Genomic DNA, 70,841 nt, shown 5'->3' on the forward strand with positions numbered 1-70,841 from the left:
AGTGAGGGGGGGGAAGGGGGAGAGTGAGGGGGGGAGGGGGAAGAGTGAGGGGGGGAGGGGAGAGGGGGGAGAGTGAGGGGGGAGGGGAGAGGGGGGAGAGTGAGGGGGGAGTGGAGAGTGAGGGGGAAAGGGGGAGAGTGAGGGGGGGAAGGGGGAGAGTGAGGGGGGGAGAGTGAGGGGGGGAAGGGGGAGAGTGAGGGCGGGAGAGTGAGGGGGGTAGGGGGAGAGTGAGGGGGGGCGGGGGGGGAGAGTGAGGGGGGGGAGAGTGAGGGGGGGAGGGGGGAGAGTGAGGGGGGAGGGGGGGGAGAGTGAGGGGGGGAGGGGGGGGAGAGTGAGGGGGGGAGGGGGGGGAGAGTGAGGGGGGGAGGGGGGGGAGAGTGAGGGGGGAGGGTGGGGAGAGTGAGGGGGGGAGGGGGGAGAGTGGGGGGGGAAGGGGGAGGAGGGAGAGTGGGTGGGGAGGGGGGGAAGGGGGAGAGTGAGGTGGGGGAAGGGGGAGAGTGAGGAGGGGAGGGGAGAAGGGGGAGAGTGAGGAGGGGAGGGGAGAAGGGGGAGAGTGAGGAGGGGAGAAGGGGGAGAGTGAGGGGGGGAGGGGAGAAGGGGGAGAGTGAGGGGGGGAGGGGAGAAGGGGGAGAGTGAGGGGGGGAGGGGAGAGGGGGGAGAGTGAGGGGGGAGGGGAGAGGGGGGAGAGTGAGGGGGGAGGGGAGAGGGGGGAGAGTGAGGGGGGAGGGGAGAAGGGGGAGAGTGAGGGGGGAGGGGAGAAGGGGGAGAGTGAGGGGGGAGGGGAGAGGGGGGAGAGTGAGGGGGAGGGGAGAGGGGGAAGAGTGAGGGGGGAGAGGGGGGGAGGGGGGGGAGAGTGAGGGGGGGAGGGGGGGAGAGTGAGGGGGGAGGGGGGGGAGAGTGAGGGGGGGAGGGGGGGGAGAGTGAGGGGGGGAGAGTGAGGGGGGAGGGGGGGAGAGTGAGGGGGGGAAGGGGGAGAGTGAGGGGGGAGAGTGAGGGGGGGAGAGTGAGGGGGGGAAGGGGGAGAGTGAGGGGGGGAAGGGGGAGAGTGAGGGGGGGAGAGTGAGGGGGGGAAGGGGGAGAGTGAGGGGGGGAGAGTGAGGGGGGGAAGGGGGTGAGTGAGGGGGGAAGGGGGAGAGTGAGGGGGGGGAGAGTGAGGGGGGGAAGGGGGAGAGTGAGGGGGGGAGAGTGAGGGGGGGAAGGGGGAGAGTGAGGGGGGGAGGGGGGAGAGTGAGGGGGGGAGGGGGGAGAGTGAGGGGGGGAAGGGGGAGAGTGAGGGGGGGAAGGGGGAGAGTGACGGGGGAGGGGGGGAGAGTGAGGGGGGAGGGGGGAGAGTGAGGGGGGGGAAGGGGGAGAGTGTGGGGGGGGAAGGGGGAGAGTGAGGGGGGGAGGGGAGAGGGGGGAGAGTGAGGGGGGGAGGGGAGAGGGGGGGAGAGTGAGGGGGGGAGGGGAGAGGGGGGAGAGTGAGGGGGAGAGGGGGGAGAGTGAGGGGGGGAGGGGAGAGGGGGGAGAGTGAGGGGGGGAGGGGAGAGGGGGGAGAGTGAGGGGGGGTGGGGAGAGGGGGGGAGAGTGAGGGGGGAGGGGAGAGGGGGGAGAGTGAGGGGGGGGTGGGGAGAGGGGGGGAGAGTGAGGGGGGGAGGGGAGAGGGGGGAGAGTGAGGGGGGGTGGGGAGAGGGGGGAGAGTGAGGGGGGGAGGGGAGAGGGGGGAGAGTGAGGGGGGAGGGGGGAGAGTGAGGGGGGGAGGGGAGAGGGGGGAGAGTGAGGGGGGGAGGGGAGAGGGGGGAGAGTGAGGGGGGAGGGGGGAGAGTGAGGGGGGGAGGGGAGAGGGGGGAGAGTGAGGGGGGGAGGGGAGAGGGGGGAGAGTGAGGGGGGGAGGGGAGAGGAGGGAGAGTGAGGGGGGAGGGGGGAGAGTGAGGGGGGGAGGGGAGAGGGGGGAGAGTGAGGGGGGGAGGGGAGAGGAGGGAGAGTGAGGGGGGAGGGGGGAGAGTGAGGGGGGGAGGGGAGAGGGGGGAGAGTGAGGGGGGGAGGGGAGAGGGGGGGAGAGTGAGGGGGGGAGGGGGGAGAGTGAGGGGGGGAGGGGAGAGGGGGGAGAGTGAGGGGGGAGGGGAGAGGGGGGGAGAGTGAGGGGGGGATGGGAGAGGGGGGAGAGTGAGGGGGGGAGGGGAGGGGGGGAGAGTGAGGGGGGAGGGGAGAGGGGGGGAGAGTGAGGGGGGGAGGGGAGAGGGGGGAGAGTGAGGGGGGGAGGGGAGGAGGGGGGAGAGTGAGGGGGGGAGGGGAGAGGGGGGAGAGTGAGGGGAGAGGGGGGAGAGTTGGGGGGGAGGGGAGAGGGGGGAGAGTGGGGGGGGAGGGGAGAGGGGGGACAGTGGGGGGGAGGGGAGAGGGGGGAGAGTGGGGGGGGAGGGGAGAGGGGGGAGAGTGGGGGGGAGGGGAGAGGGGGGAGAGTGGGGGGGGAGGGAGAGGGGGGAGAGTGGGGGGGGAGAGTGGGGGGGAGGGGAGAGGGGGGAGAGTGGGGGGGGGAGGGAGAGGGGGGAGAGTGGGGGGGGAGGGGAGAGGGGGGAGAGTGGGGGGGGAGGTGAGAGGGGGGAGAGTGGGGGGGGGAGGTGAGAGGGGGGAGAGTGGGGGGGGGAGGGGGTGAGTGAGGGGGGAAGGGGGAGAGTGAGGGGGGGAGAGTGAGGGGGGGAAGGGGGAGAGTGAGGGGGGGAGAGTGAGGGGGGAAGGGGGAGAGTGAGGGGGGGAAGGGGGAGAGTGAGGGGGGAAGGGGGAGAGTGAGGGGGGGAGAGTGAGGGGGGGAAGGGGGAGAGTGAGGGGGGGAAGGGGGAGAGTGAGGGGGGAAGGGGAGAGTGAGGGGGGGAGAGTGAGGGGCGGAAGGGGGAGAGTGAGGGGGGAGGGGGAGAGTGAGGGGGGAGGGGGGAGAGTGAGGGGGGGAGGGGGGAGAGTGAGGGGGGGAAGGGGGAGAGTGAGGGGGGGAAGGGGGAGAGTGACGGGGGAGGGGGGAGAGTGAGGGGGGGAGGGGGGAGAGTGAGGGGGGGGAAGGGGGGAGAGTGTGGGGGGGGAAGGGGGAGAGTGAGGGGGGGAGGGGAGAGGGGGGAGAGTGAGGGGGGGAGGGGAGAGGGGGGAGAGTGAGGGGGGAGGGGGGGAGGGGAGAGGGGGGAGAGTGAGGGGGGGAGAGGGGGGAGAGTGAGGGGGGGAGGGGAGAGGAGGGAGAGTGAGGGGGGTGGGGAGAGGGGGGAGTGTGAGGGGGGGAGGGGAGAGGGGGGGTGAGTGAGGGGGGAGGGGGGAGAGTGAGGGGGGGAGGGGAGAGGGGGGAGAGTGAGGGGGGGAGGGGAGAGGGGGGAGAGTGAGGGGGGGAGGGGGGAGAGTGAGGGGGGGAGGGGAGAGGGGGGAGAGTGAGGGGGGGAGGGGAGAGGGGGGAGAGTGAGGGGGGGAGGGGAGAGGGGGGAGAGTGAGGGGGGGAGGGGGGAGAGTGAGGGGGGAGGGGAGAGGGGGGAGAGTGGGGGGGGAGGGGAGAGGGGGGAGAGTGGGGGGGGAGGGGGAGAGGGGGGAGAGTGGGGGGGGAGGGGAGAGGGGGGAGAGTGAGGGGGGGAGGGGAGAGGGGGGAGAGTGAGGGGGGGAGGGGAGAGGGGGGAGAGTGAGGGGGGAGGGGAGAGGGGGGAGAGTGAGGGGGGGAGGGGAGAGGGGGGAGAGTGAGGGGAGAGGGGGGAGAGTGGGGGGAGAGGGGGGAGAGTGGGGGGGGAGGGGAGAGGGGGGAGAGGTGGGGGGGGAGGGGAGAGGGGGGAGAGTGGGGGGGGAGGGGAGAGGGGGGAGAGTGGGGGGGGAGGGGAGAGGGGGGAGAGTGGGGGGGGAGGGGAGAGGGGGGAGAGTGGGGGGGGAGGGGAGAGGGGGGAGAGTGGGGGGGAGGGGAGAGGGGGGAGAGTGGGGGGGGAGGGGAGAGGGGGGAGAGTGGGGGGGGGGAGGGGAGAGGGGGGAGAGTGGGGGGGGGGAGGGGAGAGGGGGGAGAGTGGGGGGGGGGAGGGGAGAGGGGGGAGAGTGGGGGGGGGAGGGGAGAGGGGGGAGAGTGGGGGGGGGAAGGGGAGAGGGGGGAGAGTGGGGAGGGGGGGGAGAGTGGGGGGGGGAGGGGAGAGGGGGGAGAGTGGGGGGGTGGAGGGGAGAGGGGGGAGAGTGGGGGGGTGGAGGGGAGAGGGGGGAGAGTGGGGGGGAGAGGGGGGAGAGTGGGGGGGTGGAGGGGAGAGGGGGGAGAGTGAGGGGGGGAGGGGGGAGAGTGAGGGGGGGAGGGGAGAGTGGGGAGAGTGACGGGGGGAGGGGAGAGGGGGGAGAGTGAGGGAGGAGGGGAGAGTGAGGGGGGAGGGGAGAGTGAGGGGGGAGGGGAGTGTGAGGGGGGGAAGGGGGAGAGTGAGGGGGGAAGGGGGAGAGTGAGGGGGGAAGGGGGAGAGTGAGGGGGGAAGGGGGAGAGTGAGGGCGGGAGAGTGAGGGGGGGTAGGGAGAGAGTGAGGGGGGGAAGGGGGAGAGTGAGGGGGGGAAGGGGGAGAGTGAGGGGGGGAAGGGGGAGAGTGAGGGGGGGGAAGGGGAGAGTGAGGGGGGGAAGGGGGAGAGTGAGGGGGGGAAGGGGGAGAGTGAGGGGGAAGGGGGAGAGTGAGGGGGGGAGGGGGGAGAGTGAGGGGGGGAGGGGGGAGAGTGAGGGGGGGAGGGGTGAGAGTGAGGGGGGGAGGGGGAGGGGGAGGGGGGGAGAGTGAGGGGGGGAGGGGGGAGAGTGAGGGGGGGAGGGGAGAGGGGGGAGAGTGGGGGGGGAGGAGAGAGGGGGGAGAGTGGGGGGGGAGGGGAGAGGGGGGAGAGTGGGGGGGGGAGGGGAGAGGGGGGAGAGTGGGGGGGGAGGGGAGAGGGGGGAGAGTGGGGGGGGGGGGAGAGTGGGGGGGGGGGGAGAGTGGGGGGGGAGGGGAGAGAGGGGGGAGAGTGGGGGGGGGAGGGGAGAGGGGGGAGGAGAGTGGGGGGGGGAGGGGAGAGGGGGGGAGAGTGGGGGGGGGAGGGGAGAGTGGGGGGGAGAGGGGGGAGAGTGGGGGGGGTGGAGGGGAGAGGGGGCAGAGTGAGGGGGGGAGGGGGGAGAGTGAGGGGGGGAGGGGAGAGTGGGGAGAGTGACGGGGGGAGGGGAGAGGGGGGAGAGTGAGGGAGGAGGGGAGAGTGAGGGGGGAGGGGAGAGTGAGGGGGGAGGGGAGTGTGAGGGGGGGGAAGGGGGAGTGTGAGGGGGGAAGGGGGAGAGTGAGGGGGGAAGGGGGAGAGTGAGGGGGAAGGGGGAGAGTGAGGGCGGGAGAGTGAGGGGGGTAGGGGGAGAGTGAGGGGGGGAAGGGGGAGAGTGAGGGGGGGAAGGGGGAGAGTGAGGGGGGGAAGGGGAGAGTGAGGGGGGAAGGGGGAGAGTGAGGGGGGAAGGGGGAGAGTGAGGGGGGGAGGGGGGAGAGTGAGGGGGGGAGGGGTGAGAGTGAGGGGGGGAGGGGGGAGAGTGAGGGGGGAAGGGGGAGGGGAGGGGGGAGAGTGAGGGGGGGAGGGGGGAGAGTGAGGGGGGGAGGGGGGAGAGTGAGGGGGGGAGGGGGGAGAGTGAGGGGGGGAGGGGGCAGAGTGAGGGGGGGAGGGGGGAGAGTGAGGGGGGGAGGGGGCAGAGTGAGGGGGGGAGGGGGAGAGTGAGGGGGGGGAGGGGGAGAGTGAGGGGGGGGAGGGGGAGAGTGAGGGGGGGAAGGGGGAGAGTGAGGGGGGGAAGGGGGAGAGTGAGGGGGGGAAGGGGGGAGAGTGAGGGGGGAAGGGGGGAGAGTGAGGGGGGGAGGGGGAGAGTGAGGGGGGAGGGGGGAGAGTGAGGGGGGGAGGGAGAGAGTGAGGGGGGAGGGGGGAGAGTGAGGGGGGAAGGGGGAGAGTGAGGGGGGAGAGTGAGGGGGGAGGGGGGAGAGTGAGGTGGGAGGGGGGAGAGTGAGGGGGGGAGGGGGGAGAGTGAGGGGGGGAGGGGGGAGAGTGAGGGGGGAAGGGGGAGAGTGAGGGGGGGAAGGGGGAGAGTGAGGGGGGAAGGGGGAGAGTGAGGGGGGGAAGGGGGAGAGTGAGGGGGGAAGGGGGAGAGTGAGGGGGAGGGGGAGTGTGAGGGGGGGGGGGAGAGTGAGGGGGGAGGGGGAGAGTGAGGGGGGGAGGGGGGAGGGGGGAGAGTGAGGGGGGGGGGGAGGGGGGGAGAGTGAGGGGGGAGGGGGAGAGTGAGGGGGGGAGGGGGAGAGTGAGGGGGGGGAGGGGGGGAGAGTGAGGGGGGAGGGGGGAGAGTGAGGGGTGGAGGGGGGAGAGTGAGGAGGGGAGGGGGGAGAGTGAGGAGGGGAGGGGGGAGAGTGAGAGGGGGGAGGGGGAGAGTGAGGAGGGGAGGGGGGGAGAGTGAGGGGGGAGGGGGGAGAGTGAGGGGGGGAAGGGGGAGAGTGAGGGGGGGAGGGGGGAGAGTGAGGGGGGGAGGGGGGGAGAGTGAGGGGGGGGAGGGGGGAGAGTGAGGGGGGGAGGGGGGAGAGTGAGAGGGGAAGGGGGAGTGAGGGGGGGGAGGGGGGAGAGTGAGGGGGGGAAGGGGGAGAGTGAGGGGGGAGGGGGGAGAGTGAGGGGGGGGAAGGGGGGAGAGTGAGGGGGGAGGGGGGAGAGTGAGGGTCGGGAGAGTGAGGGGGTAGGGGGAGAGTGAGGGGGGGAAGGGGGAGAGTGAGGGGGGGAGAGTGAGGGGGGGAAGGGGGAGAGTGAGGGGGGGAGAGTGAGGGGGGGAGAGTGAGGGGGGAAGGGGGAGAGTGAGGGGGGGAGAGTGAGGGGGGGAAGGGGGAGAGTGAGGGGGGGAGAGTGAGGGGGGGGAAGGGGGAGAGTGAGGGGGGGAGAGTGAGGGGGGGAAGGGGGAGAGTGAGGGGGGGAAGGGGGAGAGTGAGGGGGGGAGAGTGAGGGGGGGAAGGGGGAGAGTGAGGGGGGGAGAGTGAGGGGGGGAAGGGGGAGAGTGAGGGGGGGAGGAGAGTGAGGGGGGGAAGGGGGGAGAGTGAGGGGGGGAAGGGGGAGAGTGAGGGGGGGGAGAGTGAGGGGGGAAGGGGGAGAGTGAGGTTGAGGGGGAGAGTGAGGGGGGGAAGGGGGAGAGTGAGGGGGGAGAGTGAGGGGGGGAAGGGGGAGAGTGAGGGGAGGGGAGAGTGAGGGGGGGAGGGGGAGAGTGAGGGGGGGAGAGTGAGGGGGGGAAGGGGGAGAGTGAGGGGGGGAGAGTGAGGGGGGGAAGGGGGAGAGTGAGGGGGGGAGAGTGAGGGGGGGGAAGGGGGAGAGTGAGAGGGGGAGAGTGAGGGGGGGAAGGGGGAGAGTGAGGGGGGGAGAGTGAGGGGGGGAAGGGGGAGAGTGAGGGGGGGAGAGTGAGGGGGGGAAGGGGGAGAGTGAGGGGGGAGAGTGAGGGGGGGAGGGGGGAGAGTGAGGGGGGAGAGTGAGGGGGGAGGGGGAGAGTGAGGGGGGGAGGGGGAGAGTGAGGGGGGGAGGGGGAGAGTGAGGGGGGGAGGGGGAGAGTGAGGGGGGGAGGGGGAGAGTGAGGGGGGGAGGGGGAGAGTGAGGGGGTGAGGGGGGAGAGTGAGGGGGGAGGGGGAGAGTGAGGGGGGAAGGGGGAGAGTGAGGGGGGGAAGGGGGAGAGTGAGGCCGGGAGGGGGGAGTGTGAGGGGGGGAGGGGGAGTGTGAGGGGGGGAAGGGGGAGGGGGGAGAGTGAAGGGGGAAGGGGGAGAGTGAGGGGGGAGAGTGAGGGGGGAGGGGGGAGAGTGAGGGGGGAGGGGGGAGAGTGAGGGGGGAGGGGTGGGGGGAGGGGGGAGAGTGAGGGGGGAGGGGTGGGGGGAGGGGAGAGAGTGAGTGGGGGAGGGGGGAGAGTGAGGGGGAGGGGGGGAGTGTGAGGGGGGAGGGGGAGAGTGAGGGGGGAGAGTGAGGGGGGGAGGGGGAGAGTGAGGGGGAAGGGGGAGAGTGAGGGGGGGGAGGGGGGAGAGTGAGGGGGAAGGGGGAGAGTGAGGGGGGAGGGGGGAGAGTGAGGGGGGGGGAGGGGGGGAGAGTGAGGGGGGGAGGGGGGAGAGTGAGGGGGGGAAGGGGGAGAGTGAGGGGGGGAGGGGGGAGAGTGAGGGGGGGAAGGGGGAGAGTGAGGGGGGGAGGGGGGAGAGTGAGGGGGGGAAGGGGGAGAGTGAGGGGGGGAAGGGGGAGAGTGAGGGGGGGAGGGGGTGAGAGTGAGGGGGGGAAGGGGGAGAGTGAGGGGGGGAAGGGGGAGAGTGAGGGGGGGGAAGGGGAGAGTGGGGGGGGAGGGGGGGAGAGTGGGGGGGGAGGGGGGGAGAGTGGGTGGGGAGGGGGGGAGAGTGGGTGGGGAGGGGGGAGAGTGGGTGGGGAGGGGGGAGAGTGGGGGGGGAGGGGGGAGAGTGGGTGGGGAGGGGGGAGAGTGGGTGGGGAGGGAGGGGAGAGGAGAGGGAGGGGAGAGGGGGGGAGAGGGGGGAGGGGAGAGGGGGGGGAAGGGGGAGAGTGAGGGGGGAGGGGGGAGAGTGAGGGGGGAGGGGGGGAGAGTGAGGGGGGGAGGGTCGAGAGTGAGGGGGGGAGGGGGGAGAGTGAGGGGGGGAGGGGTCGAGAGTGAGGGGGGGAGGGGGAGTGTGAGGGGGGAGGGGGGAGAGTGAGGGGGGGAAGGGGGAGAGTGAGGGGGGGAAGGGGGAGAGTGAGGGGGGAGGGGGGAGAGTGAGGGGGGGAAGGGGGAGAGTGAGGGGGGAGGGGGGAGAGTGAGGGGGGGGAAGGGGGAGAGTGAGGGGGGAGGGGGGAGAGTGAGGGGGGGGAAGGGGGAGAGTGAGGGGGGGGAAGGGGGAGAGTGAGGGGGGAGGGGGGAGAGTGAGGGGGGGAAGGGGGAGAGTGAGGGGGGGAAGGGGGAGAGTGAGGGGGGAGGGGGGAGAGTGAGGGGGGGGAAGGGGGAGAGTGAGGGGGGAGAGTGAGGGGGGGAGGGGGGAGAGTCGAGGGGGGAGGGGGGAGAGTGAGGGGGGGGGAGAGTGAGGGGGGAGGGGGGAGAGTGAGGGGGGGAGGGGGGAGAGTGAGGGGGGAAGGGGGAGAGTGAGGGGGGGAGGGGGGAGAGTGAGGGGGGAGGGGGGAGAGTGAGGGGGGGGGGAGAGTGAGGGGGGAGGGGGGAGAGTGAGGGGGGGAGGGGGGAGAGTGAGGGGGGAAGGGGGAGAGTGAGGGGGGGAGGGGGGAGAGTGAGGGGGGGAAGGGGGAGAGTGAGGGGGGGAAGGGGGAGAGTGAGGGGGGGGAAGGGGGAGAGTGGGGGGGGGAGGGGGGAGAGTGGGGGGGGAGGGGGGAGAGTGGGTGGGGAGGGGGGAGAGTGGGTGGGGAGGGGGGAGAGTGGGTGGGGAGGGTGGAGAGTGGGGGGGGGAGGGGGGAGAGTGGGGGGGGCGAGGGGTGGGGAGGGGGGAGAGTGGGGGGGGAGGGGGGAGAGTGGGGGGGGAGGGGGGAGAGTGGGGGGGGGAGGGGGGAGAGTGGGGGGGGAGGGGGGAGAGGAGAGGGAGGGGGGGAAGGGGGAGAGTGAGGGGGGAGGGGGGAGAGTGAGGGGGGAGGGGGGAGAGTGAGGGGGGAGGGGGGAGAGTGAGGGGGGGAGGGGGCGAGAGTTGAGGGGGGGGAGGGGGGAGAGTGAGGGGGGGAGGGGGAGAGTGAGGGGGAAGGGGGAGAGTGAGGGGGGGAGGGTGGAGAGTGAGGGGGGGAGGGGGGAGAGTGAGGGGGGGAGGGGGGAGAGTGAGGGGGGAGGGGGGGAGAGTGAGGGGGGAGGGGGGGAGAGTGAGGGGGGGAGGGGGGGAGAGTGAGGGGGGGAGGGGGGAGAGTGAGGGGGGGAGGGGGGAGAGTTAGGGGGGAGGGGGGAGAGTGAGGGGGGGAAGGGGGAGAGTGAGGGGGGAGGGGGGAGAGTGAGGGGGGGAAGGGGGACAGTGAGGGGGGAGGGGGAGAGTGAGGGGGGAGGAAGGGGGAGAGTGGGGGGGGAGAGGGGAGAGTGGGGGGGGGAGGGGAGAGTTGGGGGGGGGAGGGGAGAGTGGGGGGGGAGAGGGGAGAGTTGGGGGGAGGGGAGAGGGGGGAGGGGAGAGGGAGGGGAGGGGAGAGGAGAGGGGGGTGAGGGGGGGAGGAGAGGAGGGGAGAGGGGGGAAGGGAGAGGGGAGACGGGGGAGAGGGGAGACGGGGGGAGGGGAGAAGGGGGAGGGGAGAGGGGAGAAGGGGGAGGGGAGAGGGGAGACGGGGGGAGGGGGAGAGGGGGAGGGGAGACGGGGGGGAGGGGAGAGGGGAGAGGAGGGGGCGAGGGGGGGGAAGGGAGAGTGGAGACGGGGGAGGGGAGGGGGGAGGGGAGAGGGGGGAGAGGAGGGGGGAGGGGGGGGAAGGGAGAGTGGAGACGGGGGAGGGGAGGGGAGAGGGGGGAGTGGAGGGTAGAGGGGGGGAGGGGGGAGGGGAGAGGTGGGGGAGGGGAGGGGGGGAGGGGAGAGGGAGGGGAGGGGAGAGGGGGGGAGGGGGGGCGCGGAGGGGGGGAGGGGAGGGGAGAGGGGGGGCGGGGAGGGGGGGAGGGGAGGGGAGAGGGGGGGAGGGAAGGGGAGAGGGGAGGCGAGGAGGGGGGGGAGAGGGGAGGGGGGAGGGGAGAGGAGAGGGGGGGAGGGAAGGGGAGAGGGGAGGCGAGGGGGGGAGGGGGGAGGCGAGGGGAGGGGAGGGGAGGGGAGGGGGAGGCGAGGGGAGGGGAGGGGAGAGGGGGGAGGGGAGAGGAGAGGGGAGAGGGGGGGAGAGGAGAGGGGAGAGGGGAGGGGAGAGGGGGGGAGAGGAGAGGGGGGGAGGGGAGAGGAGAGGGGAGAGGATAGGGGAGAGGGGGGGGAGGGGAGAGGAGAGGGGAGAGGGGGGGAGGGGAGAGGGAAGGGGAGGGGGTAGGAGAGGGGGGGAGGGGAGAGGGAAGGGGAGGGGGGAGGAGAGGGAAGGGGAGGGGGGGGAGGGGAGAGTAGAGGGGGGGGAGGGGTGAGGGAAGGGGAGGGGGGAGGGGAGGGGGGAGAGGGGGGAGGGGAGAGGAGAGGGGAGAGGGGGGGAGGGGAGAGGAGAGGGGGGAGGGGAGAGGAGAGGGGAGAGGGGGGGAGGGGAGAGGAGAGGGGGGAGGGGAGAGGAGAGGGGAGAGGGGGGGAGGGGAGAGGAGAGGGGGGAGGGGAGAGGAGAGGGGAGAGGGGGGGAGGGGAGAGGAGAGGGGGGAGGGGAGAGGAGAGGGGAGAGGGGGGGAGGGGAGAGGAGAGGGGAGAGGGGGGGAGGGGAGAGGAGAGGGGAGAGGGGGGGAGGGGAGGGGAGGGGGAGGGGAGAGGGAGGGGGAGGGAGAGGGGGTGAGGGGAGAGGGGGGGAGGGGGGTGAGGGGAGAGGGGAGGGGGGTGAGGGGAGAGGGGGGTGAGGGGAGAGGGGGGTGAGGGGAGGGGGGAGAGGAGAGGGGGGTGAGGGGAGAGGGTGGTGAGGGGAGAAGGGGGAGGGGGGTGAGGGGAGAGGGGGGGAGGGGAGAGGGGAGGGGAGAGGGGAGGCGAGGGGGGAGCGGAGGGGAGGGGGGGGGAGGGGAGGCGAGGGGGAGCGGAGGGGAGAGGGGGGGTGAGGGGAGGGGAGAGGGGAGGCGAGAGGGGAGGCGAGAGGGGGGGAGGGGAGAGGGGAGGCGAGAGGGGGGGAGGGGAGAGGGGAGGGGGGAGGGGAGGGGGGGGAGGGAGAGGGGGGGGAGGGGAGGGGGGAGGGGAGGGGGGGAGGGGAGAGGAGGGGAGGGGAGAGGGGGGAGGGGGGGGGAGGGGAGGGGGGAGAGGAGGGGGTGAGGGGAGTGGGGAGGGGAGGGAGAGGAGAGGGGAGGGGGGGAGGAGAGGGGAAAGGGATCGCTGGGTGGGGGAGAAAGGGGGAAGGGATCGCTGGGTGGGGGAGAAAGGGGGAAGGGATCGCTGGGTGGGGGAGAAAGGGGGAAGGGATCGCTGGGTGGGGGAGAAAGGGGGAAGGGATCGCTGGGTGGGGAGAAAGGGGGAAGGGATCGCTGGGTGGGGGAGAAAGGGGAAGGGATCGCTGGGTGGGGGAGAAAGGGGGAAGGGATCGCTGGGGAGGGGGGAAGGGGGGAGGAGGCGAGAGGGGGAGGGGAGGGGGGAAGTGGGGAGGAGGGGAGAGGGGAGAGGGGGAGGGGGGAAGGGGAGGGGGGAGAGGGGAGGGGGAGGGGAGAGGGGAAAGGGATCGCTGGGTGGGGCGTGAATGGGGAAAGGGATCGCTGGGTGGGGCGTGAATGGGGGAAGGGATCGCTGGGTGGGGGAGAAAGGGGGAAGGGATCGCTGGGTGGGGGAGAAAGGGGGAAGGGATCGCTGGGTGGGGGAGAAAGGGGGAAGGGATCGCTGGGGTGGGGGAGAAAGGGGGAAGGGATCGCTGGGGTGGGGGAGAAAGGGGAAGGGATCGCTGGGGTGGGGAGAAAGGGGGAAGGGATCGCTGGGGTGGGGGAGGAAGGGGGAAGGGATCGCTGGGGTGGGGGAGGAAGGGTGAAGGGATCGCTGGGGTGGGGGTGAAAGGGGGAAGGGATCGCTGGGGTGGGGGTGAAAGGGGGAAGGGATCGCTGGGGTGGGGGTGAAAGGGGGAAGGGATCGCTGGGGTGGGGGTGAAAGGGGGAAGGGATCGCTGGGGTGAGGGGGAGGAGAAAGGGGGAAGGGATCGCTGGGGTGAGGGGGAGGAGAAAGGGGAAGGGATCGCTGGGGTGAGAGGGAGGAGAAAGGGGGAAGGGATCGCTGGGTGGGGGGGAGGAGAAAGGGGGAAGGGATCGCTGGGGTGGGGGGGGAGGAGAAAGGGGGAAGGGATCGCTGGAGGGGAGGAGAAAGATGGAAGGGATCGCTGGTTGTGGGGGGGGGGGAAGGGTTCGCTAGGGGATGGGGAGGAGGGGGGGAAGGGGGGATGGGTTGGGGTGGGAAGGAGGAAGGGGTCGCCAGGGGATGGGGAGGATGAGGGGGGAAGGGGTCGCCAGGGGAGGGGTGGAAGGGGTCGCCAGGGTAGGGGGGTAAGGGGTCGCCAGGGGATGCGGAGGAGGGGGGGGAAAGGGGGAAGGTTTTGCCAGGGGATGGGGCGGAGGGGGGAAAGGGGGAAGGGGTTGCCAGGGGATGGGGAGGAGGGAGAGGAAGGGGGAAGGGGTCGCCAGAGGATGAAGAGGAGTGGGCGGATAGGGGTGGAGAATGGGGGAAGGGATCTCTGCGGTGGGGGGGGAGAAAGTGGGAAGGGATCGCTGGGGGGGAGGAGAAAGATGGAAGGGATCGCTGGTTGGGGGGGGGGAGAAAGGAGGAAGTGTGTTCGCCGGGGGGTGGGGGTGGAAGAAAGGGGGAAGGGATCGCTGGGGTGGGAGAAGAAAGCGGGAAGGAATCGCTGGGGGAGGAGAAAGGGGGAAGGGATCGCTGGGGGTGGAGAAAGGAGAGAGAAGGGATCGCAGTAGGAGGAGAAAGGGAGAAGGGATCGCTGGGGGTGGAGGAGAAAGGGGGAAGGGATCGCCAGGAGGAGGAGGATAAAGGGGGAAGGGATCGCTGGGGGAGGGGGGGGAGAAAGGGGGAAGGGTTCGCCTGTGGGGGAGGAGAAAGGGGGAAGGGATCGCCGGGTGGGGGAGAAAGGGGGAAGGGATCGCTGGGGGGGGGGGGGGGGGGGGGAGGAGAAAGGGGGAAGGGATCGCTGGGGGGGGAAGGGGGAAGGAAGTGCTGTGGGGGGGGAGAAAGGTGGAAGGGATCACCGGTGGGGGGGGTGGGGGGGAGAAAGGGGGAAGGGATCGCCGGGGGTGGGAGAAAGGGGGAAGGGATTGCCGGGGGGGGAGGAGAAAGGGGGAAGGGATTGCCGGGGGGGGAGGAGAAAGGGGGAAGTGATCGCTGGTGGGGGTAGAAAGGGGGAAGGGATCGCTGGGGGGGTGGAGAAAGGGGGAAGGGATCGCCGGGAGGGAGGAGAGAGATGGAAGGGATCGCCGGGGTTGGGGGAGAAGGGATCGCCGGGGTTGGGGGAGAGGGGATCGCCGGGGGTGGGGGGGTGGAGAAAGGGGGAAGGGATCGCTGGGGTGGGGGAAGAAAGGGGGAAGGGATTGCTGGGGGCGGGACAAAGGGGGAAGGGATCGCCGGGGGGCTGGGAGGAGAAGAAAGGGAGAAGGGATTGCTGGGATGGGGGGGTGAAAGGGGGAAGGGATCGCTGGGATTGGGTTGAGAAAAGGAGAAGGGATCACCGGGGAGGGAGAAAGGGGGAAGGGATCGCTGGGGTGGGGGGGTGAAAGGGGGAAGGGATCGCCGGGGTGGGGGGTGAAAGGGGGAAGGGATCGCCGGCGCGGGGGGTGAAAGGGGGAAGGGATCGCCGGGGCGGGGGAGTGAAAGGGGGCAGAAAGGGGGAAGGGATCGCTGGGGTGGGGGAGAAGGGGGGCAGAAAGGGTGAAGGGGGAAACGATCGCCGGGGGGGGGAGGAGAAAGCGGGAAGGGGTCGCCAGGTTGGGAGAAAGGGGGAAGGGATCGCCAGGGGGCTGTGGGGGGGGGGGGGGGGGGGAGAGAAAGGGGGAAGGGATCGCTGGGGGGCAGAAAGGGGGAAGTGATCGTCGGGTGGGGGGGGGGGGAGAGGAGAAAGGGGAAAGGGATCGCCGGGGAGGGGAGGAGAAAGGGGGAAGGGAACGCTGGGGGGGGAAGAAGGGGCGCAGAATGGGGAAAGGGATCGCGGGGAGGGGGGGGCAAAGGGGGAAGGGATCGCTGGGCGGGGGGGAGGAGAAAGGGGAAGGGATCGCCGGTGGGGGGGGAAGAGAAAGGGGGAAGGGATCGCTGGGTGGGGGAGAAAGGGGGAAGGGATCGCTGGGTGGGGAAGAGAAAGGGGGAAGGGATCGCTGGGTGGGGGAGAAAGGGGGAAGGGATCGCTGGGTGGGGAAGAGAACAGGGAAGGGATCGCTGGGTGGGGGAGAAAGGGGGAAGGGATCGCTGGGTGGGGGGAGAAAGGGGGAAGGGATCGCTGGGTGGGGGGAGAAAGGGGGAAGGGATCGCTGGGGTGAGGGAGAAAGGGGGAAGGGATCGCTGGGGTGAGGGAGAAAGGGGGAAGGGATCGCTGGGGTGGGGGAGAAAGGGGGAAGGGATCGCTGGGGTGGGGGCGAAAGGGGGAAGGGATCGCTGGGTGGGGAAGAGAAAGGGGGAAGGGATCGCTGGGTGGGGGAGAAAGGGGGAAGGGATCGCTGGGTGGGGAGGAAAGGGGGAAGGGATCGCTGGGTGGGGGGAGAAAGGGGGAAGGGATCGCTGGGGTGGGGGAGAAAGGGGGAAGGGATCGCTGGGGTGGGGGAGAAAGGGGGAAGGGATCGCTGGGGTGGGGGAGAAAGGGGGAAGGGATCTCTGGGGTGGGGGAGAAAGGGGAAAGGGATCTCTGGGGTGGGGGAGAAAGGGGGAAGGGATCGCTGGGGTGGGGGAGAAAGGGGGAAGGGATCGCTGGGGTGGGGGAGAAAGGGGGAAGGGATCGCTGGGGTGGGGGAGAAAGGGGGAAGGGATCGCTGGGGTGGGGGAGAAAGGGGGAAGGGATCGCTGGGGTGGGGGAGAAAGGGGGAAGGGATCGCTGGGGTGGGGGAGAAAGGGGGAAGGGATCGCTGGGGTGAGGGAAAAAGGGGGAAGGGATCGCTGGGGTGGGGGAGAAAGGGGGAAGGGATCGCTGGGGTGGGGGAGAAAGGGGGAAGGGATCGCTGGGGTGGGGGAGAAAGGGGGAAGGGATCTCTGGGGTGGGGGAGAAAGGGGGAAGGGATCGCTGGGGTGGGGGAGAAAGGGGGAAGGGATCTCTGGGGTGGGGGAGAAAGGGGGAAGGGATCGCTGGGGTGGGGGAGAAAGGGGGAAGGGATCGCTGGGGTGGGGGAGAAAGGAGGAAGGGATCGCTGGGGTGGGGGAGTAAGGGGGAAGGGATCGCTGGGGTGGGGGAGTAAGGGGGAAGGGATCGCTGGGGTGGGGGAGAAAGGGGGAAGGGATCGCTCGGGTGGGGGAGAAAGGGGGAAGGGATCGCTGGTTGGGGGGGGGGAGAAAGGGGGAAGGGATCGCTGGGGTGGGGGAGAAAGGGGGAAGGGATCGCTGGGGTGGGGGAGAAAGGGGGAAGGGATCGCTGGGGTGGGGGAGAAAGGGGGAAGGGATCGCTGGTTGGGGGGGGGGAGAAAGGGGGAAGGGATCGCTGGGGTGGGGGAGAAAGGGGGAAGGGATCGCTGGAGGGGAGGAGAAAGATGGAAGGGATCGCTGGTTGGGGGGGGGGAAGGGTTCGCAAGGGGATGGGGTGGAGGGGGGGAAGGGGGGATGGGTTGGGGGGGGAAGGAGGAAGGGGTCGGGGGGGGAAGGAGGAAGGGGTCGCCAGGGGATGGGGAGGAGGAGGGGTGAAAGGGGTCGCCAGGGGAGGGGTGAAAGGGGTCGCCAGGGGAGGGGGGTAAGGGGTCGCCGGGGAGGGGGGTAAGGGGTCGCCAGGGGAGGGGTGGAAGGGGTCGCCAGAGGAGGGGGGTAAGGGGTCGCCAGGGGATGGGGAGGAGGGAGGGGAAAGGGGGAAGGTTTCGCCAGGGGATGGGGAGGGAGGGGGAAAGGGGGAAGATTTCGCCAGGGGAGGGGGAAGGGGGAAGGAATCGCCAGGGGATGGGGCGGAGGGGGGAAAAGGGGAAGGGGTTGCTAGGGGATGAGGAGGAGGGAGAGGAAGGGGGAAGGGGTCGCCAGAGGATGAAGAGGAGTGGGCGGATAGGGGTGGAGAATGGGGGAAGGGATCTCTGCGGTGGGGGGGGAGAAAGTGGGAAGGGATCGCTGGGGGGGAGGAGAAAGATGGAAGGGATCGCTGGTTGGGGGGGGGGGAGAAAGGAGGAAGTGTGTTCGCCGGGGGGTGGGGGTGGAAGAAAGGGGGAAGGGATCGCTGGGGTGGGAGAAGAAAGCGGGAAGGAATCGCTGGGGGAGGAGAAAGAAAGGGGGAAGGGGTCGCAGTGGGAGGAGATAGGGGGAAGGGATCGCTGGGGTGGGGGAGAAAGGGGGAAGGGATCGCTGGGGTGGGGGAGAAAGGGGGAAGGGATCGCTGGGGTGGGGGAGAAAGGGGGAAGGGATCGCTGGGGGTGGAGAAAGAGAGAAGGGATCGCAGTGGGAGGAGAAAGGGAGAAGGGATCGCTGGGGGTGGAGGAGAAAGGGGGAAGGGATCGCCAGTGGGGGAGGAGAAAGGGGGAAAGGATCACCAGGGGGAGGATAAAGGGGGAAGGGATCGCTGGGGGAGGGGGGGGAGAAAGGGGGAAGGGTTCGCCTGTGGGGGAGGAGAAAGGGTGAAGGGATCGCCGGGGGGGGAGGAGAAAGGGGGAAGGGATCGCTGGGGGGGAGGAGAAAGGGGGAAGGGATCGCCGGGGGGAGGAGAAAGGGGGAAGGGATCGCCGGTGGGGAGGAGAAAGGCGGAAGGAATCACTGGGGGTGGGGGGGAGAAGGGGGGCAGAAAGGGGGAAGGGATCGCTGTGTGGGGGAAGAAATGTGGAACGAATCGCCGGGTGGGGGGGGGGAGGAGAAAGGGGGAAGTGATCGCTGGTGGGGGTAGAAAGGGGGAAGGGATCGCTGGGGGCGTGGAGAAAGTGGGAAGGGATCGCTGGGGGGGAGGAGAAAGATGGAAGGGATCGCTGGTTGGTGGGGGGAGAAAGGAGGAAGTGTGTTCGCCGGGGGGTGGGGGTGGAAGAAAGGGGGAAGGGTTCGCTGGGGTGGGAGAAGAAAGCGGGAAGGAATCGCTGGGGGAGGAGAAAGAAAGTGGGAACGGGTCGCAGTGGGAGGAGAAAGGGGGAAGGGATCGCTGGGGGTGGAGAAAGAGAGAAGGGATCGCAGTGGGAGGAGAAAGGGAGAAGGGATCGCTGGGGGTGGAGGAGAAAGGGGGAAGGGATCGCCAGTGGGGGAGGAGAAAGGGGGAAAGGATCACCAGGGGGAGGATAAAGGGGGAAGGGATCGCTGGGGGAGGGGGGGGAGAAAGGGGGAAGGGTTCGCCTGTGGGGGAGGAGAAAGGGGGAAGGGATCGCCGGGGGGGGAGGAGAAAGGGGGAAGGGATCGCCGGGGGGGAGGAGAAAGGGGGAAGGGATCGCCGGGGGGAGGAGAAAGGGGGAAGGGATCGCCGGTGGGGAGGAGAAAGGCGGAAGGAATCACTGGGGGTGGGGGGGAGAAGGGGGGCAGAAAGGGGGAAGGGATCGCTGTGTGGGGGAAGAAATGTGGAACGAATCGCCGGGTGGGGGGGGGAGGAGAAAGGGGGAAGTGATCGCTGGTGGGGGTAGAAAGGGGGAAGGGATCGCTGGGTGGGGGAGAAAGGGGGAAGGGATCGCTGGGTGGGGGAGAAAGGGGGAAGGGATCGCTGGGTGGGGGAGAAAGGGGGAACGGATCGCTGGGTGGGGGAGAAAGGGGGAAGGGATCGCTGGGTGGAGGAGAAAGGGGGAAGGGATCGCTGGCTGGGGGAGAAAGGGGGAAGGGATCGCTGGGTGGGGGAGAAAGGCGGAAGGGATCGCTGGGTGGGGGAGAAAGGGGGAAGGGATCGCTGGCTGGGGGAGAAAGGGGGAAGGGATCACCGGGGGGGGGGGGTGGAGAAAGGGGGAAGGGATCACCGGGGGCGGGGGGGAGAAAGGGGGAAGGGATCACCGGGGGCGGGGGGGAGAAAGGGGGAAGGGATCACCGGGGGGGGGGGGGGGAGAAAGGGGGAAGGGATCACTGGGTGGGGGAGAAAGGAGGAAGGGATCACTGGGTGGGGGAGAAAGGGGGAAGGGATCGCTGGGTGGGGGAGAAAGGGGGAAGGGATCGCTGGCGGGGGGGAGAAAGGGGGAAGGGATCGCTGGGGGGGGAAGGGGGAAGGAATTGCTGGGGGGGTGAGAAAAGGAGAAGGGATCACCGGGGAGGGAGAAAGGGGGAAGGGATCGCTGGGGTGGGGGGTAAAAGGGGGAAGGGATCGCTGGGGTGGGGGGTGAAAGGGAGAAGGGATCGCTGGGGTTGGGAGGTGAAAGGGGGAAGGGATCACCGGGATAGGGGGGTGAAAGGGGGAAGGGATCGCCGGGATGGGGGGTGAAAGGAGGAAGGGATCGCCGGAGCGGGGGGTGAAAGGGGGAAGGGATTGCCGGGGTGGAGGGTGAATGGGGGCAGAAAGGGGGAAGGGATCGCTGGGGTGGGGGAGAAGGGGGGCAGAAAGGGTGAAGGGGGAAATGATCGCCGGGGGGGGAGGAGAAAGCGGGAAGGGGTCGCCAGGGTGGGAGAAAGGGGGAAGGGATCGCCAGGGGGCTGTGGGGGGGGGGGGGGGAGAAAGGGGGAAGGGATCGCTGGGGGGCAGAAAGGGGGAAGGGATCGTTCGGAGGGGGGGGGAGAGGAGAAAGGGGAAAGGGATCACCGGGGAGGGAAGGAGAAAGGGGGAAGGGAACGCTGGGGGGGGGAGAAGGGGCGCAGAATGGGGAAAGGGATCGCGGGGAGGGGGGGGCAAAGGGGGAAGGGATCGCCGGGGGGGGGGGAGGAGAAAGGGGAAGGGATCGCCGGTGGGGGGGAGGGGGAAGAGAAAGGGGGAAGGGATCGCTGGGTGGGAGAGAAAGGGGGAAGGGATCGCTGGATGGGGAAGAGAAAGGGGGAAGAGAAAGGGGGAAGGGATCGCTGGGTGGGGGAGAAAGGGGGAAGGGATCGCTGGGTGGGGAAGAGAAAGGGGGAAGGGATCGCTGGGTGGGGGAGAAAGGGGGAAGGGATCGCTGGGTGGGGGAGAAAGGGGGAAGGGATCGCTGGGTGGGGGAGAAAGGGGTAAGGGATCGCTGGGGGGGGGAGAAAGGGGGAAGGGATCGCTGGGTGGGGGAGAAAGGGGGAAGGGATCGCTGGGTGGGGGAGAAAGGGGGAAGGGATCGCTGGGTGGGGGAGAAAGGAGGAAGGGATCGCTGGCTGGGGGAGAAAGGAGGAAGGGATCGCTGGCTGGGGGAGAAAGGGGGAAGGGATCGCCGGCTGGGGGAGAAAGGGGGAAGGGATCACCGGGGGGCGGGTGGGGGGGAAGGGGGAAGGGATCGCTGGGGGGGGAGAAAGGGGGAAGGGATCGCTGGGTGGGGGAGAAAGGGGGTAGGGAGAAAGAGGGAAGGGATCGCTGGGTGGGGGAGAAAGGGGGAAGGGATCGCTGGGTGGGGGAGAAAGGGGGAAGGGATCGCTGGCTGGGGGAGAAAGGGGGAAGGGATCGCTGGGTGGGGGAGAAAGGGGGTAGGGAGAAAGAGGGAAACGATCGCTGGGTGGGGGAGAAAGGGGGAAGGGATCGCTGGGTGGGGGAAAAAGGGGGAAGGGATCGCTGGGGGGGGGAGAAAGGGGGAAGGGAACGCTGGGGGGGAGAACGGGGAAGGGATCGCTGGGGGGGGAGAAAGGGGGAAGGGATCGCTGGGTGGGGGAGAAAGGGGGAAGGGATCGCTGGGTGGGGGAGAAAGGGGGAAGGGATCGCTGGGTGGGGGAGAAAGGGGGAAGGGATCGCTGGGTGGGGGAGAAAGGGGGAAGGGATCGCTGGGTGGGGGAGAAAGGGGGAAGGGATCGCTGGGTGGGGGAGAAAGGGGGAAGGGATCGCTGGGGGGGGGAGAAAGGGGGTAGGGAGAAAGAGGGAAGGGATCGCTGGGTGGGGGAGAAAGGGGGAAGGGATCGCTGGGTGGGGGAGAAAGGGGGAAGGGATCGCTGGGTGGGGGAGAAAGGGGGAAGGGATCGCTGGGTGGGGGAGAAAGGGGGAAGGGATCGCTGGGTGGGGGAGAAAGGGGGAAGGGATCGCTGGGTGGGGGAGAAAGGGGGAAGGGATCGCTGGGTGGGGGAGAAAGGGGGAAGGGATCGCTGGGTGGGGGAGAAAGGGGGAAGGGATCGCTGGGTGGGGGAGAAAGGGGGAAGGGATCGCTGGGTGGGGGAGAAAGGGGGAAGGGATCGCTGGGTGGGGGAGAAAGGGGGAAGGGATCGCTGGGTGGGGGAGAAAGGGGGAAGGGATCGCTGGGTGGGGGAGAAAGGGGGAAGGGATCGCTGGGTGGGGGAGAAAGGGGGAAGGGATCGCTGGGTGGGGGAGAAAGGGGGAAGGGATCGCTGGGTGGGGGAGAAAGGGGGAAGGGATCGCTGGGTGGGGGAGAAAGGGGGAAGGGATCGCTGGGTGGGGGAGAAAGGGGGAAGGGATCGCTGGGTGGGGGAGAAAGGGGGAAGGGATCGCTGGGTGGGGGAGAAAGGGGGAAGGGATCGCTGGGTGGGGGAGAAAGGGGGAAGGGATCGCTGGGTGGGGGAGAAAGGGGGAAGGGATCGCTGGGTGGGGGAGAAAGGGGGAAGGGATCGCTGGGTGGGGGAGAAAGGGGGAAGGGATCGCTGGGGGGGGGGGAGAAAGGGAGAAGGGATCACCGGGAGGGGGGGGGAGAAAGGGGACAGGGATCGCCGGGAGGGGGGGGGGAGAAAGGGGACAGGGATCGCCGGGGCAGGGGGGGGGGGGGGAATGGAGGTAGGGGGAAGGGATCGCTGGGGGGGGAGAAAGGGGGAAGGGATCGCCGAGGGGGTGAAGGGGGAAGGGATCGCCGGGGGGGGGAGAAAGGGGGAAGGGATCGCTGGGTGGGGGAGAAAGGGGGAAGGGATCGCTGGGTGGGGGAGAAAGGGGGAAGGGATCGCTGGGTGGGGGAGAAAGGGGGAAGGGATCGCTGGGTGGGGGAGAAAGGGGGAAGGGATCGCTGGGTGGGGGAGAAAGGGGGAAGGGATCGCTGGGGGGGGGGAGAAAGGGAGAAGGGATCACCGGGAGGGGGGGGGAGAAAGGGGACAGGGATCGCCGGGAGGGGGGGGGAGAAAGGGGACAGGGATCGCCGGGGCAGGCGGGGGGGGGGATGGAGGTAGGGGGAAGGGATCGCTGGGGGGGGAGAAAGGGGGAAGGGATCGCCGAGGGGGTGAAGGGGGAAGGGATCGCTGGGGGGGTGAAGGGGGAAGGGATCGCTGGGGGGGGGGGGGGAGAAAGGGGGAAAGGATTGCCGCGGGGCTGGGTGGGGAAAGAAAAGGGGAAGGGATCGCTGGGGGGTGGGGTGTGGGGGGGAAGAAGGAAGGGATCGGCGGGGTGGGAGGAGAAAGGAGGAAGGGATTGCTGGGGGGTGTGGGGGGGAAGAAAGGGGGAAGGCATCGCCGCGGGGCTGAGGGGGGAAAAGAAAAGGGGAAGGGATCGCTGGGCGGGGGGGGGGGGGGTGGGGAAGAAGGAAGGGATCGCCGGGGTGGGAGGAGAAAGGCGGAAGGGATCGCCGGGAGGTGGGGAGCGGGTAAGGGGATCGCCGAGGGGGTGGGGTAGGGAAGAGAGGGGGTAGGGATCGCTGGGGTGGGGGAAGGGATCGCTGGGGGAGGGTGGGGGGAGGGATCGCCGGGTGGCTCGGGGGGGAAGAAAGGGGGAAGGGATCGCCGGGTGGGAAGAAAAGGGGAAGGGATCGCCGGGGGGCTGGGGGGAGGCGGGGGAGGGGGGGGAGAAAGGGGGAAGGGATCGCTAGAGTGGGGGAAGAAAGGGGGAAGGGATCGCTAGGGTGGGGGAAGAAAGGGGGAAGGGATCGCTAGGGTGGGGGAAGAAAGGGGGAAGGGATTGCTGGGGGAGGGAAGAAAGGGGGAAGGGATCGCTGGGGGAGGGTGGGGGGAGGGATCGCCGGGTGGCTCGGGGGGGAAGAAAGGGGGAAGGGGTCGCTGGGGGGGGGGGAGAGAAGGGATTGCCGGGGTGGTGAAGAAATGGGGAAGGGATCGGCCGGTGGGGGGGGAGGAGAAATGGGGAAGGGATCGCCGGGGGGGGGGAGGAGAAAGGGGGAAGGGATCGCCGGGGGGGGAGAAAGGGAGAAGGGATCGCTGTGGGGGGGGGGGAGAGGGGAGAAAGGGGGAAGGGATCGCCGGGGGGAGAAAGGGGGAAGGGATCGTGGGGGGTGAAGAAAGGGGGAAGGGGTCGCTGGGGGGGTGGGGGGAGAGAAGGGATTGCCGGGGTGGTGAAGAAAGGGTGAAGGGGTCGCTGGGATGTGGGCGGGGAAGAAAGGGGGAAGGGGTCGCTGGGGTGGGGGAAGAAAGGGGGAAGGGATTGCCGTGGGGCGGGGGAAGAAAGGGGGAAGGGATTGCCGTGGGGCGGGGGAAGAAATGGGGAAGGGATCGCTGGGACGGGGGAAGATAGGGGGTAGGGATCACCGGGGAGGGAGGAGAAAGGGGGAAGGGATCGCTGTGCGGTGGGGGGGTGAAGAAAGGGGCAAGGGATCGCTGGGGGGCTGGGGAGGGAGAAAGGGGGAAGGGATCACCGGGGGTTGGGGGGTGAAGAAAGGAGGAAGGGATCGCCGGGGGGTTGGGTGAAGGGGTCACTGGGGGAAGAGAGGGTGAGAAAAGGGCCGGGGGAGAACAGGGGGAAGGGGTCACTGCAGGTGTGGAAGGGGGAAGGAGTTGCCGGGGATGGAGGAGGGGGAGAAAAAGGCAAGGGGTCAAGGCAGGATGTGAAAGAGGCAAGGGGTCGTGACAGGAGGGGGGGGCGGGATCAGGGGCAGGAGGGGCGAAGGGATCGGGGGTCGGGGGGGTGGGGGGAAGGGATCGGGGGCAAGAGAGGCAAGGGGTTGGGAGGGAAAGGGGAAGTGGTCGGGGCAGGAAGTGTAATGAAGGGGGAATAGGAGGAGAAAAGGGTATGAGGGAGGAGTAAGGTGGAGGTGAGAAAGGACAAGGAAGAGGTCAGAAGAAGGGCAACGAAGGAGGTTGGTTCTTGGGAGGTCTGCATGGAGAAAAAAAGAGGGAGGGGATCTGAGGGGGAACAGGAGAAGGGAGGGGGGAAATGGAAATGAATGTAGCAGGTGTTGGGAGGGTGTGAAACAGGAGAGAAAGTGGGAGGAGGTTGGGGCTGGGAGACATCGGAAGATTAGCAGGTCAGGCAGCATCTGAGGAGCAGGAGAATTATGTTTCGGGCAAGAACCCTCCATTGGGTGTCGAGAGGGAGAGGCAGAGGGAAAGAGGAAGGAGTGGAGAGAGAGGGTGGTGGTTAGTGAAAGAAAGGGAGGATTGTTAGGGGGAGAGAGAGGGTAGGACAGAGACAGAGAAATGGGTAGGGACAAAATATGCGGGAGGGCAGGAAAGGCAAAGTTACAATGATCATGAGGGATTTCGATATGCAGCTGGACTGGGAAAATCAGTTTGGTGGTGGATTGCAAGAAAAGGAATTTGTGGAATGTCCATGAGATGGCTTTTTGGAGCAGCTTGTGGTGGAGCCCACTAGGGAACTGGCAATACTGTATTTAGTGTTGTACAATAAGGCAGGCCTGATAAGGGAGCTTAAGGTGAAGGAACCCTTAGAAGGCAATGATCGTGATATGATTGAATTTGCTCTGCAATCTGAGAGGGAGAACACACAGAATCAGAGGTAATGGTATTAGAGCTGAATAAAGGAAACCACAGAGGCATGAGGGAGGAGCTGGGTAGAATTGACTGGGAGAGGAGCCTAGCAAGAAGAACAGAGGAACAGCAATGGCAGGAGTTCCTGGTTAATTCAGGAAACACAGGTAAAGATTCATCCTAAGCGAAAAAAAACATGGTACAGGCGACCACGGCTGACAAGGGAAGTAGGGGATAGCATAAAAGCAAAAGAGAAAGAATATAATGTGGTGAAGGGCAGTGGGAAACCAGAAGATTGGGAAGCTTACAAAGATCAACAGAGGGCGACAAAAAAAATAAGGAGGGAGGAAATTAAACATGAAGGCAAGCTAGCCAGTAATATAAAGGAAGACTGTAAGAGTTTCTTTAGATATAGAAAGGGCAAAAGAAAGGCAAAAGTGGACACTGGACCTCTGGAATATGACGCTGATTAGATAGTATTGGGGAACAAGGAAATGGCTGAGGAACTGAATAATTACTTTGCATCGGTCTTCACGGTGGAAGACAAATGCAGTGATGGCATTTATTTTGAAAGGACTTGAATTTAAAAGCAGGGATGTACTTCTGAGGCTCTATAAGCTCTAGTCAGACCACATTTGCAGTATTGTGCACAGGTTTGGGTCTAACATCCCTGGAAGGATGTACCGGTCCTGGAGCATGTTCAGACGAGGTTGACGACAATGGTCCCAGGAATGAAAAGCTTAATGTGAGGAACAAGTGATGACTCTGGGTCTGTACTTGGAGTTTCGAAGGATGAAGGGGGGGTCTAACTTAAACATACAGAATACTGAATGGCCTGGAATTCTTTGGCTCAAAAGGCTGTGGAGGCAAGGTCTTTGAGTATTTTAAGACCGAGATAGATAGGTTCTTCAATATCAAAGGGATCAAGGGTTATGGGGAGAATGGGGTTTGAGAAACTGATCAGCCTTGACGGAATGGCAGAGCAGACTCGATAGGCCTTATGTCTTATGGTCTTATAGGAAGGGGACAGAGTGAGGAAGGGAGGGGGCAAGGAGTAAAGAGAGTTAGTGGGGACAGACAGAGTCAGGGAGGAACAGGTTGAGTCGCTTAAATAGCCCTCAATATGATCAACAGCACCTCCAACTTTGTCATCAGCAAATTTACTAACCCACCCCTCAACCTCCTCATCCAAGTCATTTATAAAAACTACAAAGAGCAGAGGCCCAAGAACAGAGCCCTGCGGGATACCACTCAACACTGACCTCCAGGCAGAATACTTTACATCTACAACCACTCTCTGCCTTCTGTCAGGCAATCAATTCTGAATCCAGATAGCCAAATCTCCCTGTATCCCATACCTCTTGACTTTATGAATGAGCCTACCATGGGGAACCTTATCAAATGCCTTGCTGAAGTCCATGTACACCACATCCACTGCTCGACCTTGGTCGACCTGTCTTGTCATCTTCTCAAAGAACTCAATAAGATTTGTGAGGCATGACGTGCCCCTCACAAAGCCATGCTGACTACCGTTAATCACGCTACGCTTTTCCAAATAGTCATAAATCCTATCCCTCAGAATCCTTTCCAAAACCCTGCTGACCACAGACGTAAGACTGACTGGTCTGTAAATGCCAGGGGTTTCCCTATTCCCCTTCTTGAAAAGAGGAACAACATTTGCCTCCTTCCAATCCACCGGTACTACTCTTGTGGAGAGTGAGGAAGCAACCTCCTTTCTCACTTCCCAGAGCAGTCTGGGATAAATCTGGTTTGGCCCTGGGGACTTATCAATCTTAATGTTTGCCAAAATTTCCACCACATCAACGTCATCAATCTTGGTCTGTTTAAGCCCATATCCCAGCTCCTCAAAGTTCTCATTCACAACAAGGTCCCTTTCCTTAGTGAAAACCAAAGCAAAAAACTCATTTAGGGCTTCCCCTATCTACTCAGACTCTACGCACAAGTTCCCTACGCTATCCCTGACCGGCCCTACCTTCTCCCTGATCATTCTTTTATTCCTCACGTATGAGTAAAATGCCTTTGGGTTCTCCCTAATCCTTCTTGTTAAGCCTTTTTCGTGCCCCCTCCTGGCTCTCCTCAGTCCATTTCTGAGCTCCTTTCTAACAAACCTGTAATCCTCTAAAGCTGTGCTAAATCCATACTTTCTCCGCCTTACGTTAGCTGCCTTCTTCCTTTTGACGAGAAGCTCCTCTGTTCTCGTCATCCAAGGCTCCTTAATCTTTCCCCTTCTTGCCTGTCTCAGAGGAACAAATTCATGCATCACTCGCAACAACTGCTCCTTAAACAGTCTCCCCATGTCTGTTGTGCCCTTTCTGTGGAACAATTGCTCCAAATCTGTATTTTCCAAATTCTGTCTGATAGCATTATAATTTCCCTTTCCCCAATTAAATAATCTTCCCTTGGTGACTGCTCCTTTCCCTCTCCAAGGCTCTAATAAATATGAGTTGAAACTTTATTGCTGGAACAGCACAGCAGGTCAGGCAGCATCCAGGGAACAGGAGACTCGACGTTTCGGGCACAGGCCCTTCTTCAGGAATGAGCAGAGAGTGTTCAGCAGGAGAAGATAAAAGGTAGGGAGGAGGGACTTGGAGGAGGGGCGTTGGAAATGTGATAGGTGGAAAGAGGTCAAGGTGAGGGTGATAGGTCGGAGTAGGATGGAGGCGGAGAGGTCAAGAAGAAGACTGCAGGTCAGGAAGGCGGTGCCGGGCTGGAGGGATTCGGCTGAGACAAGGTGGGGGGAGGGGGGATGAAGAAACTGGTGAAGTCCAAGTTCATCCCCTGTGGTTGGAGGGTTCCCAGTCGGAAGATAAGACGCTCCTCCTCTGACCGTCGCGTTGTTGTGGTTTGGCGGTGGATGAGTCCAATGACCTGCATATCCTCGGTGGAGTGGGAGGGGGAGTTGAAATGCTGTGCTACAGGGTGGTTGGGTTGGTTCGTCCGGGTGGCCCAGAGGTGCTCTCTGAATCGCTCCGCAAGTAGGCGGCCTGTCTCCCCAATATAGAGGAGGCCACACCGGCTGCAGCGGATGCAGTAGATGATGTGGGTGGAGGTGCAGGTGAATCTGTGGCGGATATGGAAGTTTCCTTTGGGGCCTTGGAGAGAAGTGAGGGGGGAGGTGTGGGCGCAAGTGTTGCACCTCCTGCGGTTGCAAGGGATGGTGCCGGGAGTGGAGGTTGGGTCGGTGGGGGGTGTGGATCTCTTCGAGGAGAAAGTGAGGTCTGCAGATGCTGGAGATCAAAGTTGAAACTTTATTGCTGGAGGGGGGAGGTGTGGGCGCAAGTGTTGTACAGCGCATCATCCGCCGTCACTTCCGCCACCTCCAAACAGACCCCAGCACCAAGGATATATTTCCCTCCCCTCCCCTATCAGCTTTCCGTAGAGACCACTCCCTCCGCGACTCCCTTGTCAGATCTGACACCTGTCCTGGCTCATGCTTAGCACCAAATCCAAAATGGCCTCTCCCCTCGTCAGCCTGTCTACATACTGAGTGAGGAAACCCTCCTGAACATACCTGACAAAAACGGTTCCATCCAAACCCCCCACCTGCACTAAGGTGTTAATATTGGGAAAGTTGAAATCACCCATAGCAACAACCCTGCTATTACTACAATTAGATTAGATTACTTAGTATGGAAACAGGCCCTTTGGCCCAACAAGTCCACACCGACCTGCCGAAGCGCAACCCACCCATACCCCTACATTTACCCCTTACCTAACACTACGGGCAATTTAGCATGGCCAATTCACCTGACCTGCACACCGGAGCACCCGGAGGAAACCCACGCAGACACGGGGAGAACGTGCAAACTCCACACAGTCAGTCGCCTGAGGCGGGAATGCTATATCTGCATTTTTCCAAAATCTGCCAACCTATGAGCTCTTCGATCTTCCTACTGCTATTAGGGGGTCTGTAGAAAACCCCCAATGAGGTGGCCGCTCCCTTGTTGTTCCTAACTTCCACCCATACTGACTCAGTAGACAAACCTTCCTCAACAACCTTTGTTTCTGTAGCTGTGATGCGCTCTCTAATTAGCAATGCTACACCCCCTCCTCTTTTTGCACCCTCCCTGTTCTTTTTAAACGTTCTAAACCCTGGAACATCAAGCAACCATTCCTGCCCCTGTGAAACCCACATCTCCGTTATGGCCACAACATCATAGCCCCTAGTACTGATCCATGCTCTAAGATTGTCATTCTTATTTCTGACACAGTTTAACCGATCCCTTTCTTTCATTACGTGAAAAACCTTCCCTAAAGATTCACTACATCCTGTCACTTTCCCATCTACAACTGCCCCCCTTTCTCAGATATGTGGCTCTGATTCCCACTCCCTTGCCAAACTAGTTTAAACCCTCCCGAACCACATGAACAAATCTCCCGCCCAGGACATTTGTGCCCCTCCAATTCAGGTGCAACCTGTCCTTCATGTACAGGACCCACCTTCCCCAGAAGGTATCCCAATGGTCTAAGGTATCTCCTGCACCAGCCTCGCAGCTATATGTTAAGCTGCACTCGCTGACTGTTCCTCACCTCACTGTCTCGTGGCACCGGTAGCAAACCTGAGATCACTACTTTACTTGTCCTGCTCTTCAGCTTCCAACCTAACTCTCTGTAGTCACTTTTCAGATCATCAGTCCCTTTCCTGGCTATATCATTGGTGCCAATATGTACCACTATTTCTGGCTGCTCACCCTCTCCCTTCAGAATTTTGTAAACCCGATCGGTGACATCCCGGACCCTGGCACCAGGGAGGCAACATACCTTCCAGGAGTCCCTTTCCTGACCACAAAATCACCTATCAATCCGTCTAACGATCGAGTCCCCTACCACTAGGGCTTTTCTATTTTCCCCCCTTTCCTTCTGAGCCTCAGTGCCAGAGACCTGACAACTATGGCTTCCCCCTGGTAGGGCGTCCCCACCAGCAGTATCCAAAATGGTATACTCAATGCTGAGGGTAACGGCCACAAGGGATCCCTGCTCTGACCATCGGTTCCCTTTCCTCCCCCTGACTGTAACCCAGCTGACCTTATCCTGTGTCTGAGGAGTGACCACCTCCCTGTACATCCTCTCAATTTCTCCCTCAGCCTCCCGGATCATCCGCAGTTCATCCAGCTCCAGTTCCCTAACTCGGGGGGGTTTTCGAGGAGGTGGAGTTGGGTGCACTTCCCGCTGATGTGGTTGGCAGAGATGTGTAGTGTCTTTCACCTGCCACATTCTGCAGGAGAAACATGCAACTGCCCAATCAGCCGTGCTCTGCCCCTTCTGGGGCAGAGCATTCCATATACCCACCAATCTCTGGGTGAAGAAGTTTCTCCTCAACTCTGTTCTAGATCTCACCCAACTAAAAACTTCTCTGTAGCCCTCACTTCTCTCCGCCCTCTGTCCTTGCCACTCTGTTCAAAATGGAGGCCTGACTCTCGAGGTAAGTTCCCATTTAAGTCGGAAAAACTGACTTACCCACCAGCCCACGTTTCTCTCCACCTTCTCTCCTCACCGCTCTGTTCAAAATAGAGAGAATGGGCAGGAGAGAAATAGTGAAGGAAGGGTGAGAGTGTGTGTATGTGAGGGGTGGGGAGGAAGTAAGAAATGGGGAGGAAAAGATGGAAGAATTATGCGCGGGTGTAAGTAATTCAGCCCTTGAGAGTAAGGGTGGGTAGTTCAGCCCTTCAAGCTTGCTCCGCTATTTAACATGATCATGCCCTTCACATTCAATGGTATCTCAATTGCTTAATCTCCCACCATCAACATCCAGGCAGCTTACCGTTGACCAGAATCTGAACTGGACTAGATGTATAAATATTGTGTCAAGTCAGAGGCTAGGAATTCTGCAGGGAATAATTTGCCACCTTACTCTCCAAAGCCTTTCCACCATCCACAGGCACAAGTCTGGAGTGTGCTGAAATACTCTCCAACTTTTTTGGATGAGTGCAGTCCAAGAGTACTCAAGAGGTTCGATACTATCCAGGACAAAACCTGGTTTCACCTCCACTTTTCTGGTCCATACAGCCCTTTATCCTACTTTTCATCAGAAACGTATCTATTTCTTTAGAGTCATGTAGCATGGAAACAGTCCCTTCTGTCCAACTCGCCATCCAGTCATTTCAATCTGACCTCGTTCCATTTGCCAGTATTTGGCTCATATCCCTCTTAACACATCCAGATGCCTTTTAAATGTTATAATTGTGCCTGCCTCCACCATTTCCCCTGGTAATTCGTTCCGGATACATACCACCATCTGCGTGAAACAGTTACCCCTCAGGTCCTTTTAAATCTTTCCCATCTTAGCTTAAAACTGCACCCTCTAGTTTTAGACTCCTTACCCCAGGAAAAAGACCTTGAATTTTGAATCTGTTAATTGATTCTGCCTCTGGGGCAGTGAGTTCCATAGATTCCCAACCCTCTGAGAGGAGTTTCTCCTCATCTCAGTTTTGAATGTACCTCCTCTCATTCTGTATCGATGACCTTTTGTTTGAGAATGTCCCGTAAGGGGGAATATCTATTCAACGTCCACCTTATCAATCCCCATTAGTATTTTATATACCTCAATCAGATCCCCACCCCTCATTCTTCTGAACTCCAGCAAGTACTAGCCCAACCTATTCAATCGCTCCTCATATGACAGTCCTTTCATCCCTGGAACCAACTTGGTGAATCTCCCCTGAACTGCCTCCATTGCCACTGCAGCCTTCCTCAGGTATGGAAACCAAAACTGGACACAGTACTTCAGGTATGGTCTCACAAACGCCAGGTACAATTGTAACAACACTCCTTTACTTTAATAACCCAGTCCTTTGCAATAACTGCCAAGATTGCGTTTGCGTTTCTGAGTATATGCTGCACCTGTCTTCCCACTTTCTGCAATTCATGCACAAGTACACTCAGATCCCCATGCACTGATGCACTTTGAATCTTCTTCCAATTTAAATAATAATTTGGCCTTTTATTTGTCCAGCCACAATGGATGACCTTGCACTTATCCACATTAAACTCCATCTGCCAGTTTCTGGCCCATTCTCCTCACCTATCAATATCTATCTAAATTCTTTATCTACTCACCCTCTTTCCTACTTATTTTACTATCAGGTGTGAAATGTGCAATTTTTGGCTCTGTCCCTGGTGCGGATCATTTATGTAGACTGTTAAAAGTTGAAGTCTGAGGAGTGAACCTTGCGGCACACATTAATTACAGTTCACCATCCAAAGAAAGACCCATTAATCCCAATGCTCCGCTTTCTGTCAGTCAGCCAATCGTCTATCAAATGGACCTTATAGAAAGAGTTCCCTGATTGAGACCGTTAATCTGGTCCAATCAGGGAGGCAAAACTGAAGACTGCAGATGCTGGAAATCAGAGTCTAGATTAGAATGGTGCTGGAAAAGCACAGCAGGACAGGCAGCATCCCAGGAGCAGGAAAATTGATATTTCAGACAAAAGCCCTTTATCAGTATATTTTTATGGCAGAGGATATAGGGCTTTTGCCCGAAACGTCGATTTTCCTGCTCCTCAAATGCTGCCTGACCTGCTGTGCTTTTCCAACATCACTCTAATCTAGTCTTATCTAGCTGACAGATATAAACATGTGTCCCTCTGGATGGAGAGGCCTGGGTTGAAGTCAGACTGGCTTCAGAGGTGTGCAATAACATCTCTGAATAGAGATGTTTAGAAAAATAGGTTAAATGAGAAAAGAATGGGAGTGTCAGACAATCTGTTCCTGCTAAGGGAGCTGGATCAGTGTCAAGGAATCTCCATGTGAAAATAAAGGGTGACCTTGTGTTGGGATATCGGCCTCTGTGGAGTTATTCCAGTGGCAAAGACAGAAAAGCGTGCTTCTGAAGAAATTCACTTGCAACAGTTATCTTTGAGTTGGAGTAAACATTTCTGGCATTAGGCTGTTATTTGGGAAACTTGATTTATTGGATCATATCATTGAAAACTGGGCCCAGTATTCGGAAAGAATGTGTTGATGAAAAGCAACGAATAATTCTGACAGGCTCCTAGTAAACAAAAAACCTAACATTTCCCAGCGAGTTTTGAGAAGATTTGTAGCTCAGGTTGAGGTTCTGGATGTAGGTTTGCTCGCTGAGCTGGGAAGTTCATTTCCAGATGTTTTGTCACCATTCTAGGTAACATCTTCAGTGGGCCTCAGGCAAAGCAGTGTACATGATTCCTGCTTTCTATTTATATGTTTGGGTTTCTTTGGGTTGGTGATGTCATTTCTTGTTCTTTTTCTCAGGCAGTGGTAGATGAGGTCTAACTTGACGTGTTTGTTGATAGAGTTCCAGTTGGAATGCCATGCTTCTAGGAATTCTCGTGCGTGTCTCTGTTTGGCATGTCCTAGGATGGATGTGTTGCCCCAGTCTAAGTGGTGTCCTTCCTTAACTGTATGTAAGGATACTAGCGAGAGGGGGGTCATGTCGTTTCCCTTATATTCCCTGCGGGAACAGATACTTCAACCTTTCAAAAGTTGATGGATTTAGTTCAGGAATATTGTAACCCCAAGCTGCCTGTAAGTCTGAGATGCTGATTTTACTCAGCAATTCGAGAACTAGGGAATCCATTTTGAGATTCTTGACTAGGTTAAGACAACTGGCAAAGGAATATGACTTTGGTTTAACCTTTAATGAGTTGCTAAGAGACTGGATGTGAGATTAATGATGTCACAGAGCAGAACAGCCAACCAGGTGAAGCTCAACTGGACATCAAACAGGTATGGTAGTTGGCTTTATCATTGGAAAATGGATACCTGAGTGAAGTCCTAATTAAATACCTGGAGATTTTCAGGATGATCTTGAGACTATTAAAGGAGTCAAGGCCACCTTGCATTTGACCAGGATGCAATTCTATGATTCTGCCAGGCCTGCTCAGTGCTATTGGCATGGTGGCTCAGTGGTTAGCACTGCTGCCTCGCAGTGCCAGGACCCAGGTTCAATTCCAGCCTTGGGCAACCCTCTGTGTGGAGTTTGCACATTTTCCCCGTGTCTGTGTGGGTTTCCTCTGGGTGCTCCGGTTTCCTCCACAATCCAAAGATGTGCAGGTCAGGTGAATTGGCCATGCTAAATTGCCCATAGTGATAGGGCAATTAGTAGGGAGTAGGGGAATGGGTCTGGGTGGGTTACTCTTTGGCGGATCAGTGTGAACGTGGGCTGAAGGGCCTGTTTCCACACCGTAGGGAATCTAGTCTAATCTACTTGCAAAAGTAGGAGCAGAAATCAGAAGGCTGAAAAGCAAAGGAATCACCAAAGCAGTCAAGTTTGCAGAATGGGCAGCAATGGTCGTACTGTTTGTGAAGACCAGCAAGTTGGCTCTCCTCTGTGGGGATTTTAAACAAATGGTAAACTGCTTTTCACAGTTGGATAAATACCCAATCCCTCACACAGAGGATTTAAATGCAAAGCTGGCAGGGGGCTGTCATTCACAAAGCTGGATATGAGCCAAGTATACTTGCAATTGCGATGAAGTGAGGATTCCCATAAGTATGATGCAATGAATACCTACAAGAATTTGTATCGATATCTGAGACTGCCATTTGGGGTTTCGTCAGCATGTGCAATTTTTCAGTGGATGAATTTACAAGGTTTACCGCCAGGCCACCATTTATCTAGATCACATGCTAATAACAGGGAACACCAATAAGAAGGACTTACAGAACTTGGACCTCGTCTCTAGACATTTCTCCAAGGCAGGAATACACCTTAGAAGGGGAAAATGTGTGTGCCAGACACCCCAAGTCACCTACTTGGGCTACAGAGTTGGAAGATAAAGTGAGGGTGACCAAAGGTGCCCCAACTCCCACATCTGTATCTGAGTTGAGGTCTTTGGACTGGTGAGTTATTATGGAAAGTTCATACATCACCTGGCCTCCATCCTGGCACCAATGCATCAACTCTCAAAAGAATCGGCTGTGGAAATGCTCATATAGCCAAACTATAGCTTTCAGGGAAGCGAAGAAAAAGCTGTCGTCCTCTAAGGTGTTTGCACACCATGATCTCAAGCGAGATCTGGTATTAACATGTGATGCCTCTCCTTACGGTCTTGGGATAGGATCAGCTTATAGGAGACCGAATGGAGAGGAACATCTAATAGTGTATGCTAATGCAGAGTGTAAATATGCCCTGATAGAGGAGGATGGTTTGGCGGTCATATTTGCAGTCAGGATGTTCCATCAATACCTTTACAGAAGTAAGTTTGTAATAATAATGGACGACAAACCCCTGCTAGGTCTATTTAAAGAGGTCAAGGCAATGCTCCCATAGCTTCAGACTGAATTCAGCAGTAGGTTCTAATTCTCAGTACGTGTTATTACAAGTTGGAATACTGTCTGAGAAGCCAAGTGATTAATTGAGCTTCCTCCTTCCTGGGAGATATTCTGTGTTTGGAAGATTTTCAAGGTTTTCAATTTTCTGGACACACTTCCAGTCACAGCTGACAATATCAGATTTTGGATGCAGAAAGATCTGGTCCTGGCAAAACTGAGACATCTTGTAGTGATGAAGAAAACCAAACGCCAGATTTGAAACATTTTTGGATCCAGAGAAACCAGGGCAACATATTATTATGGAGAGCAAGAGTGATTGTCTCGAGCAAAAATCACCACCAGATATTGGCTGAACTCCGCAAGGATCATCCAGGGGGGTTTCCGAAATGGAGATGTGGTGAGAAGTTATGTCTGTTGGCTAGAACTGGTTGCATACATAGCTGTATTGATAGGGCAGTGCCCAAAGTGCCAACAAAGACAAACATTACTGCAACTCTCCCACATTTGTGTGAATGTCCGAGTAAACTATAGACTCCGCTACATGTCGACTAAGCAAGTCCTTTTGTGGGTTCAATGTTCTTAGTCATTGTGGACACCTACTCAAAGTGGCTGAGGTGTAGAGTTCATTCATCAAACACAGGGTTGATGATAGAAAAATTGAGAGCAACCTTTGAAATATGTGGAATCCTAGAAGTGTTGGTCACAGAAAACAGACCATTGTTTACCAGCAGGGAATTTGAGTTTTTCCCAAAGTTGAATGGTATTCAACATATAAAGACAGCTCCATACATTCATCATCCAATGGTCTGATAGAAGGAGCAGTGCAAACTTTGAATACAGGCTTAAAGAAACAGCCTACAGCTTCGCTTCACTCCACACCAAACTCACCAGGTTCTTATTTAATTATAGGAAAAGATTTAAAAGGCACCTATGGGGTAACCTTTTCATGCAGACAGTGGCGCTAATATGGAATGAGTTACCAGAAGAAGTGGTACAACTGCAACATTTAAAAGGCATCTGGATGGGTATATGAATAGGAAGGGTTTAGAGGGGTATGGGACAAGTGCTGGCAAACGGGATTAGATTAGATTAGGATATCTGGTCGGCATAGCCAAATTTGACTGAAGAGTCTGTATCCATGCTGTATGACTTTACATTAAGTTTATTTTGACTACGATCAGATCCACTCTCTTAACTGTGACAATTGACATTTTTACACATTGCAATCCCTTAAAACTTAGAACCAAAACTAGATGTCCTTAACAGGAGAATGACACTATTAATATCATCGAGGAGGTGATGGTTTGTTGGTATTATCACTGGACAATTAATCCAGAGACACAGTTAAAATTTCAGGGACCTGGATTTAAACCTTGCCATGGGAGATGGTGGAATTTGAATTCAACAATAATCTGGAATTCAGAATCTACCGATGAGCATAAAACTATTGTCAATTGTTAGGAAAATCCATCTGGTTCACGAATGTCCTTCAAGGAAGGAAACTGCCATTCTCACCTGCTCTTACCTACACATGACTCCAGACCCACAACCCTCTGAGGTGACCCAGTTAGCCACTCAATTCTATCAACAGTTAGAAAGAAAATGCGTCAGAAATGACAATGACAAATCCACCCCTGCTGACCCTGTATAGTCTGTCTTACTAAGATCTGGGGGCTGTATCATGACTAGTGATGCAACAACTTGACATTGACATACTTATTGAACCATACCTTACAGACAATGACCTAGACACTATCATCACTATCCCTGGATATTCCCTGTCCCACTGGCAGGACAGACCCAGCACAGGTGGTGGCACAGTGTTATACAGTCAGGAGAGAATTGCTCTTATAGTCTTTAACATTGACTCTATTGACCCCATGAAGTTTCATGGCTTCAGGTTCAATGTGGACAAGGAAGCGTCCTTCTGATTATCACGTACTGTCCTCCCTCAGCTATGGTACAAACCTCTAAGATTGTCTGAACGAGTCACCAACTTATTAGTTTGTTTTATTTAAATCCCTCTTTGATATCACCTCAGTCCCTCACAAAATGCAACATGTTGCCACAATGTTTTAGAAAATTACCTCTCAGATTTGGTTGATAACAATCCTCCAAGCGTTTGGTCCTTCTGTTGAGAACTGTTGGTCAGTTCGTAAACCAGGTCGATGTCCATGACCCCTCCTCAATGACTAAAGATCCCTCTAGATAAGTTTACGACAATTTGGCTGGTAGACTTATGATCTCAGACACGGCCTGCTGGTCAGGAAATCTGAGAGCTCATTTTCCTGAGTGTATTTTTCCCAGTAAGCCAGCACTGAATAGTGAAACAAAGCAATGTTTTCCATTGAGATCCCAGACCAGACCAGACTGGATGCTGAGATCCCAGTGGTTCAGAATATCTCTCCTGCTGTTTGGAGATAGCCTACAGAATCTGGTCCCCAGACAGAAAATGGTTTGAATGCTCTATTTCCCTCCTCAGTGGGAACTCATCCAAGTGACAAAGGCTGAGTCCCAATCCCAATTGTCTGAGGTGAGCAATCTCTGGATTGCATCAGATCCTAGGTCATGGCAGTTTTTGCCCTATTGCCCCATGGCAGCAGGCAGACAATGTTAAATGCCTCATGCTGAGTCTGAATTTAACCCCTGGGTGTTTGTGCTGGGGTTTGGTTTTATTGGAAGTACTGTGGTGTTTAAGGTTCATTTACTCATATTTCATAAGGTCCACTTGGAGGCATCTCCCCTGTTTATTGCGTCAAACATTAGATATATTATCTCTGAAGAGATCTTTTACTGTCCTGCAGGAACTGCAAGTCTGAGCCAAATCACTGTCAAAGCATTGAGTTCATTACCCATCCCTTCTATACCATTCTTTTATGCCTTGCCTCTGGCTTTTTTTCTGTTGTACAAAACATTTAGGCGAAAGGTACAAAGAACAAAAGCTGCTTTCCCTTTCAGTTTGCATGATGTGGGCAGTGTGGTGGCTCAGCAGTTAGCACTGCAGCACCAGAGACCTGGCTTCAATTCCTGCCTCGGGGGACTGTCTGTGTGGAGTTTGCACATTCTCCCCGTGTCTGCGTGGGTTTCCTCCGGGTGCTCTGGTTTCCTCCGACAGTCCAAAGATGTGCAGGTCAGGTGGATTGGCCTTGTTAAATGTAGGATTATGGGGATAAAGTGAGGATCTGGGTCTGAGTGGGACGCTCTTCAAAGGGTCAGTGCAGAATCGATGGGCCGAATGATCTCCCTTCCGCACCGTAGGGGTTCAATGACCATAACACATACAATATTGTAAATACTTGCATGATCACAAATATGTGTAAAGCAACTCAAACTCAGGGGATTTAAACATCAAAATGAATGGCCCAGCAGGATGCGGAGGTTATTTCACTGATCACCCCACCAACCCCTGTGCCTCTGTTTCACCAGTCTACAGTCTAGTTTTGCCTCTCACTCCTTTCAATTTGTGCCAGAGGTGGAGTTTCCCATTTGACCACATCTAGAGGGACCCTTTGATGCTGCATGGGTATCCTTTTTGGATAACCCTAATGTTATCCACTGGGTATACTGACCCCCTATGTATCCTGAAAACCATTGTATTTCTATCTGGTTACATCTGCCCACAGTCACCTGAGACTAGGTATGCCTCACGGCACCCACAGCTGGCACAGCTTCATGAGATTATCATGAGTGCTCATGGCACTTAAGTCGACATTTATGTTCCAACAACCAGGCACATATATAATGTGAATGGCGGTGGACAATTAAACAACCTGTTGGAGGAGCAGGCTCAGAAACATTCCCACCATCAATGATGGAAGGGCCAAGCACATCAGTGCAAAAGATAAGGCTGAAGCATTTACTGCCGATCTTCAGCCAGAAGTGGCTGAGTGGATGATTCATTTCAGTTTCCTCGAAAGGTCCCCAGCATCACAGATACCAGTCTTCAGCCAAATCGATGCGCTCCACATGATATCAAGAAATGGTTGGAGGCACTGGATACTGCAAAGACATTCCAACAAGAATACTGAAGATGTATGCTCCAGAACTTGTCGCAACTCTAGTCAAGCTGCTCCAGTACAGTTATAACACTAGCATTGACCCCACAATGTGAAAAATTACCAAGATATGTCCTGTGCACAAGAAGCAAGACAAATTGCCACCCCATCAGTTTACTCTCGATCATCAATACTGTGATGAAAGGTGTCTTCAACAGTGCTATCAAGCAGCATCTGCTCAGCAGTAGCCTCCCCTCTTGACACCCAGTTTAGATTCTGCCAGGACCTCTCAGCTCCTGACCTCATTACAGCCTTCTTTCAAACACCATGTTGACACCATCCAGGACAAAGCTGCCTGCTTGATTAGCACCACAGCCATAAATATGAAGAAGGGCTTTTGCCCGAAATGTTGATTTTCCTGCTCCTCGGATGCTGCCTGACCTGCCGTGCTTTTCTAGCACTCCTCTAATCTTGACTCTAATCTCCAGCATTTGCAGTACCCACTTCTGCCACATCCATACATATACACTCCCTCCACCAACAATGCTGGGTAGCAACAGTGTGTACCACCTACAAGATGCACTACAGAAATTCACCATAGATCAGAGACCTGGGTTCAATTCCCGCCTCAGGCGACTGACTGTGTGGAGTTTGCACATTCTCCCCGTGTCTGCGTGGGTTTCCTCCGGGTGCTCCGGTTTCCTCCCACAGTCCAAAAATGTGCAGGTTAGGTGAATTGGCCATGCTAAATTGCCTGTAGTGTTAGGTGCACGGGTAAATGTAGGGGAATGGGTCTGGGTGGGTGCGCTTCGGCGGTTCGGTGTGGACTTGTTGGGCCGAAGGGCCTGTTTCCACACTGTAAGTAATCTAATCTAATCTAATCAGGCAGCAGGGTGGCTCAGTGGTTAGCAATGCTGCCTCACAGTACCAGGAACCCAGGTTCGATTCCGGTGTCGGAAGACTGTGTGGAGTTTGCACGTTCTCCCCTTGTCTGCATGGGTTTTCTCCCACATTCCAAAAGATGTGCAGGTTAGATGGATTGGCTGTGCTAAATTGCACATAGTGTTAGGTGCATTAGTCAGGGGTAAGTGTACGGAAATTAGTCTGGGTGGATTACTGTTTGGAGGGTCAGTGTGGATTTGTTGAGCTGAAGGGCCTGTTTCCATACTGTAGGGAATCTAATCTAATCCTTAGACAGGATCTTCCAAACCCATGACCACTTCCATCCAGAAGGACAAGGGCAGCACGGATATGGGAACACTATCGCCTACAAGCACCCCGCCAAGCCACACACCACCTGGACTTGGAAATATATTGCCATTCCTTCACTATTCATTAGAATGAGGAACCTGCAATAGGGTAGTTAAAGAAAATGACATAGGTGCATTTAATGGAAAATTAGATAAGTAATGAGGAAGAAAGGAATAGAAATCTGGATGAAAGTGGATGAGGAGATGTGCAAGGAGATCTATGTGGAGCCGAATTGCACTGGGGACCAGTTAAGCAGTCCTTCTCTCTATGTTGAGCGGTCTCAGAAATACACAGACCAATGCTATTCATACCCAGCTTTCAAACACACACATCCTCATCAGGGCTCCAGCAGGTAGAGCAGCCTTGGTCAATCTTTTTCTTCCTTCTCTGCCTGGCTGATATCAGCTAACTTGACCCACGTTAGAGACTGAGCCGAGCATCTTTCTCATCGATTGATCACTCAACAACAACTTACGTTCAGAAAGCAACCTTGATGTGGTGGAAAACCCTGGGGGTTCGAAGAAGAATTTTAAAGAGGAAGAGAGAGTTTTACATTGGGTTTCACAGGGGCAGGAATGGTTGCGAGATGTTCTAGGGTTTAGAACGTTTAAAAAGAACAGGGAGGGTGGAAAAAGAGGAGGAGGTGAATCACAGCTACAAAAACGAAGGTTGTTGAGGAAGGTTTGTCTACTGAGTCAGTGTGGGTGGAAGTTAGGGACAGCAAGGGAGCAGCCACCTCATTGGGGGTTTTCTGCAGACTCCCTACTAGAGGTAGGGAGATTGAAGAACTCATAGGCCGGCAGATTCTGGAAAAATGCAGATGTAGCAGGGTTGTTGTTATGAATGATTTCAACTTTCCCAATATCAACTGGAACTCCTTAGTGCAAATGGTTTGGATGGAGCCGTTTTTGTCAGGTGTGTTCAGGAGTATGTAGTCAGGCCGACGAGGTGAGAGGCCATTTTTGATTTGGTGCTTGGCAATGAACCAGGACAAGTGTCAGATCTCGCGGTGGGATAACACTTAGGTGACAGTGACCACAACTGCCTCACATTTACCATAGCCTTGGAGAGGAAATGGAGCAGTTACCAAATGAAGATATTTAATTGGGGAAAAGGAAATTATGACACGATCAAACAGGAGTTGGGAAGTACAGACTGGGAGAATTTTCCACAGAAAGGGCATAGCAGACATGTGGAGACTATTTAAGGAGCAGTTGTTGCGAGTGATGCATGAATTTGTTCATCTGAGACAGGTAAGAAGGGGTAAGATTAAAGAACCTTAAGTGACCAGAACAGAGGAGCTTCTCGTCAAAAGAAAGAAAGCAGTTTACGTAAGGTGGAGGAAGCAAGGGTCTAGCACAGCTTTAGAGGATTACAGGCTTGCTAGAAAGGAGCTCAGAAATGGACTGAGGAGAGCCAGGAGGGGGCACGAAAAAGGCTTGACAGGAAGGATTAGGGAGAACCCAAAGGCATTTTACTCATACGTGAAGAATATGAGAATGATCGATAGGGCCGATCAGGGATAGTGTAGGGAACATGTGCGTAGAGTCTGAGTAGATAGGGGAAGCCCTAAATGAGTTTTTTGCTTCCGTTTTCACTAAGGAAAGGGACCTTGTTGTGAATGAGAACTATCAGGAGCTGCGAAAGATGCTTGAACAGATCAAGATTGATGAAGTTGATGTACTGGAAATTTTGTCAAATATTAAGATTGACAAGTCCCCAGGGCCAGACCAGATTTATCCTAATTTGGAGATGTCGTTTATCCGGGAAGCGAGAAAGGAGGTTGCTAAGCCGCTGGTGAAGATCTTTGCTTCCTCACTCTCCACGGGAGTTGTACGGGACAACTGGAAGGAGGCAAATGCTGTTCCTCTTTTCAAGAAGGGGAAGAGGGAAATCCCTGGCAATTACAGACCGGTCAGTCTTACATCTGTGGTCAGCAAGGTTTTGGAAAGAATTCTGAGGGATAGGATTTATGACTATTTGGAAAAGCGTAGTGTGATTAATGGTAGTCAGCATGGCTTTGTGAGGGGTGGGTCATACCTCACTAATCTTACTGAGTTCTTTGAGGAGGTGACAAGACAGATCGACAAAGGTTGAGCAGTGGATGTGGTGTATATGGACTTCAGCAAGGCATTTGACAGGGTTCCCCATGGTAGGCTCATTCATAAAGTCAGGAGGTATGGGATACAGGGAGATTTGGCTATCTGGATTCAGAATTGGTTGGCTGACAGAAGGCAGAGAGTGGTTGTAGATGGAATGTATTCTGTCTGGAGGTCAGTGTTGAGTACTATCCCGCAGGGCTCTGTTCTTGGGCCTCTGCTCATTATAGTTTTTATAAATGACTTGGATGAGGAGGTTGAGGGGTAGGTACTAAATTTGTGGATGACACAAAGGTTGGAGGTATCGTTGATAGTATCGAGGGCTATTGCAGGCTGCATTGCAACATAGACAGGATGCAGAGCTGGGCTGAGAAATGGCAGATGGAGTTCAACCTGGATAAATGTGAAGTGATGCATTTTGGAAGGTTGGTCTCAAATCCTGAATCTCGGATTAAAGACAGGATTCTTGGCAGTGTGGAGGAACAAAGGGATCTTGGTGTTCAAGTGCATAGATCCCTCAAAGTTGCCACCCAAGTGGATAGGGTTGTTAAGAAAGCATATGGTGTTTTGGCTTTCATCAACAGGGGGATCAAGTTTAAGAGTCGCAAGTTTTGCTGCAGCTCCACAAGTCCCTGGTGAGACCACATTTGGAATATTATGTCCAGTTCTGGTCGCCCTACTATAGGTAATATATAGAGGCTTTGGAAAGGGTCAAAAAAGGTTTACCAGGATGCTGCCTGGACTGGAGGGTTTGTCTTATGAAGAGAGGTTGACTAAGCTCAGAGAGGAGAAAGAGAGGTGACCTGATTGAGGTATACAAGGTAATGAGAAGCATGGATAGAGTCAATAGCCAAAGACTTTTCCCCAGGGCAGGATTGACTGGCACGAGGGGTCATAGTTTTAAGATATTAGGGGAAAGGTATAGAGGAAGGTTCTTTACACAGAGAGTTGTGAATGCATGGAGTGTGTTGCCAGCGGTGGTGGTGGAAGCAGAGTCATTAGGGACATTTAAGCGATTGCTGGACATGCACATAGATAGCAGTGAGTTGAGGGATTAATCCTCAGCACAACATCGTATTTTTCTATGTTCTATTACAAGGAGCTGAGAGCTGAGGACATGGGCAGATGAAAATGGCTGGAATTGAGGGGAGGGGGCACAGAAAACTGTAAATCTGGAAGAGGCAACAAAGAATTAGAATCATGACAGTGTGGAAACAGGCTCTTCAGCCCAACAAGTTCACACTGACCCTCTGAAGAGTATCCCACCCAGATCCATTCCCCTACCCTACATTTACCCCTGACTAACTCACCTTATCTATACATCCCTGAACGCTGTGGACAATTTAGCATGGCCAATTCACCTGACCTGCACATCTTTGGACTGTGGAAGGAAACTGGAGGACCCAGAGGAAACTCATGCAGACACGGGGAGAATGCAAAAACTCCACACAGACAGTCACCCAAGGCTGGAATCAAACCTGGGCCCCTGGCGCTGTGAGGCAGCAGTGCGAACCACTGAGCCACCGTGCCACCCCAAGAAGGGCATGTTCACCAAGCAGTCAGGAAAATTCAAGATTGACATTTTGAAAGAATGAATTTTAAGGCTGAATATTATTTTCTGTTTAAATCCCAGATCTCCATCATTTACATTGGTTAGAAAATCACTGTATGATCACGATGGAGAAATGTAACGAATCTCATGTTTACATGACATGTCTTTGTGTACAAAATAAGTCACTTGTTTTGCCATTGATATTGTCTCCATAGCTGGTTGTACTGGTAAGAGTCTGTCTTTCAGTCCTCCACTTGACTTAGCTTTTGCTGACTCATATTACATTTCATAAATATTGAAGTAAATGGTTATTTCCGTACTGGCCAATCTTAGTGTCAACCTTGGAGACACTCGATACTATTTCCTGCTGTTACCAGACAGCACGTGAAGGGCCCTAAACATTTACACCTGACCTCTCGATCAACGCTTCCATACCACATCACTTAATTGGAAAACAAGACATTAGTAGGTGCCTTGATGGTTTCTGAGAATGTCGAGTGCTATGAATTCTTAGTCCATTCCCTGCTCATGAATTTGCATTTTTGGAGTGTAATGAAAATACTGAAATAAAATGAGAAGCCGAAGAACAACTGTTCTTTTGATGTACTTTTTGCAAGACTTCAAACATTTGTTTCATGTTGAGGGGCTTGGTTGTGGCAGAGTGGTAGTGCCCCTTCCTCTGGGTTCAAGCCCCACCTGCTCCAGAGGTACAGGTTTATTTAGAAAAATATCTAGTTTCTTGTTTGGTGGTGGGTTAATAATGAAAATAAAGTGAGATTCTTGGGGGCTGGAGTGCATTATGACCCTCTCCAGTACTCTTTCCATTCAGGTTAAGTGCATGTTTCACCCACTTTTATGGATTTGTCATTGCCACACTGGTAGGCAACACTTGTTAGTGATTCCTTGTTTAATTGTTGGTCATGGGTTTATGAAAAAGAGTTTGGTTCTGGAAGCCTTCAGAGAAAAGTGGGCATTGTGAGATACATTATCTCCCTCGAAGAGAAAATGAGGTCTGCAGATGCTGGAGATCAGAGATGGAAATGTGTTGCTGGAGAAGCGCAACAGGTCAGGCAGCATCTAGGGAACAGGAGAATCGACATTTCGGGCATTAGCCCTTCTTCAGGAATGAGGAAAGTTTGTCCCTCACCAATTCAATTCTGATTTAACCCCTTCTTCTTTCCCTCCCTTCCTTCCTTCCTTCCTTGTTAAAGTGGTTTGTATTTGTTGATTGTTATTTGTTTTAGCTGGTTAATTGGCTAACATACTGATGGGTCTTCAAAAACAAAATTAAATTTGTTCAGTCCACACTTGGAGTACTGCATACCATTAGTCCGGTTATGAGAAGGATGTATTAAACTGGAAATGTGCAAAAAATATTTACAAGGATGTTGCACGGCTGGGGTGGCATGTTGGATCTGTGGTTAGCTCTGCTGCCTCACAGCGCCAGGGACTCAGGTTCCATTCAACCCTCGGGCAACTGTTTGTGCAGAGTTTGCACATTCTCCCCGTGTCTGTGTGGGTTTCCTCCGGGTGCTCTGGTTTCCTCCACAATCCAAAAGATGTGCAGGTTAGGTGAATTGGCCATGCTAAATAGCCTCCACCACTTCCTTTGGCAGCTCAACACATACCTGTACCACTCTCTGCGTGAAAACGTTACCCCTTAGGTCCCTTTAATATCTTTCCCCTCTCACCCTGAACCCATGCCCCTCTAGTTCTGGACTCCCTGACCCCAAGGAAAAGACTTTGTCTATTTACCCTACCCATGACCCTCATGATTTTATAAACCTCTATAAGGTCACCCCTCCAGTGAAAACAGCCTAGCCTATTCAACCTCTCTTTAAAGCTCAAATCCTCCAACCCTGGCAACATCCTTGTAAATCTTTTCTACATCTTTTCAAGTTTTACAACATCTTTCCGATAGGAAGGAGATCAGAATTGCACACAATATTCCAAACGTGGCCTAACCAATGTCCTGTACAGCTGCAACATGACCTCCCAACTCCTGTACTCAATACTTAGACCAATAAAGGAAAGCATACCGAACACCTCCTTCGCTATCCTATCTACCTGCGACTCCACTTTTACGGAGCTATGAACCTGCACTCCAAGGTCTCATTGTTCAGCAACACTCCCTAGGACCTTACCACTAAGTGTAAAAGTCCTGCGAAGATTTGCTTTCCCAAACTGCAGCACCTCACATTATCTAAGTTAAACTCTATCTGCCACTCCTCAGCCCCTTGGCCCATGTGACTAAGATCCTGTTGTAATCCGAGGTAACCTGTCCACTACACCTCCAATTTTGGTGTCATCTGCAAACTTACTAACTATTACCTCTTGCGCTCACATTCAAATCATTTATATAAATGATGAAAAGTACTGGACCCAGCACCAATCCTTGTGGCACTCCCCTGGTCACAGGCCTCCAGTGTGAAAAACAACCCTCCACCACCACCCTCTGTCTTCTACCTTTGAGCCAGTTCTGTATCCAAATGGCTAGTTCTCCCTGTATTCTATGAGATCTAACCTTGCTCACCAATCTCCCATGGGGAACCTTGTCGAACGCCTTACTGAAGTCCATATAGATCAGAACCATTGCTCTGCCCTCATCAGTCCTCTTTGTTTCTTCTTCAAAAAACTCAATCAAGTTTGTGAGACATGATTTCCCACACATAAAGCCATGTTGACTATTCCTAATCAGTCCTTGCCTTTCCAAATACATGTACATCCTGCCCCTCAGGATTCCCTCCAACAACTTGCCCACCACCGACATCAGGCTCACTGGTCTATAGTTCCCTGGCTTGTCCTTACCACCTTTCTTAAATAGTGGCACCAAGTTAACCAACTTCCAGTCTTCCGGCACCTCATCTGTGATTATCAATGTAAGGCATCCGGATGAGTATATGAATAGAAAGGATTTAGAGGCATATGGGCCAAATGCCGGTAAATGGGATTAGATTAATTTAGGATATCTAGTCAGCATGGATGAGTTGGACCAAATGCTATATTTCTTTATCGTATAACTCTATGACTTGAATTTGATATTTGGTTAATTTGATGATGAGTCCTTAGAATAAAGTAATTAAAAAATTTTAAGTTACTTTAAAGGAGAGTTGGTTTATTCTGGGGAGCAGTATCTCTCCCTCCAACACCATAGGTTTGTTCAGTTTCCGTATTTCCCCTTAGCACCTGCTACTTCTCTGGCAGTTTAAGAAATATCTCCCTCTGCAAAGTAGTTGATCTTCCGTAATTACACCGGCACCACTCCCCACCTCTTCCTCCGCTACATTGATGACTGCATTGGCGCCACCTCGTGCTCCCGCGAGGAGGTTGAGCAATTCATCAACTTCACCAACACATTCCACCCTGACCTTAAATTTACCTGGACCATCTCTGACACCTCCCTCCCCTTCCTGGACCTCTCCATCTCCATCAGTGACGACCGACTTGACACTGACATTTTCTACAAACCCACCGACTTCCACAGCTACCTGGATTACACCTCTTCCCACCCTACCTCTTGCAAAAATGCCATCCCGTATTCCCAATTCCTCCGCCTCCGCCGTATCTGCTCCCAGGAGGAGCGGTTCCACCATAGAACACACCAGATGGCCTCCTTCTTTAGAGACCGCAATTTCCCTTCCCACGTGGTTAAAGATGCCCTCCAACGCATCTCATCCACATCCCGCACCTTCGCCCTCAGACCCAACCCCTCCAACCGCAACAAGGACAGAACGCCCCTGGTGCTCACCTTCCACCCTACCAACCTTCGCATAAACCAAATCATCCGCCGATATTTCCGCCACCTCCAAACAGACCCCACCACCAGGAATATATTTCCCTCCCCACCCCTCTCCGCCTTCCGCAAAGACCGTTCCCTCCGTGACTACCTGGTCAGGTCCACGCCCCCCTACGACCCACCCTCCCATCCTGGCACTTTCCCCTGCCACCGCAGGAACTGTAAAACCTGCGCCCATACCTCCTCCCTCACCTCTATCCAAGGCCCCAAAGGAGCCTTCCACATCCATCAAAGTTTTACCTGTACATCCACTAATATCATCTATTGTATCCGTTGCTCCCGATGCGGTCTCCTCTAGATTGGGGAGACTGGGCGCCTCCTAGCAGAGCGCTTTAGGGAACATCCCCGAGACACCCGCACCAATCAACGAAATCGCCCAGTGGCTCAACATTTCAACTCCCCCTCCCACTCTGCCGAGGATATGGAGGTGCTGGGCCTCCTCCACCGCCGCTCCCTCACCACCAGACGCCTGGAGGAAGAATGCCTCATCTTCCGCCTCGGAACACTTCAACCCCAGGGCATCAATGTGGATTTCAACAGTTTCCTCATTTCCCCTTCCCCCACCTCATCCTAGCTTCTAACCTCCAGCAACTCGATCCCCTGACCTGTCCGGACTTGTCCGACCTGCCCAGCTCCTTTTCCACCTATCCACTCCACCCTCTCCTCCCTGACCTATCACCTTCATCTCCTTCCCCACTGACCTATTGTACTCTATGCTACTCTCTCCCCACCCCCACCCTCCTCTAGCTTATCTCTCCACGCTTCAGGCTCTCTGCCTTTATTCCTGATGAAGGGCTTTTGCCCGAAACGTCGATTTTGCCTGTCCTCGGATGCTGCCTGAATTGCTGTGCTCTTCCAGCACCACTGATCCAGAATCTGGTTTCCAGCATCTGCAGTCATTGTTTTTACCTAGGTATTTCTTAAACTCATTTCTTAAACTCATACCCTCATCAATCATCTCTGTTACCCCATCGAGAAACTCCACCAAATGAGTGAAACTCAATTTCCCTTTAACAAAGCAATGCTGGCTTCCCTCCTTACAACCACACTCATTCAAGTGGCCGCACTGGATCATTGCATTTCAAAACCTTATCCATCAGTGAGGTTTAACTGAGTAGCCTGTAGCTGCCAGACTTCCTTTTAAAACACATTTCTGAACAAGGGTGGAACATTTCCAATTCCAATTTACACCCAGCACAGACCCACAAACGGCGATGAGATCAATTACCTGATCATTGTCACCTTATCAATCACTCACTACTGAGTACGATTGTCCACCTTGGAACTTCTGTGTCACTGGTCATGGGTTCTCTGGGTCCTTGTGTGGCTGATGAGTCTGCTCCGAGGGCTGCATCTCTGACCACATGTTTGGCAGGTGTTTCCAGAAGGTGTCCTTGGCCTTGATATCATTGGTGTTGCTTTCTCTGGTTCCTTTTCTGAATTTCGTCCTGCCCATGGGTATTCTCAAAGAATTGTGTTCCTTCAGGCAGGAGCTTCATCCAAGTCAGTTCCTTTTGAACGACAGTCTCCCTAGTGTTGATACCTATGTTACATATCTTGAGTTAGCCATCAGGGAGTCTTTCAAATGCTTCCTTTCTCCTCTTCTCAATCGGCTTCCCTCCTTCAACTGAGTGAACATGATTTGCTTTGGCAGTCGGAACTCAGCCATCCTAAACATGTGACCAGCCCCACTGGAATAGGTTTTGGATGAACATGGCCTGGATGCTGATGCTATTGGCTGCTTCAAGGACACTGATGTCAGCACATTTATCTGTCCAGCTAATTCGGAAAACCTGTTTCAACCAGCATTGATGGCACTTCTCAAGGTCTTGACATGGCAGCTATGTGTAGTCATAGAGCCGTAGTGAAGATTGGGAAGGAATGACTGCCTTATTTACCAGATACTCTAATACTGACGATGCTGGTTCAGAAGTGTCATGAAGGTCCACAGCAAAGTAAAAGGCCCTTGGGCTCAATCAATGTTGGATAGTTTATATAATGGCCACTCATCATGCCAACAGATCTCACCTAACATCTCTTTCAAAAGTAGGTACCTCTGTATGTCCACAAATGTTTTATGTGCTTAGGTCTCTGCAGTGGAACCCTCAACACACGGCTTTGTAATTCACTAAGGAGAGTGGGAGCCCTGGGCTGTAGCTAATGCTGTTGGATGGAGCACAGTGCGGCTCTGGGGAGAAGAGGGGATTTGGAAAAGAGCAAACTCAATGCAGAACAACAAATACTTGACGAAACGGCTATTTTACCTCTTCCTTATCATTTGTTCAAAGAATATTGGGATGTTTCAGTTTGAGCTTTTTGAAACCATCTCGGTGCAAGTTATGTGAAAGTTAAATTTAAATAGACTTGATTGTCAGATTCTTTTGGGACCAAAATGCACAGCAGACTGCTACTGCTTCAAGTCTGAGACAAGAGATCAAGCTTTAAACACAGCAATGTGTGCCCCAAGGCAATTTTCTTTAGAATACCTGAAATTAAATTGCTCACAATGCTACCTCAATCATTTTAGTTACAATAGAAAAGAAATAATTGGATTGTATGAACAGGAATGGACCATTTAGCCCCTCAAGCCTGTTCTGTCATGCATTACTGTCCATCATAACTGCTCTTGACCTGATTGTCTCTCAAGATCAATGTCTAAACTGTGCCCCACTGAACTTAGACCCTACCAACGAGAATTGGAGGTGCCGCTGTTGGACTGGGGTGTACAACCACCTGATGAAGGAGCAGTGCTACAAAAGCTAGTGCTTCCAAATAAACATATTGGACTATAACCTGGTGTTGTGTATGGACCAGATGGGCCAATGGGCTGAGAAGTGGCAGATGGAGTTTAATTCAGATAAATGCGAGGTGCTGCATTTTGGAAAGCAAATCTTAGCAGGACTTATACACTTAATGGTGAGGTCCTAGAGAGTGTTGCTGAACAAAGAGACCTTGGAGTGCAGGTTCATAGCTCCTTGAAAGTTGAGTCGCAGGTGGATAGGATAGTGAAGAAGGCGTTTGGTATGCTTTAGCTAAAAACAATGACTGCAGATGCTAGAAACCAGATTCTGGATTAGTAGTGCTGGAAAAGCACAGCAGTTCAGGCAGCATCCGAGGAGCAGGAAAATTGATGTTTCGGGCAAAAGCCCTTCATCAGGAATACAAGTAGAGTGTCTGAAGGGTGGAGAGATAAATGAGAGGATGGTGGGGAGAAAGTAGCATAGAGTACAATAGGTGAGTAGGGGAGGGGATGAAGGTGATAGGTCAGGGAGGAGGGTGGAATGGATTGGTGAAAAAGAATATTACTGACACCACTCCTACTATGTGTGTGTCCTTGGGTTACTGACACCACTACGACTGTATGTGTCCTTGGACTACTGACCTCACAACCTCTGTGCACATGCGCAGTTTGCTAACCTCAATACTGCTCTGTTTATATACTTGGATTATTTACTCTATGGTCACTCTATGGATGTACTCGGATTACTGACCTCAATATCAGTTTGTGTGTGTGTGTTACTGACCCCAGTACATTTGTGTATATTTGGACTACTGATGGCAACACCACTGTGTGCGTAATATGATAACTTATCCGACTACCAATGTATGTTACTCATATTACTGACCCCACCACCACTCTTTTTATAATCGGATTACTGATACCACTATGACTGCGTGCATGTACTCGTATTGTTGACCGCAATACTATAATGTGTGTGACGTTGGATTACTGCACGATCTACCACTGTGTGTGTGTGTACTCGGATTACTGACCCAACTACCACCATGTGGGTGTGCTCAGATTGCTCTCCATATTACCACTAAGTATGTAAATGGACTACAGACTCCCCCCAATCCACCGACCCACACACACACCCACACCCACACCCACACCCAATCTGTTTGTGTACTCGGATGTCTGACACCACTACAACCATGTGTGTGTGTGTGTTCTCAGATTACTGACACCACTTACATGTGTGTGTGCGTGTGTACTCGTGCTCAGATTACTGAGATTACTGACCCCACTGCCACTGTGTGTGCATGTACTCAGATTACTGACCCCACTGCCAGTGTGTTTGCATACTCAGATTACTGAGACCACTATCACTGTCTGTGAATGTTTGTATGCATGTGTGTGTGAGTGCATGTGTGTATGTATATATGTGCGTGTTTGTGTGCATGTGTGTGCATGTTATGTGTGTGCTTGTCTGTGTGCATGTAATGTGCGAGTGTGTGCATGTGCGAGTGTGTGTGTACTTGTGTGTGTACGTGGGAGAGTGTGTGTGTGTGTGCGAGTGTGTGTCTGTGTGTTGTGTATCTGTGTATGTATATTTGTCCGTGTGTGTGTGTGAATGTGTGTGTCTGTGTGTCTGTTATGCAGCTGTTGACACTTTACTCACACCATCTGACACTCTTGATCACCTGCAGAAACCTATTATTCAGCCAAATAACAGTGAAGGGATGACTTACAATCTGATTAATTGTAGGTGTCAGAGTCACATGCTGAGGGTCTAACCAAAGTAACAAGCAATCCAGAACTGTAGAAACTAAGGTAAGATCATAAGTTTTCAAGGTAATGGTATCAAAACAGGACAGGAAGGAAGATTCTACAGAACAGTATGGTGGGATCATATCTAGCACGAGATGGACCAAAGATCACAGTTGAGACCGTCTTCATGGGTATGGAACTTGGCTATCAGTTTCTGTTTGGCGATTCCATGTTGTTGTGTATCTCGAAGGACACCTTGGAGGATGCTTACCCGAAAATCAGAGGCTGAATGTCCTTGACCACTGGAGTGATCCCTAACTGGGAGGGAATAATTCTATCTGGCGATTGTTGCACGGTCAACTCCACTCACAACATTTGTACAATATTTTGGTGTGTCTGATTATAAAATAAAATCTGTGCCTGGGTGCTCTTTTCACGTCTCCTGATGAAGGGGCAGCACTCCGAAAGCTTGTGAGTTCAAATAAATCTGTTGGACTATAACCTGGTGTCGTGTGACTACATAACACCATAGCACTTCAGGATCTGGAACCTGAACCCTTCTATAATGCCACAAGACATAGGAGCAGAAGTAGGCCATTCAGCCCATCAAGTCTGCTATACCATTCAATGCGATCATGTCTGATCTGATAATCCTCACTCCCGTTTCCTGCCTTTTCCCCATAAACCTTAGGATGCATTATTACTCAGGCTGATACACAAATGCAGAAGTTGTGTTTATGCCCAAGATCACTCATTGTGTGGGAGCTAGTAAGAAAACAAGAGGAATATAATAAAGAACTAGCATTTCTTACAAAGCAGTAATCTAATCAAAGGGTTCAAATGATACAAGAGACTGGAAGAATATTGTCCAGCTGTCTTCAGGATACTGAGATTAAATTAGTGCCTTATAATCCATCCCAGTTATTAATTGTTTCTTTAAGAAAAGATGTCATGAATAATTTTAAGAATATACATCATTAATACTAAGGGTTCTGGGCCAGTATTGCTGTTTAATGTCTGTGAACTTCAAACACTGGTGAATGGGAGTATTTCCGGAAGTCTAATCAGTATATAATGCCTTGTTCGGCCATTCTGCAGCCAGTATTATCTGTGTTGTGTGTTTTTTTTATGTCTTTAGGGTGTACCTGGATGTGCACAGTGGCCCAATGTGAGTGAGGCAGAATTGTTCAGTTTGTCCTTGCTGGAAATGAGCAGTCAACTAGCCCCACCTAGTGTCAGCTGTCTAGATGTGAAGACCACTGAGTTTGCAGCCTGCATTCTGAATAGTCACGACAGCAACAGCTTCCATTTTTACACCGTCACTAACATAGTGGAACACAGGCGAATGGTCAGGCAACATTCGTCACTGAGCCAACATTGAGCAAAACACTTATTCAAAGAGACAGATTTTAAGCAGCATCTTAAAGGGGGAGAAAACAGGCAAAAGAACTGTGGATGCTGGAAATCAAAGTCAAAAACAAATTGCTGGGAAAACTCAGCAGGTCTGTGGAGATAAAAACGAGTTAACAATGTTTAGAACCTTAAGTTCTTCAGAACTGAAGAGGGATCACTGGACCCAAAATGTTAGCTCTGCTTTCTCTCTCCACTGATATTACCAGACCTGATGGGTTTCTCCAATGATTCTGTATTTGTATCTGAAAAGGGAAGGTGGGATGGGGAGGTCTACAAACAGCTGACACAATATCACAGATGCTGCTGCTCGGTCTCTTGTTTGTGTCCTGTCTCTGCAAAAGCAGCTTAGCTAGAACTGTACCTTCACCTGTTGCTTTGCAAGCTCTTTATTCATCAGATAATGATCCAATTTTGATCACTATGGTTGAATCTATCTTCACCAAACTCTCGAACAGTGCAGATCCTGACCACTTGCTCTTCAGCTCACCTTTGTTTTGCTTGCTTTCTTCGGTTGCCCTTAAATCAGTTTTCATTGACCCTGTATCCTTCGCCAATGGGAGCAGTTTCTCTCTACCTACTCTGCCTAACCCCTCACAATGTTGAATACCTCTGTTATTTAAGGCAACTGGCCTGAAAGAGTTAATGCAAAACCTTTGGGATAACTATGCCCATTGAGACATGAAATAACTTTTTTTGAGAGGAGCGAGTCACTAGTTGCTAGTCAGTTCTACAGCCCTCGGCATATACCTAGCTCATATATTTTAGGAAATAGTAATGTCTCTGAACTGGTTTTTAATAAAGTTAACTAGTCTAAAGCTAATATAACCTATTATCTTCCTATCACATAATAAACTACTTCTTGTTGGCAACAAATTTATTGAAGGAGGATCATTGAGAAAGCACGTGCTCGCTCGTGGTGGCAGCTTTAGAAATTGAAGAAAACGGCTGCGGTGTTAAGAACTCACAGCAATCTGATGAGATAAAATCTGACACAAAAATGCAAGTTACCTTGTTAGCAGTTACCCAGTTAGCAGCTTTTGCACAGCAAGCAGAGAAAATAGTCAGTTAATTAATTCAACCTGGAAAAGATCTGAAAGCACACAGTGGCCTTTCACCAATGCTGTAAATCAGCCAGAATTGGGGAGAAATCCCTCACAGCCTAAAGAGGACTTTAAGGACTAAAGAGATAGTGTCTTTGAGTCACAGTCTAGAAATAAATTGTTGGTATCAGGCTCCAAAGGTAAGGTTAAGCTCCTGAAGAAAAATGGAAAAAACACTTACTGTGCGATACTGTTCTGGGCTGGGAAGTTGAGAAATGGCAGAAGATTTAAGTTAAATGATAAGTTTAAGACAAAAATATTTCTTAATTGCACAACTGCAAATTGTATACAGCTTCAACAAAGGGCAAGACACCATTTTCTTGGGCAAAACAGATGAGAAACAATTTAGGAAGAAAGTAACTCGAAATTCTCCATCTTACCCAAAAAGCTGTTAAACAAGAGGGGCGAAAAGGCACAAAACTACCATCTTAAATTTTGGAATTGGGCAAATAAAGTTTCATACAGAAAAAGATTTAGGAAAATCAAATACTTCAAGATTAAAGTATCATTGGAGAAATAGCTTGACAGGACAGAGAAACAACTTAAGACAAGAGGGAAAGATCTTTGAAGAAGAATTGAAGAAGGAAGCTTTAAAACAAAGCACCAAATGGGATGGCACAGTGGCTAGCATTGCTGCCTCACATTGCCAGGGACCTGGGTTTGATTCCAGCCACAGGCAAGTGTCTGTGTGGAGTTTACACGTTCTTTGTGTGGGTGTGCTCCAGTTTCCTCCCACAGTCCAAAGATGTGCAGGTTAGGTGAATTGGCCACCCTAAGTTGCCCATGGCCTAGATTATTAGGCAGGGTAAATATAGAGGGAATGAGTCTGGGAGGGCTACTCTTCAGAGGGTTGGTGTGGACTTGTTGGGCCAAAGGGCCTGTTTCCACACTGTAGGGATTCGAATTACAATCAAGTTCAATTTAAAGTTTTACTGGAAACCTTATCATGCCTTATCAATAATTAAAATTTAATTTCAATTCTAAAACATTTAGCAAAGCTGGAATAAACACAGAAAATGGCATCCTCTGTGGGAGTGAAACAGAGTCTGGTTCGAGTCTGGTATGACTCTTCAGAAGATTATGCAGATTTTACGGATGTCCCATGGTAAAATTGGGAAAGACTTGGCAGATGGAGTACAATGTTGGTAATGTGACAGGCCATCCTTGCAGGATGCTATCTCATTGGAGAGGGACTGCAGAACACCACATGATTAAGGGATCTACTATCCTTGTATATGAGCCTCAAAAATATTATCCCACAGCTAACAGAATGTGTTTACGAAGGCAAATGAAATGTCCGTCTTTACTGAACAGAGACTCGAGTACAAAAGTACGTGTTTCAGCTGCAGAGTATATTTGTGAGACTGCATCTAGAGTACTGAAGTCAGGTTTAAATTCCTCTCTCAGAGAAGGATTGGGAGTTCAGAAATGTTCACAAAGCTGATCCCTGGGGTGAAAGCGTGACGAAAGGTCAAACACGTTAGCCCTCTGCTTAACAGAGCTTTAAAGAAACGTGCTCTTTTTTTAATAGATATTTTTATTAGAAATTTAACATTTTTACAAATTACAAAAATAAACAAGACTCTCAATTACAAACAGTGATATACAATTAAATCTAAAATAAATAATAACCAAAATTTAACAAAAGAAAAATACCGAGAAAGAAAATAAAACAAAACTCAACTAACTACTAATCTAACCTACAACTAACCAGAGTGTATAATTAAGTCTCTTACATTATTCAAATAAGAGAAAGAAAAAAAAACCCAATGGATAACATAGAAATTGGGTAGTGAGATACATGCTCGGAATGTGTTAACATCAAATGTAACAAAACCCGTATTCGTGCGGGATTCCTCTCCCAAGGGGCCCGGGACCAGCCAGGTTTGTAATCTCAATTAAATAAAAGCCCTTGTTAGGATAGCCGAAATATCTGTATTTATATAATTCAAGAAGGGCTGCCATTTTTTATGAAATAATTCGGTCTTTCGGTGCACCATATTTGTGAGGAAGTCAAGGGGAATACATTCCATAATTAATCTGTGCCACTTTGAAAGTCCGGGGGGCCCTCACCCACCCAGTTCACCAAAATATTTTTCCTTGCACAGAAAGAGAGAATAGAAAATAATCTCTTCCCGTGCATATCCATGGAGGGTAAGTTCGAAAAGCCCAAAAGGAGAGATACAGGGTCCACTTTAATTTCTGTCAGGGTACTTGCTACTTTAGTCCAATATCTACGGATCTTATGACAGGTCCATAGGCAATGTACAAGAGTGCCCACCTCTATTTTACATTTGGGACACATTGGAGATGCTCCTGCCTTAAATTTTGCCAATCGAACCGGTGCTATATGGGCCCTATGAAGTATCTTCAGCTGGATAGCCTGGGTTCTGTTACAGATAGTAATTCTTCTAGCTTTTTCCCAAGTATCATTCCATGTTTCTGTAGAGATTTCTAGTCCCAAATCCTGATCCCATGTTTTAAGCAGATTGTCCATATCTCCCGATACTTCATCATGTAGTAAATGATAAATAGTACTGACGGAAGATACCCCCATTGGCCATAGCACACTACATTCTCTATCTGATTTATAAAGACGATCTAATAATGTAGTCTTCTTCTGTATATAGTCTCGAATTTGGAAGTATCGAAAGAGGTCTCCATTAGGTCATCCGAATTTCTGACGCAGCTGTTCAAAAGACATCAGGACCCCTTCTCTAAATAGGTCCCCTAGACATGAGATACCCCTGGATCTCCAGAGTTTGAAAGTGGCATCTGTAAACCCCGGTTGGAATCCCCATGCTCCCACTATCGGTGCATAGGGGGATGTTTTATGTGAATTACCCTCATTTTGCCACATTATATTCCAAGCCTTAATTGTGTTTAGTATTATAGGGTTTTTACAGTGATCCATAATGATTTTCCTCTTGTCTGAAAATAAAAGGTTAATAAGTGGGTATTTTACTTGAGAAGCCTCGATGTCCAGCCAGATTGATTGCAGATCAGACAAGACTCAATCAGCTATGTAACTTAATAGGGAACTTAACTGATATTTCCTAAAATCTGGGAAATCCAATCCTCCCCTTGCCTGTGGAAGCTGTAGCTTCTTCAGCTTAATGAGGGGCCACCTATGATTCCAGATAAAGGAACCCAACCAGCCATATAATTTACATAAAGCCGTCCTCGGCAGCATCACCGGAAGCATTCTCATAGGATATAGGAGACGGGGCAGGACATTCATTTTAATTAGTGCTATTCTACCTAGCCAGGAAATTGGAAGGTCTCCCCATCGCTGGAGGTCCTGCCTTATCCTTTCCAGTAAATGCACAAAGTTAGCCTTGTATAACTGACCAAATACTGGGGTAATAAAAATGCCTAAATATAAAAAACCCTCCAGGGACCACCGAAAGGGAAAGTGGGATCCGTCCACTAAGTGAGATATACTAGCAAGGCCACCCGTTGGCATAGCCTCCGATTTTGGGAAGTTAATTTTATAGCCTGAGAATGCGCTAAATGTATTAATAACTTGGATTAGGCGAGGTACAGACACCATAGGATTACTGAGGAATAGAAGAACATCATCTGCATAAAGGGTAATTTTATGTTTACCTGTACCAATCCTCGGGGCCGTTATATTAGGATCAGCTCGTATAGCTTCTGCTAGTGGTTCAATTATTAGCGTAAATAACAATGGCGAGAGAGGACAATCCTGACAGCAGCCCCTACCCACACTGAAGCTATCTGAGCCTAATCCATTGGTAACACCACTGCTTTGGGATCACTATACAGTGTTGAGACCCATTTGGTAAACACCTTTCCAACACCAAACCTTTCCAATGTGTAAAACAAATATGACCATTCGACCCTATCAAGTGCCTTTTCCGCGTCTAATGAAACCACTACTCCTGGTATCTTTCCATGATGGCAGGCTTGAATCTTATTCAAAACCCTTCTAATATTATTGGATGATCTACGGCCCTCAATAAACCCCGTCTGATCCTCCTTTATAATATGTGGCAGTACCCTTTCTAGTCTCAGTGCTAACGTTTTAGAGAGGATTTTAAAATCTACATTTAGCAAGGGTATTGGTTGGTATGACGCGCAATCTTCTGGGTCCTTTCCTTTTTTAAGGATAAGAGAGATATTTGCCTCTTTCAACAAAGGCGGGAGGCAGCCCTGACTGTATGAGTAGTTATACATGTCCATAAGTGGACCAGCCAATATTCCTGTAAATTCTTTATAGAATTCAGCTTGAAAACCATCTGGGCCAGGTCCCTTACCGCTCTGAAGTTGCCTGATTGCGTCAAGTATTTCTTGGACTGTTAGGGGAGCATTTAAGACCGATACCTGTTCCAGAGTTAGGTCCGGAAAGGTCAAATTTTTAAAAAATGATTGCATCCTCCTAGTCCTGTCTTCACAATCCTGCGATTTATATAAATCAGAATAAAATTTTCTAAAGATTGCGTTAATCCTTTTATGATCGTGAGTCAGAATACCCGTACTTTCCTTGATAGACGTGATAGTTTGAGGGGCCTTCTTTTTCTTTGCAAGAAATGCTAAGCATCTACCCGGTTTATCGCTAAATTCATATAACCTTTGTTTTGCATATAATATTTCCCTCTTAGCCGTTTGGGTAAGCGTGGTGTTTAGAGCTGTCCTAAGGGCCATAATCCTTTTGCAATTTGATACGAGAAAGTCTGTCAGTGTATGCTGTTTCAGCCGCTTTTAAACGAGCTTCGAGCAGATGCTGTTGTTCTCCCTTTAATTTTTTCTGGGTCACTCAGTATGAGATGATCAAGCCTCGCGCGTAAGCTTTGATGGTCTCCCACATCATTGATGGGTTGCTAGCCGTACCTGAATTAATTTCTAAAAAAGTTTTAAATTCTTGAGAGAAGTACTTTACAAATTTACTATCTTTCATCAGGAAGGGGTCCATACGCCAATGCTGAGGGGATGTCTCATTGTTCCTCGCCTTGATTTCCATATATGCAGCAGCGTGATCAGAAATTGCTATTTTACAGGATATTATGGAAATTAAAAAATATCGAGGGGGCAAAAAACATATCAATTCTGGTATGACATTTATGTGGATTGGAGTAAAAAGAAAAATCTCTGCCCTGTGGATGGAGACATCTCCATACATCTACTAATCCTAATTCTTTGTTCAGATCCACCAGTTGTCTAGATCTGGGAGATACTCCTGCAGTACTCTTGAGAATCCTATCTATTTCCAGATCCATAATACAATTAAAGTCTCCCCCTATAAATTGTATGACGGGCACCAAGAGCCATCAATTTTGAGAAGGCTTCCATTATAAATTTAAAAGGATGTGCCGGGGGGCAATACAAATTTAAAATCCCATATTCCTCTCCATTTATAAGGGCTTTAATCAGAATATATCATCCAGATTCGTCTTTTATCTGATTTAGGATTTTGAAATTCTTCCGAACAAGAATAACAACTCCCCTGCTTTTTGAGCTAAAAGAAGAAAAAAAGACCTGATCAAATCCACCCTGTCGTAATTTCAAGTGTTCTTTATCCAATAAGTGTGTCTCCTGTAGGAGAACTATATCAACTCTTTCTTTCTTGAGGTTTGATAATATTTTCTTCCTTTTGACTGGCGAATTACACCCCTTGACATTCCAGGTGCACCACTTAACCGACTGATCAACCATAATCATCTGGGCAAATCCGAGACCCCTCAGGAGGGGAAACCCTATCCAGAACATCCCGAGCATACGGCATATAAAATTTACAAAATTAAAGGCTCTCTAATACACTCACAACAGTATAATAAAAAACTATTTCTAAATAATAAAAAAAAATAAAACGTATTTAAGTGGAGATTTTCCCCCTTGTTCCCAGGGAGGATCACTTCCTTTCTAAAGTCCATCGTATCCTCTCCCAACCAGTGCCCCACCCTTGACCCAGGCACTCCTCAATAGGATGAGGAGAATTCAAATATACTACAGAGCTAGAGTTAACAGTAAGCGCCCTACCCCCATCCCCCCACCCACACCAATACCTGGATATATGTGGTATAAACATATATAACTATAAAATTACAACCTCAACAAGTAATAATTAAATATAATAATACAAAATAACAAGGGAAAACAACCCCGCTCCTAGAGACAGAGGTAAAATAGAATAAGGTAACCACCTCCCCCCACCAACTTTAACTAGACCCCCTGGCTTATATATATATATATATAGAATAATAAAAAAAATCCCGGGGGGGAGAAAATCGTTAAGTAGAGAACAAATAAATAAATCCCTCTCCCCACCCCCCAAGATAATATTAATCAGTAAAAGAAAAGGGGGGGTGTAAACCGGAGTGGGGGGAAGGCAAACCAACATCCATTATCTCTTACAATTTATCTAAGAGAGTCCCAAAATTCCTTAGCCTTTTCCGGCGATCCGAAGTTATATACGGATCCTTCATGGTTAAAGTGTAGCGTCGCTGGGTAGCATAAGGAGTACTGAATATTTAAGTCCCTTAAACACTTCTTCGCCTCAACGAATGCCTTCCTCTTTCGGACCAGAGCTGGAGAAAAGTCCTGGAATAACATGATCTTGGATCCTTTATAGATCATGGCTTGGGAATCTTTTCCAAGATTTCTAGAGGCTTCTAGGAGTATCTGCCTCTCCTGCAGCCGGAACAGGACCGGGCGTGGGCGCTGGTTCGAGCCGGGCCCGTGTATTGCAACCCGGTAGGCCCATTCCACCCTTACCTGGCCTGATCCAGCCTCTAGATTTAAAAGCTGTGGCAGCCACTGCTCGAGGAATGCTGTAAGCTGGGCTTCCTCTTCCCGTTCGGGAAGGCCCAGCAAACGAATATTTTTTCGCCGACCTCGATTATCGAGGTCGTCAATGTAATTCTCTAAGGTCCGGACTCGCTGCTCGAGAGTTCGGACCTGATCCACGGCCGATTGTGCTGTAGTTTCGGAGGTCGCGGCCTTTAGCTCCGCCACTCTGACTCGGTGCTCGATTTCCTTCATGTCTCGGTCGTGCTTTTGCAGCGCGGCTGAGAGTGAGTCCCATTGGCTTCAGGACTCTTCAAAAAAGCGTCGATCTTCGCATCAAGTTTGGAGATGATTTCCACGAGGCTCGCCACTGTAGGCAAGTCTCCCGGGGCGGCTGCAGACGCCTCTGCTGCAGCTGGGGAGGGGTTCCTGCTTCTGAGAGCTGCGGACTCCCTTCCCTTTAGTCATTTTTACTGAAGATTAGATTGTTTAAATTTAACACGAAGCAACTAATTAAATTAACCAGCTATTTTAAATGGTTTGGTGAGTGTGGTGGGGGTGGGTGACCCACTTTGCCCAAGTCTTGGGAGGAGCACTCTCGACTCAGACTTGCTGGGTTGCCGCCATCTTGGATCCCCCAGAAACGTGCTCTTATTGAGACATACAAATTTCTGAGGGGGCTTGATGGGTTAGATGCTGAGAAGATGTTTCCCCTCATGGCGGAGTTCAGAACTTGAGGACATTGGTTTAGAAACGGGCTCTCCTAATTAAGGAGATGACGAAGAATTCTATCCCAGTCGGAGGGAAATTAGTGTTTGGAATCCTCTTTCCCAGACAACAGTGAAGGCTGTTCGCTTAATATACTCCAGGCCAAGTTCAACAGATTTTTATTACACAAAGGAGTCCAGGGTTACGTGGGCAGAGAGGAAACTGAAAGTCAACCACTATCAGATCAGCCATGACCATACTGAATGACAGAACAAGCTGGAAAGGGTGGGTGGCCTACTCCTGCTCCTATTTCTTTTGTTATAGCTGAATCATTTCTGCAGTCAGCCAAGATTAACTAAATATCAGCCATGATCAAGAAGACTCAATGGACCAAGTGGCCTAATTCTGCCCTTATATCTTAAGAACTTATGAAGTCACCTCCTTCTGTTCTGTGGTAATTTTCCTTACGAAGCCCAATACCCCAAGTATTTGTCACCTTTATCTCACTCTGTCCTGCCATCCTCAATGATCTGTGAATGTTTCGCCAACGTGTCCCTGTTCCTGCAGCCCCCTCTGAGTGGCACCCTTATTTTCTGTTAGCTCTCCATGTTCTTTCTACTTAATCTGCTTAAATTTCTCCACATTGAGTTTCACGTCATGTAGATTTCATGTTGGCGGATGGTGAGTGGGAAAGTCCTTTTTGATTTGTACAAATCTAATTTTGTTTGCAGTTTGCACTTGCCATTTAGCCGAAATGTATAATTTTAATTCTGTTACTCCCAGCCTGAAGCAGGGCTTCCAATGGAAGCGCAGCTGGGTTTAGTTAAACCCAGCAGCTCACATTGGTTCCTCATTCAGTTGGTCAGAAAGATTTTTGTGTTAGACCATATAAATTCAGGCAAACAGAGTTTTTATTTTTGTGCAGTGGTAGTGCCCCTATCTCTGGGCTAGAAGTTGCAGGTTCAATTCCCACCTGCTCAAGAGTTGTATCATAACATGCCTGGAATGGTTGATTCGAAAGTATTGATAAAGTTAGCCAACTTAGTGCGACTTACAATTTAGTACTGGCAGGGAAAGAGGTGTTCTGTTGTTCTTCCTAGACATTTTCAGACTCCAAGAATTGATTCTTATTCTGCTACAGGAGAAACTAAGATGTTGTACCTGGGTACCTTTGTACCTAAATGGCATCAGGAATAGCGTCATTGTACTCTTTTCACTGTACTCCAGTATCCCTGCACTTGAGTACACGTGACAATAAAATCTAAATTCTAATTCTGAACTGGTTGATGAGTATCATATCTGGTCTCCGTACTTTCAGGAAGATGCTGTTAAGCTTGAAAAGGTTCAGAAAAGATTTACAAGATGTTGCAGAGACTGGAAGGTTTGAATTATAGGGAGAGGCTGACTGGACTGGGGATATTTTCTCTGGAGCATCAAAGGCTGAGGGGTGACCTTATAGAGGTGACCTTAAAAAACTATGAAGGGCATGGATGGATGAATATCCAAGGTTTGTTCCCCAGGGAGTCCAAAACTAGAGGCATAGGTTTAGGATGAGAGGGGAAAAATTTTAAAGTGACCCGAGGGGCAACTTTTTTCGCACAGAGGATGGTATGTATATGGAGCTGCCAGAGGAAGTGGTGGAGACTGGTACAATTACAACATTTAAAAGGCATCTGCATGGATATATGAACAGGAAGGGTTTGGAGGGATATGGGCCAAATGCTGACAAATAGGACTAGATCAGTTTAGGATATCTGAACAGCATGGATGAGTTGGATAAAAGGGTCTGATTCTGTGCTGTATGATTGTATGATTCTTTGACTCTATCTGGTAAATGACTCAGGTTCGTTCTATTCACATAAGTGAATATGAAAGTGAATAAAATAATTACGTCAATAATTACAGTATATTGAGGATGACAGGTCAGGTGACGTGTCACAGCTGCAGCATATGGGAGCTTCTGGATGCCAGTTGGACCAGGGTAATCATATGTGTTGTAAATATCTTAAGTTTGAGCACATCCATATCAGTTTATAAGATGAAGGAGCAGCACTCAAAAAGCTAGTGCTTCCAAATAAACCTGATGGGCTATAACCTGATGTTGTGTGATTTTTAAGTTTATAAGATGTGGTTGAACTGCAAATACTGTGATGCAACAGGGAGCGGGAGTCTTACCGAGATTCTTTATACTAGGAAAAAGTCACACCTTATAACGTCTAATCATCTGATCTGGGCAGTGTTCAGAGGCAGGGGAGTATGACTACACATGAGGCTGTTAAGGAGACCCAGAGGGCAGGAACAGAGGAGACCCTTTCAGCTAAACCAGGTGACACTGACGGCTGCAAATTGGATGAGCTAACTGACCATGGCACTGTAGTACAGGAAACTAATCAAGAGGAGGAAGAAGGAATGTAGCACTTGGAAGAGACAATACATTAACCGGGATTGATGCTGTTCTTTACAGCAAAGAGCATGAATTCAGACACTGAGCTGCCAAGTGCCAAGGTTCAAGGCTGGAGAGGAAGTGGTAGAATCCCTACAGTGTGGAAGCAGACCATTTGGCCCATCAAATCCACACTGACCCTCTGAACAGCATCTCACCCAGGCCCACACCCCTACCCAATAACCCGACTTTTCCTATGGTTAATCCACCTAGCCTGCACATCCCTGGACACTATGGGCAATTTAGCATGGCCAATCCACCTAATCTGCACATGTTTGCAGTGTGGGAGGAAACCAGAGCACCCAGAGAAAACCCAGGCAGACACTGAGAGAATGTGCAAACTCCACATGGACATTTGCCCAAGAGTGGAACTGAACCTGGGTCCCTGGCACTGTGAAGCAGCATGTAGGTACCAACATCATAGGCAGAGAAAAGGAAGTGGTTCTGCACAGTCAGTCTGGGGTACTAGGTACCAAAGTAAGAAACAGAACCACCAAAGTCATAATCACTGGATTATTACATGAGCAACATCAACATTAATGGAAGGTAAACAAGGTTAGAGAGTGTTATGAAGATGTAGGGGTACTGTAGCTTTAAGAGAAATGAAAAGCTAGCAAGAACTCAGAGAAGCACAGAGAGCCCAGAACAAGGTAACAATGTAACATTTGGTTGAAACAACTAGCTAAGAGCTGTGTTGCCTAGATACAAAAAACAAATTCAAATTCAGTCAATCAGTTTAAATTATGCCCCAAGATACCAAACTCCAATCAAGTTTGAATTTAGTATTTTGACAATATTAAAACCAATGAAATGATCCAATATTTTGGGGCATAAATATCAGACACTTTGAACAGTTACCCAGAGTGGTAAAGAGCAGCCAGCACCAACAACTAGAAAGACTGCTTGCAGAAAGATCTGCGCTCTTAAAGGTACCTTTATCTATCAAAGACCTGGAAAGCAGGATCCCTAAGAAGAAGAAAAGAAGACAGAGGAAAATCTACAGGGACACTCGGCAAATGTGACTGGTTTTGAAACATGACTTTTTTTTGTAAATCGTAATTGGGAGTTTTATCAGACTAGTATTATAGAGGGGGAGGTAAAAGATAGGTTTAAGAGAACAGAGTTGTAAATACTTGTTAGTTAATTATTCTCTGTTAGACTTTTAAAAAGTTGTTAATTTTTACTTTAAATAGTGACTTCTGGGGATAGTTCTTTACCTGTTGAATTTTAACAGATTACAGCACGGGGGTGAATATTTTCTATGGTGCTCGTTTAAATTAGCAGAGGGGTTTGCCCCGTATCACTAGGATTTGAATTGTTCAGTTATCGGATTCGTGATCTGAACAGGTTTAGACCGACTTGAATAGATTTGAGGTACGATAAAAGCCCAGCAGATTTAAACACTTGCAGGTTAGTGTCCTAGATCTTTAAATAAAACGTAAGTGAGACAATGTGTTTAATTTCGGTGACTTGGGGTTGATTACATTAAAAGTGAGAGAAATGGCTCTTAAAATTGCTAAAGAGGTTCTGGGATTTGAAGATGATTCTCAAAATTGCCAAGGAAAGAAAAAAGCCATATTTTCAGAATTAGCAAAGAAGTTAGATTTGGGTTTAACCAAGGACAAAAGTAAAGTAGAAATTGTAAGGGAATTACTCAAACACTTAGGTGTTGCAGAGAAACAGACAAGTGCAGTACAGTAGAAAAACTTACATTACAATTGAGGAAAATTGGGTTAGAAGATAAACAAGGAGAGAGAGAGGAAAGAAAGAGAGAAGAGCGAGAGGAAAAAGAGACAGAAGGATATCACTAGCTGAGCAAAGAGAGAAGAGAGGGAAAGAGAAATAAGAAAGGAAGAGACAAAAAGACAGAGAATTTGAACTTGAGAAGTTGCAATTTAGTCAGCAAAGTCAAGTTAACAGGCTGGAGATTAAAAGAGAAGGTAGTGATTTATACAAATATGTCAAAACCCTGCCACATTTTGATGAGAAAGATGTTGAAGCCTTCTTTATTCCATTTGAAAAATTGGCTAGGCAGATGGAGTGGTCCGAGGATTTATAGGTAATGCTAGTTCAGACTAAACTGGTAGGCAGAGCTAGTGAGGTCTTTGCCGCACTGTCAGATGAGGGGACAAGAGATTATGAAGAGATTAGCAGGCTATTTTAAGTGCTTAAGTACTTTTAAGTACTAGAAGCATAAAGACAGTGGTTTAGAAACATAAAGGAGGAACCAGGTCAGACTTATATTGAGTTCAAAAGAATTAAACATAGTCACTTTGATAGATGGGTGCGTGCTTTAAAAATAGGTAGGACTTTTGAGGCTCGAAGAGAGATTATTCTACTGGAGGAGTTTAAAAACACACTTCTAGAGAAGGTAAGAATTCATGTGGAGAAACAGAAAGTTCAGGAAGTGAGAAGGGCAGCAGAATTAGCAGAGGAATACATGTTGGTGTATAAGACAAGATTTCGACCAGAATTTCTTCCTGTGAGGGATAGAAGTTGGGAGAAGGGGAGATCCTACACTACGAAAGAAAGAGTAGAGAACACTGGTAAGAGTTTACCACAGGTTAAAAACGAAGCCCAACAGAGTGGAAAGGAGGTGAAAGGCCTCAGGTATTTCCACTGTGGTAAAGTGGGATACGTAAAGTCACAGTGCTGTTTGTTAAAGAAAGGCACTGTGGGAAAAGATGTGGTAAGAGAAGCTAAGCCAGTGGCATTAGTGAAGGTAGTAAAGGAAACCCCAAGAAGAGCCGGGGGACTAAAGGAGAGTGCACAGCCTCGGCAGGGGCTGGGTATGGAGTTAGTACCTGATCACTATAAAGTATTTGCCTCAGTGGGTAAAGTTTACTCAGAAAGAACAGGGAGAGAAGGACAAGAAGTTATAATTTTGAGAGATACAGACTCTAACCAGTCGCTGATAGTAAGGGATGAGCAAATATGCACTTTTTTTGATCTGTTACCGAAGAGTGTGGTAATTTGTGGGATAGATGGACAGAAATTTAGCGTTCCCCTATGTAAGATCAGTTTGGAGTGCCAACTCAAGACTGGGAATTAACAGTGGGAGTGATTGAGAGTGTCAGTTCCAGGAATTCAGTTTGTTCTTGGGAATGATTTAGCAGGGTCCAAGTTGGGAGTGACACCCCTTGTTATGGAGACGCTCAAGGAAGACCAAGAAACTGAGGAGTTAAAACAGAAATATCCTGGTGTTTTCCCAGATTGTGTAGTAACCAGATCCCACTCTCATGTCATAGCATGAAGCAAAAACTAAAGAGAAAGATGAAGGAGTTGGGATTCAGTCAGCGGACACTCTGTTTCACATAATGGTGCAGAAAAAAAGCTGAACAGGCAGAGGGTCAGACAGGAGTGTTTACTCCTGAAAGGCTAAGCAACTTGCAACAGCAAGACAAGACGATAAAAGATATATATGTAGATGTCTACTCCAAAAAGGAGGCAGAGAATATTCCAGAGGGTTATTATCTGAAAGATAGAATCCTAAGACGGAAATGAAGACCATGGCAGGTTAGTACAGAGGAGAAATGAGCCAAAGTGCACCAGGTTGTGTTGCCGGTAGCATACTGATAGGAAATGTTATGGGTAGCACATGAGCACATGTAGGAGGTCACCTAAGGATGTGAAAAACTCAGGCTAAGGTACAAAAACATTTTTATTGGTCTGGCATGCACAAGGGTGTGGCTAACTTCTGCCGTATGTGTCATACAAGCCAAATGGGAGGTAAGCCACAGGCAGTAATAAAACCTGCACCTTTATTGCCAATTCCCACATTTGAGGAACCTTTCACGCGGATTATAATTGATTGCGTAGGCCCCCTCCTGAGAACTAAAAGTTGGAACCAGTACTTGTTAACCGTAATGGATGTGTCTACCAGATTTCCAAAGGCAATTCCATTATGGAGTATTAAGGCAAAAAGGGTGGGAGAGGAGTTAGTAGCTTTCTTCACACGGTATGCGCTATCCAGAGAGGTTCAGTCGGACCAAGGGTCATATTTTACTGCTAGGGTGTTTAAGGAAGTCATGGATATCTTAGGTATACAACGCTTTAAATCCAGTGTGTAACATTCTGTATCCCAGGGAGCTTTAGAAAGGTGGCATCAGATCTTGAAGACTATGTTGAGAACCTACTGTCAGGATCATCCAAATGATTGGGATAAAGGTATCCCATTCGTATTGTTTCCCATTAGAGATGACCCCAAACTCACTCAGTTCACTCCCTTTGAGTTAATATTTGGGCATGAAGTGAGAGGCCCTTTAAAATTAATTAAAGAAAAATTGACAGGACCAAAGTTTGAAATCTCACAATTAGATTTTGTATTAGAGGTGAGGGAGAGATTAAATCGAGCAGGTGAGTTAGCGACACAGCACCTAAAGACGGCACACTACAGAATGAAACAGTTGGCAGATGAATTTTCTGAGACTCGGATGTTTTCCCGAGGGGATGACATGTTAGTACTGTAACCAGTAATAGGAGATCCCTTCAAAACCAGGTTTAGTGGTCCCTATCAAATTGAGAAAAAGGTGAGTCAGGTGAGCTATCTCGTAAAGATGCCAGATAGAAAAGAAAGGTATCAGGTATGTCATGTGAACATGTTGAAACCGTATTACACTGGAGAGAAAGACCTGGAGAAACAGGTGTTAGTTACTGCCCTGCAGAGTGAGGAATCAAATCCAGATGATGTGGATTTTGAAGTGCCTCAAAACAGATTTAAAAATGAAGAAGTCCTTGAGGAATGGGACAGGTTAGTAAACTGTCTCATGAGCATAGCACACTGTTGAAAGGTTTGTTACTGCAGTATAAGGACATATGTAAGAATCAGCTGGGGAGGACTAATGCTATTGTACATGAAGTAGACGTCGGGAATACTGCTACGATAAAACAACATCCCTATCGGCTTAATCCTTTCAAAGCCAGACAGGTACAGAATGAGGTGGAGGCCATGCTTGACGAGGATATCATCAAACTGAGCCAGAGCCAGTGGAGTTCACCGATCGTCTTAGTTCCCAAACTGGACCGGACTCAACGATTTTGCATGGATTATCAAAACATCAATGCCATTACAAAACTGGACTCGTATCCAATTCATAGATTGGAGGACTGTATTGAGAGAGACGGACAAGCCAGTTACATCACCAAGTTGGACTTACTGCATGGTTACTGGCAGGTACCTTTATCAGAGACGGCAAAATAAATTTCTGCGCTTATAACCCCAAATGGGCTACATCAATTTACAGTGATGCCCTTTGGAATGAAGAATGCCCCTGCTACATTCCAAAGACTCATGAACAGAGTTGTGGCTGGGTTACCAAACTGTGCAGTCTATTTGGATTATATGGTGATCTTTAGTAAGTCCTGGAAAGGTCACATGGAATAGTTGGCAGAGTTCTTTGAACGACTATGAGAAGCAAAACTGGTAATAAACTTAAAACTGAATTCACGAAAACCGAGGTTACTTTCCTGGGACATAACATAGGTCATGGAAGGTTGACCCCACGGAATGCAAAGATGAAGGCCATCAAGGAATTTCCACGATCAAACTCAAAGAAAGAGGTGCTTCGATTCTTCCACAGCATAGTGACATTGTTAACCGATTTGCTGAAGAAGAACACAAAATTTTGGTGGACAGAACAATGCCAGGAAGCATTCGACCATTTGAAATCAATATTAACCACTGCCCCACTTCTAGCTACTCGAAACTTTTCACAACCTTTTAAAGTTGCCATCGATGCTAGGGACATAGAAGTTGGAGCTGTACTGCTATAGGAAGATGATAATGGGATTGATCTGCCAGTTGGTTACTTTTTGAAGAAACTCAATATCCACCAGAGGAAATATTCCACAATCAAAAAAGAACTACTGAGTTTGGTACTGGCCTTACAACATTTTAATGTGTATGTCACAAACAATGTGTCAGAGATGGTTGTGCACACGGATCACAACTCTTTTACATTCTTAGAACACTTTAAAGACAAGAATGTGAGACTGTTTCATTCGAGTCTTATGTTACAGACTCTCAATTTACATATCATACATGTTGCAGGTCGTAAGAATGTAATCACAGATGCGTTATCATGGATTTGACTGATAAAATACAGATAAGATACAGCTATTCAATGTTATATATCGGTGGGAGGAAGTTAATCTGAACTTAGATTCAAGTCATATGTATATCATGATATTGTAGTTTAGGATTAGAGAGAAAAAAAGCCACCTTTTCATTATGATGGTTTATTTTCTCTTAAGCAGGGAGGTGTTATGACGATGTAGGGGTACTGTAGCTTTAAGAGATTTGAAAAGCTAGCAAGTACTTAGAGTAGCACAGACAGTCCAGAACAAGGTAACAATGTAATATTTGGTTGAAACAACTAGCTAAGAGCTGTGTTGCCTGGATAAAAAAACAAATTCAAACTTGGTCAATCAGTTTAAATTATGCCCCAAGATACCAAACTCCAATCAAGTTTGAATTTAGTATTTTGACAATATTAAAACCAATGAAACGATCCAATATTTTGGGGTATAAATATCTTTGAACAGTTACCTAGAGTAGCAAAGAGCAGCTAGCACCAACAATGAGAGAGACTGCTTGCTGAAAGATCTGCTCTCTTAAAGGCACCTTTATCTATTAGAGACCTGGGAAGCAGAATCCATAAGCAGAAAAGAAGACAGAGGAAAATCTACAGAGGACACTCAGCAAAGCTGAC

Source organism: Chiloscyllium plagiosum, unplaced genomic scaffold (assembly GCF_037043375.1).
Source record: "Chiloscyllium plagiosum isolate Xiang-an unplaced genomic scaffold, Cpla_swu_hap1 HiC_scaffold_8, whole genome shotgun sequence".
Lineage (NCBI taxonomy): Eukaryota > Metazoa > Chordata > Chondrichthyes > Orectolobiformes > Hemiscylliidae > Chiloscyllium > Chiloscyllium plagiosum.